The 69,931-nt window shown below is 53.6% G+C and overlaps 1 protein-coding gene and 1 pseudogene across 9 annotated transcripts; both read right to left on the bottom strand.

Annotated features, from left to right (window-relative positions):
• Positions 1 to 27,851: 27,851 nt before the first annotated feature.
• On the bottom strand, positions 27,852 to 63,473 carry Ptp4a3 (protein tyrosine phosphatase 4a3). Of its 9 annotated transcripts, XM_011245523.2 has the most exons (7): positions 38,153 to 38,587; positions 37,230 to 37,349; positions 34,591 to 35,489; positions 32,770 to 32,862; positions 31,194 to 31,324; positions 30,516 to 30,590; positions 29,390 to 29,821 (listed from the first exon to the last, which is right to left on the bottom strand). In XM_011245523.2, exons 3-7 carry the CDS (start codon positions 34,693 to 34,695, stop codon positions 29,704 to 29,706), a joined length of 522 nt encoding a protein of 173 aa, XP_011243825.1. In that variant the 5' UTR covers positions 34,696 to 35,489; positions 37,230 to 37,349; positions 38,153 to 38,587; the 3' UTR covers positions 29,390 to 29,703. The 9 variants fall into 9 exon arrangements, with proteins under 9 accessions (NP_001159861.1, NP_001344520.1, NP_001159860.1 ...); NM_001166389.1 differs by lacking the exons at positions 37,230 to 37,349; positions 38,153 to 38,587 and adding an exon at positions 63,103 to 63,473 and having other exon boundaries at positions 27,852 to 29,821; NM_001357591.1 differs by lacking the exons at positions 37,230 to 37,349; positions 38,153 to 38,587 and adding an exon at positions 61,770 to 61,821 and having other exon boundaries at positions 27,852 to 29,821.
• Gm22106 lies at positions 57,328 to 57,454 on the bottom strand (annotated as a pseudogene).
• Positions 63,474 to 69,931: the final 6,458 nt, after the last annotated feature.

Below are 69,931 nucleotides of genomic sequence, written 5' to 3'. Positions count from 1 at the left end.
AGGACCAGTGGGGATGACTACTACATAGAAGTCACTCAACTTCTATGGCCTGAGTTTGATCCCATAATCCATAGTAAGAAAGAACAAACTGCTGAAAGTTGCCCTCTGGTTTCCACACACATGCTGCTGCCTGCCTGCATGCATGCATGCACACATATGCACGCTTACACGCATGCTAAATAAACAATAAAATTAAAATTTGCTAAGAGCTTCAGGAGGAAAAATTACTTCAGTAATAACATCCCTTTAACCCTGGGATCCTGGGGCAAGACAGCCCTGGTCACATGTCTACGTGTCTATGGAGCCAGCACTGCTGGGACTGAATTGTCCTGAAGGCATGGGTGGGTTCCCAAGGCTTTTCTAACCGGTATCCATACCTGTGTGGCAAGCCCTCTTGGCAAACAGAGTAATGAGCTCTGTCAGTTGTAGGAACCCAGCCTGAACACATGCGGAGAGTGGGTGCCCCTGGGTACTGCAGCAGTGTTGGGGCGTCATCCCCACAGGAGCTGGCTGACCTCCTCTCTTATGCAGAGACTGTACTACCAGACCATGGAGGCCCTGGACCACATGTTGCAGTGTTTCATGATGCAGAACCCCACAGCCAATGAACTCCACATCCTGCTGTCGGTGAGGGCTTCCGGCAGCTGGGGACAGGGCAGGGGTACCCAGCTCTGGCCCAAGAGTCCCAAAGAGGACATTCCACAGGTAGCAAGACCTGGCTAATAGGCTTCACATGTCTAGAGGTTTGGAGTATCTGGAGTGGGCAGGGAAGCATCCATCAGCCTGGCCAGAAAGAGATCTGCTAAAGAAATGGATTCCCCTACCACCTGTGCCCATGCCTCAGTGTCCCTCGAGGACATGGGTCCTACAAACCACCTCATCTGCCTGCTAAGGTGTCTGTGGGAGGGAGACCACTCAGCAGCTAGTAAAAACTTAGGAGGAGGGCCTCGGCCCAGAAGACAGGCCAGCTCCACCAAGGCCAGAGGTCGGGACCAATGGAAGTTCACTAAAGAGCCCTGAATGAAGACCATAGCCATCCCTGAGAAGAGAAGGACCCACAAGAGTAGCCTGGGGCCAGGGAGAAGCAGGAGCAAGCTCTGTAGGTCAGAGTAGAGGTAACTTGGCCCACTGGAGCCTGGAGGGTAGTGGGTTATGGTGTGGCTCAGCCCAGCAGGGGCAGGGCTTCATCAAGAAGTCAAAAGAAGCAGGAGCTCCAAGCCCTGGTGTGCACAGGTGGAAGTCAGGAGGGAGAGCTCCAAAAGCGACGAGGTAGTGTGCCACTTTAGGAATGTGCCCAGGTGGCAATGGCTTTTACCAGTGCAAGTCACAATGGTTTCTGCACCCATTCCTAGGCCACTCTATCTTTAAATACCCTGTGTCTAGATGAGCTGACCACTCAGTCTCTCAGCACGCAGTTGTCTAAACCATTTTCCCCCTTATACCAGAGGCAAGTGCAGCCCTGTTTATGCGCATGGCAGAAGGTTCTAGAAAGGGCCACCTGGCACCCAGCAGGCTAAGTGCTTCCTGCTGCACAGGAAGAAGGTAGCCCTAAAGGGTGGTTCTAGGGACAGAGACTGACAAGGGAACAGAAGAAGCTGAACCTGCATTTGGGAAACACCAGAGAGCCTTGCTCTGAGGGGTGGGCAGGGGTGGCCATTTCTGGGGGTCTGGCAAAGCCCCTGATCACATCCACCTTACAGCATCTGTACACTTGGCTAACATCAGAGAAGACTCATGAGCGACAACGGGCAGTGCACAGATGCACAACACTCTTCAAATTCCTGAACAATAAGCACTGCCTAAGTGTAAGCACCACCTCCCCAGCTCCTCACCTCCCCAGCTCCACCCCTCCCCAGCTCCTCACCTCCCCAGCTCCACCCCTCCCCAGCTCCTCACCTCCCCAGCTCCTCACCTCCCCATCTCCTCACCTCCCCAGCTCCTCACCTCCCCAGCTCCTCACCTCCCCAGCTCCACCCCTCCCCAGCTTCTCACCTCCCCAGCTCCACCCTTCCCCATCTCCTCACCTCCCCAGCTCCACCCTTCCCCATCTCCTCGCCTCTCCAGCTCCACCCCTCCCCAGCTCCTCACCTCTCCAGCTCCACCCCTCCCCAGCTCCTCACTTCCCCAGCTCCTCACCTCCCCCAGCTCCTCACCCCTCCCCAGCTCCTCACCCCTCCCCAACTCCTCACCTCCCCAGCTCCTCACCTCCCCACCTCCTCACCCCTCCCCAACTCCTCACCTCCCCCAGCTCCTCACCCCTCCCCAGCTCCTCACCCCTCCCCAGCTCCTCACCTCCCCAGCTCCTCACCTCCCCCAGCTCCTCACCTCCCCAGCTCCTCACCTCCCCAGCTCCTCACCTCCCCCAGCTCCTCACCTCCCCCAGCTCTTCACCTACCCAGCTCCACCCCTCCCCAGCTCCTCACCTCCCCAGCTCCTCACCTCCCCAGCTCCTCACCCCTCCCCAGCTCCTCACCTCCCTCTCTCAATTCACTCTGTAGACCAGGCTGGTCTCAAACTCAAAGATCCACTGGTCACTGCCTCCCAAGTGCTGGGATTAAAGGTATGTGCCACCACTGCCAGGTGACAATGGCTTTTACCAGTGCAAGTCACAATGGTTTCTGCACCCATTCCTAGACCATTCTATCTCTGAATACCCTGTCTCTCAATAAATCCTTTTTTTGTTTTAATGTAACTATAGTCCACAGAGTGGCTGCTTATTTTATAAATAATTTTATTGGATCCAAAACTGAGATCAGAATAACAATTTAGATAGTCTCCTACAAGTTCACTGTCTTAAGACACATAGAACCTGTTCTAAGGCCACACCACTCATCTGTATACACACATAAACACATATCACTACCCCATTCTTTTCTTTTGATTACTAAGTTTTGGAGTCAAGTCATTTTATTTTTGCGTAACTCCAACCCCTACCACACAATGCAAGATATCCTCTGGTGGAGGCCATTCTAGGATGCATGAGGAGCCAGTGAGATGCTGTAGGTAAGCCCACCTCAATGTCATGCTCTCTACATAGACCAAAGAGAACTTCACAAGGATCGGGCAGCTGGTGGCCACGCTGGGGATCCTGTGCCAGGACTCTAACAGGGACATCCACAGCTGCAGTCTAGAAGCTTTGGGCCATCTCTATCAGCTTCTGATGTACCAGAAAGGTGAGTGTTCTCAGCGACACAGCACACCTGGCCCTCTCCCACCTCAGCCTGGGTGAGCTCATACCAGCACCCCTGAACTCTACCTTTCCCCAAGTCCACCATCAGCCCAGCCTTGACTCCAGCCATAACCTTCTACTAACGCAACCCCCGAACCCAAAACTCCCAGGCCTGATGCCAGTTACTAATGGTCCCAGCTGGACTCCTGCCCTGCCCTATAACTCCAGCCCACTCTGTCCTGTTCACATCCCTGCCTGCCCTGACCAGCCCGAGAAACTCTAGAAGTGAAGAGGGAAAGTCCTCGGGACCTGTTCGGGCCTGATGCAGATGGAGCTGCCTTTTGGGGTAGTGGAGACCAGAAGGGCTCTTCTCCAATCCTCCGGAGGATGGCATCCAAAGATCACAGCATCTTCTCCATGAGCAGCAACCAAGCCCTCAAGGTCAAAGCCTTTCAAGTCTTTTCAGCTGGGTGGGTGCATAGCCAGAGCAGACTGCCACATCTGTGGGCAGTGATAAACACATTCTTTTCTAAGCTGTTGAGGGAGAGCCAGGCAGGTGAGAGGGACACCAGCAGACACTGGACAGTGTGAACCTTGTACAAGAGCCTTTGCGGATTTCCTCAAATCCCTTTCTCTAATTTTTCCAACCTTCTTCTCTAGAGTGTTTCTCCATTACAGTTCTTCCACTCCTTTCACACCAGAGTTTGAATTGTGTTTTCCTCGGAAGCCACAATCTGAGGCTATGATCTAGGTACTGGCCTTAGCTGGATGGCCCTTGCTGACACAGCATAAGACCTGTGAGTTCAGGGAGTCTGTGAGGTACCCAAGCAAGACTTGATCTGATCCCATGGACTCTGGAACTCAGCAGCTGCAGTGTACTCTCCGAGCATGGAGAAGTTTAGAACAGAAACTCTGGGCCCAGCTGGAGGCTCAAAGGCATGCATGGGACAGTAGTCCTGAGTTCCACACCAGACTGGCCCATATATTCCCCACCCTATTCCATGGTCCCTCTCTGGGACTAGAGATCAGAGCAGGTAGCCTGGAAGATCCTTGGCAACTCTGACATTCAAGTCTCATTAATTAAAACCCTAATAAGGAGGAGTGGGGCCTAACCATGGGCAGCACTACTCTGAACTCAGGACAACATGTGGATGACCTAGGGCCAAGAGGAGAAGAGGAAAGGATAAAACAAAGCATCCAAGAGCAAGCCAACATGGACTGGGGAAAAGAGCCCTCGTATTCTCTCTTCCTGTCCCTAGGCATTGGCAGGGACCGGAGGGGGGTGGGGACGGGCGGGGAGGTGGAAGAGACTGTGTACTGGGCCCACACCAAGACCTTAGAGGAGAGGATGCCCAGAGATTTAGGGAATCTGACAAAGGAAAATTGTAAAGGAGGTGGGGTCAGGCACAGGAATTTGAAGTGATAAGGTGACACGCTTTCTACTCTCACAGGAGATCGCTGATCATCTGGAAATGGCAGAGCTGACTGACCTCATCTGGACAGCCATTGAGGGCTTGGGCTCTTCCAGCTCTTCCTGGGTGCAAGCGGCTGCTGATTTGCTTCTCCTTGTCATCCAGGAGCATGGGGACAGCCTGTCGACTGTGAGGGGTTGGGGCCCCACCCAGGGCCAGGGAGGAGAGGGGCAGAGTAGGGGGTTAGGCAATAGGCAGAATCTAGGGCCTTTTCTCTGGACCATGAGGAAGACTGGGATCCCACTGCAGGCAGCAGACAATCCCATTGATGGATAGATGGATGGATGGGTGGGTGGGTAGGTGGGTGGATGGATGGATGGATGGATGGATGGATAGATGGATGGATGGATGGATGGATGGATGGATGGATGAATGGATGGATGGATGGATGGATAGGTGGATAGGTGGATAGATGGATGGGTGTGTGAGTGGATGAGTGGATGGATGGGTGGGCAGATAGGTGGGTGGATGGATGGATGGAGGGATGGATAAATGGATAGATGGGTAGATGCAGGGGTGACTCATAGAGTCACCTGATGACAACAGCTAGATCATGGTATAAATATACATTAGTTCAGTGCAGCCTTGGACCATAGAGAAATGAGGTGACAGGGTAAAACAGACCAGAGCTTCTAGAGCTTGTGGTCTGATGGGGTAACAGGATACAGACAGTGGTGAATAGAATGGTCCAGTAGGTGCAGAGAGAGAGAAAGTGTGTCATGAGCCCGATGGGATGAGAAGGGTACCCCAGTGGAAGATAAGAGGTGCCAACTTTTCCAGATGCCTCAGTCTGCTTCAGGTCAGGTGTGCAGGGTAGGCGAGATCCCCCACCAGATCCCACTACTCCCTACCCCTGAGCAGGTTGGTAAAATGGGCCAGGCCATCCACCACCACCTCTGTACCATCCAAATGCCCCAAGCCAAGGACAGTGCCCTGCGTGTCATCACCCTACTGGCCCGAAACCACATCCCAGAGCTGGTGGCTGCCTTCCTAGACATTTCCTCGCCCCTGGACAGGTACCTAGCTCTATCCCCCTCACTGACCCCATTACCTACCCTCCATCCTCCCCCAGGCCAGAGCCACAGCTTCTGCCTCCTGTCTGTCCATCACAGCCTACAGGAAACCCAGAATGCTTCATATAAGAGGCAGTCAGCAGCTCTGTTTACTTAGGCATGCTCCCTGTTGGCATTCCACATGAAACATCTGCCCCAGCCTCCACAACCCAACTTAAGTGCTCCCTAATTCCAGAGTGTTCCTGCCAGGACCCTGACAACCACAGAGCCTCAGCATCCATCAGTATAGCCCCCTCTGCCTTGCCCTGGTCTTCATTCTCTTCTTCCTACTCTTCTGAGAGCCTCCTGCAGCCACCTCAGCCTTTTCTCCCATGCCACTGGACCCCTGGAGATAGACCATGGTTCTCCTTACTCCTCATGATCCCCCTCCTCCCTAATACCCCACCTCTGGATCCCACATCCTCCGTCCATGCCCCCCAGCATGCATCCACCATACCTGGCCTGAGTCACTCCTCACTTCTTGATAGTGGAACTCCTGCTCAAAGCTAAGAGTGCTTTCTCCCCTTTCCAAACTAGAATTCCCACTCTGTCCCTCACCCAAACTCCTCCTTGGATCTCTTACCCCTCCAGGATCCAGCAAGCTTCTCTCTGGTGGGGCCAGCATGCTGCTGTCCTGCCTACCTTCTCCCCCTCGTTCTTATCCAGTTCCTCCTTCCCAGGTCAGGTTCTACCAACCAGCCACAGCTCACAGGTCCTTGCCCTGGGTGCTAACTTTGCTCCACAGTGCTCTGTAGTGCTCCCAGAGCCTACAGTCTTCTCCAGGGAGAATTCTCATCTCAGCAGGGAGGTGTCCAGTTTCCATTAGCAACTTTGTACTTCCATTGTGTTCAGATTCAAATGTGGTCTCTGGACTTCCCTGATCCTTTAAACTGTTTATGTGAAGGATGCCTGGGTCTTCAAGAAAAAAGTACAGCCTGTCATCTCAATGTGGAGTTTAATATATCCACCAAGTTCACTTCATTGTTTAAAAAAAGTTTACTGTGCTGGTTTGTATATGCTTGATCCAGGGAGTGGCACGATTAGAAGGTATAGCCCTGTTGGAATAGGCGTGTCACTTTAAGATCCTCACCTTAGCTGCATGGAAGTCAGTATTCTGCTAGCAGCTTTCAGATGAAGATGTAGAACTCTCAACTCCTCCTGCACCATTCCTGTCTAGATGCTGCCATGCTCCCACCTTTATGATAACAGACTGAACCTCTGAACCTGTAAGCCAGCCCTAATTAAATGTCGTCCTTATAGGAGTTGCCTTGTCATGATGTCTGTTCACAACAGTAAAAGGCTAAGACAGAAGGTGGTACTGGGGACTGCGGTACTGCTGTGATAGGCCTGACCATGCTTTCGTTTGGCAGAATGTGGATTCTTGACTCCTGTCTTCTAGTTTTTGCAATAACTCTAGAGCTGTATGTCTCAGTCACTGTTCTATTGCTGTGGAGAGAAACACCATGACCTAAGCAACTCTCATAAAAGAAAACATTTAATTGGAGGTTTACCTACAGTTACAGGGGATTAGTCAGTTATTATGGCAGGCAACTGTGGTGCAGGAGAAGTAGCTGAGAGCTACATTCTATTCTATAGGTCAAGAGAGAGAGATTGAAATCTCAAAGCCCACCCCCCACTGACACACTTCCACCAACAAAGCCACACCTCCTGATCCTTCTCAAGCAGTGCCACTCTCTAATGACCAAGCATTCAAAGCTATGAGCCTATGGAGGCCATTCTTTGGCAAACCACGCCCCTGTTCATGTTGTTCCTACTGTTGGCGCTGTTGGAATGTTTTGTGGGATTTTCAGTTCAATTGTTCCACCTTCTGTCAGTACAGCAAAGGCCAAGCCATCTCCAAGACTGGGTTTGTGGTAGGCACCAGCACCATATGCCTTCTAATTCTTTTGGGTCCTTTTCTCTTCTTTGACAGGGATATCTCTCTCCTTCCTTCCTTCCTTCCTTCCTTCCTTCCTTCCTTCCCTTTCTCCACCAGGTCTCACCCCCTCTTCTTCCTCCTCCCTTTCATCCTTCCTTCTTTTTCTTTCTTTTCTTCCATCTTTCCTCCTCCTCCACTGTCTTCTCCTTTTCTCTTTTTTATTCCCCATGCTATTTGAAGATGGCTTACTGTTTAACTCCCTCCCCCGTGGCTGGTGCTTTGACCTCTCAGAGTTCTCTCTCCTCCGCTGTATTTTAAGACTTCAAGTGGTTTCATCTTACTGAAGGTGGTTTTGATCCAGTCCCAGCTTCCCTTTGCCCTGTGTTCACTCTCCAGAAGTTTCTCTTATCTGCCTCTGTTGCATAGCCTTGAGGTGTGTGTGTGTGTGTGTGTAGGAGGGGGCATGGAGCTTGCCTATAGGGCTGGTAAGTTTTTTTTCTCCACTCCCAGTGAAGAGGCCACAGTTGCACCGTTCCCACCAGGCTCTGTGATGTCTTTTAAGGAATCTAGGAAAGTGCCGATCTCAGCAAGCAGCACCATTTCCAGTGCCCACCAATTTACTGCTACATTTCCGTTCGCTGCTGAAATGTATGTCTGTCTTCCTCAGTTCCAGGCACGGTCCCCACGATAACATTTACAGAGTCTGTGTACCTCGTAGCAATGGAGTCTCGTGGCTAAGTTTATCTGGATTTACATCAGCTTCTTCCAGTCACCTGGGCATAGTCATTTGTGATGGTTTTAGACATAAAAGTTCCTACTGGAACTGCTGGGCAGTTTGGGGGCTGCATTGGTGGCAGAAATTTGGGCATTAAAATAGGCTTTATGGTTCAAATTCCCAGAAGAGTACCCTCCTCCCAACTTGGGTATTGAAGCAGAAAAGGCCCCTCTCTCTCATTTTTTTTCTGAGACGGGGTTTCTCTGTGTAGCCCTGGCTGTCCTGGAACTCACTTTGTAGACCAGGCTGGCCTTGAACTCAGAAATCCGCCTGCCTCTGCCTCCTGAGTGCTGGAATTAAAGGCATGCGCTACCACGCCCGGTGTCGCTCTCATTTTTAAAGGGCAGAGATTTGTTTACTTATTGCTATAATTTTCTCTTCCCTAAACTATGCACATAACTCTATGGAGAGATCACCTATTAGATGCCTATCATGAACAATCTTTCTCTAAAAACAAAAACAAACCAAAAAAGCCCTGCATGTCCTAGCTAGATATGCTAACTGACACCTAGACTCCAAACACTTAAGAGGCTGAAGTAGGGGCTGGTGCGATGGCTCAGCGGGTAAGAGCACTGACTGCTCTCCTGAAGGTCCTGAGTTCAAATCCCAGCAACCAAATGGTGGCTCACAACCATCCGTAATGAGATTTGATTCCCTCTTCTGGTATGTCTGAAGACAGCTACAGTGTACTTACATGTAATAATAAATACATCTTTGGAAAAAAAAAAAGAGGCTGAGATAGGTGGAGTACAACTTTAAGGAGACTCTGTGTACAGAAATTCTCAGGAACAAACATAAATTGCCCCCTTGTCTGGGATGGGGGAATGCCAGGAGTGGTAAGATAGAAGTTTCCTCCTCCAAGTTCAGTGACAGTGAGGTCTACACAGCAAGTTCCAGACCAGCCAAGGAGACTGGAAAGGCCCAGTCTTAAAAAGCATAGCCATCCCGATGGTTCAGTATATGCTGAAAGTGTGAACAGCCGTGCAATCTGGACTCTTCTGATGCTTTTCTTCTTCCCTGGCTTTGTTTCCTCTGGCTTCATGCTCCAAGTTTACCGTGTCTCGCCGCAGCTCCCTCGTCTTAGTTGTTCTGTGGCACTAATGTGAATGCCAAGGGTCCTCTCCACTGTCACTGAATGTTTCATTATTTCCTACTAGCTCTCTCTCTCTCTCTCTCTCTCTCTCTCTCTCTCTCTCTCTCTCTCTGTGTGTGTGTGTGTGTGTGTGTGTGTGTGTGTGTGTGTGTGTGTGTGTGTGTGATTAAAGACAGTGTGCCTGGAAGAGAAAGCTGTGCTGTGTCCCACCTCCATGGAGGGTGCAGGGCATTTCCCAGTGAGCTCTTGCCGAGTCACACTCCAGGAACAGGATGCTATCCTCCCAGCATCCCTCCCGCTCTGCAGCCCCACTGATGCGCAGCCCCCCCGAGTTGTAGTCAGTCATCCAAGTTTTAGCTGATTTGCTGGATGCTGGTCATCTTACAATGTTCACTGTCAATTCCATGGTTGAGCTTGACTTAACATCTTCCCATTTCCTTCACGTTTCTATGTGCACGTGTATACAACAAAGGTGTGTGTGCATTTTTGTGTGCGCATGGGATCATGGATGTAGATGGGTGTCAATTCTAACACCGGGGTTGAAGTCAATCTTCCACCTTATTCGTTGAAACCGAGTCTCTCAATAAAGCCAGGAGCTCACTGACACAGCAGATCTCATTAGCAGCTTACTCAGGGGATGCTCTGCCTCAGCCTTCGGAGGCTGGAACTAGGGATGGATCACCACACCCACCTGGCATCTCTATAGTTCCTGGGGATGAAAATTCTGGTCCTCATACTTGCCTGACAAGTTCTTAACCACTCAGCCACTCACCCCCCTTCCATTTGAAAATGAGACTTCCCAAATATCGTGCCTGCTTTTCGATTGGCTGTCCCTACAAGTGTTAGGAATATGTCCTCCCATGAGATAGCTTCTTTCCTGTACCTGCCACATCTTTTTGTGAGCAGACACCAATTCACACTTCATGCACTGCCTTCCAAGGATCTCTCATTGGCTGTCAAAGTTGCTCTTTCCAGCCCATCTGGAATGATTCCTATGTGATGCAAATCAAGCTCTTCCTGCCCTCAAAGGGTTCTGTGTCTCCATTCCAAGGTCAACCTCAGAGTTGTAATTGTGGCCACTCTGTAGCAACTGACCTGGCCTATACAGAGCAGCCTCCCCTCTGACTTTCCAAGAATGTCTTCTCTATTCCTGGCCCTTTGTGTTTCCATAAAACACTTCGGGTGAAGTGTGCAAGCTGCCTTTCTCCCCTTCTGCTGCTTTTACTAGAGCTCTCAGAAGCACTGCTGGGGGGTGGGGGGTTGTGGGGGGGAGAGCAAGGGATGTCTCAGGCCTTCTGGGCATTTTCTGCTTTTTTGGAGGACCACAGTTTGGTTCCCAGCACCTGTACTGGGTGGCTCACAACCCCCAACTCCAAGAGATCTGACGCCTTCTTGTGGCCCCCTTGGATAATGGCATGTACAGAGATACAGATACATGCGCTCACACATGTGCCCATTGGTGCAAAACATGAGTCCACACCACGCAGAACTTAGACTGTTCTAGCCCTAGTCTAGCACAGCAGTTCCCTTTGTTGGTGTTGTGGTGTTTCTACAGCTTTGTTTAAATGTTATATGTATTTACTTATTAATGTGTGTGTGTGTGTGTGTGTGTGTGTGTGTGTGTGTGTGTGTGTGTGTTGCCTGGGAGTCCAGCAGAGGGCATTCCATCACTGAAGCTGGAGTTAATGGGTGGTTGTGAACAGTCCCATGTGAACATGTAGGTGCTAGGAACACAATCCAGGTCCTCTGTAAGAGCAAGGGTTCCTAACTGTGGAGCCATCTCTCCAGCCCACAGACCTGTCTAGTGTAGACAGAATTTTATCAGGCTTGTCACAGCCAATCATTGTCTTTGGTTGGAGTACAAGTCCTATTTGCGTGAACTATAACTGCTAATGTGTTCGGGATTGACTTTGCTATCTTGACTCTTTCCCAACAAGGAAAGAATGTTCAAAGACCCCATGTGAACTGACATGGCCCTGTGTTCATGCCTAGACTCTCCCCTTGATATCACACCTGCCAAGTTCCTCTGTACTAAAACACGTGTTGTAACTTCTTCTGGCTGGGCAGTGTTCTGCTGTGTTCTCTCTCTCTCTCTCTCTCTCTCTCTCACTCACTCGCTCTGTGTGTGTGTCTGTCTGTCTGTGTGTGTCTGTGTCTGTGTGTGTCTGTCTGTCTGTCTGTGTGTGTCTGTGTGTGTGTCTGTGTGTGTCTGTGTCTGTGTCTGTCTGTGTGTGTCTGTGTGTCTGTGTGTGTGTGTGTCTGTGTGTGTGTGTGTCTGTGTGTCTGTGTGTGTCTGTGTGTCTGTGTGTGTGTGTGTGTGTCTGTGTGTGTGTGTCTCTCTCTCTGTGTGTGTGTGTGTGTGTGTGTGTGTGTGTGTGTGTGCATCTTTGTGTCTATGCCACATTCTGCCCATCAGCCTACCTGCTGATGGATATCTAGATGAGGTACACCTTTTCTCTGCATGCATAATCAGATATCGACATTGGTGTACATGAGTCTCCCCTCTACATCCACAGCTCCCACACCCATGGAGTCAGAACAGTCATCCAGAAACACTGTGCCTATGCCGACCCTGCACAGGCTCATCATTACTACCTAAGTGATACAGCTTAGTGATGCAGCTTGATGCCTGCTTGCATGGAATCTACCTTATATTAGGCAGTCCATGTACTGAGGATGGTGGTTAAAGGACACCTGTGTGTCCTTCAGGGTGTGTGTGGGGCATATACAAAGAGTGCACCACATTACACAGGGACTTGTGCAGGGTTAGTTTTGGTTTGGATTGGATTTTTGAGACAAGGTCTCACTTTAGCCTAGACAGGTCTAGAACTCACCAAATCCCAGGCTATACTCAAATTCTTGCAATCCTCTTGTATCAGCCTCTCAAGTTCTGGAATGACAGACCTAGGCCACCATGCCCAGATAGGGCATCCACAAATTTTTATACCCATGGGGAACTCTGAAACCAGGCTCCTGCTGATACCATGGGGCAACTATATATGTTTGATCCTGCCTCTGGCTTGGGGAGGGTGGGGTGGGCATGTAGTGAAAGTTCAAGGCTATATGGCCACACCCCACCTAACAGCCACGACTTCCCAAAGCACTTCTGCCTCTTTCCACTCCACCACGAGTGGCGGATGGATCCCAGCTTCTATACATCCTTCTTATGGCTTGTGCCGGTCACACCTTGGGCCATGCTGTCATGGTGGGTAACACGCACTAGCTCTCGCTGGAGTCCACGTCTTCCACGTGCTTCTTCCGTGGCTGTGCGGCTCCCTTTTGAGAAGTGTCCGTTCAGTTCTGTCGGTTTGTGGGTTCTGGCTGTCTCTTTCCCCTTTACTTGTTGCTCCCATCCCTCCCAAACCCGCTTCCATGTGGCTTTCCCACTGAAGCTGAGATAAAAGTGCTTGTAGCAACAACGTCACACTGCTGAGACCATCCCCATCCTGGATAGCTGTCAGCCGTCAGGCTCTCATCCAGCCTGTGCTCATCCCATTGGCTCCTAGGTTTCTCTACCTCCACTTCATCCTTGCCCTCCACACTTAGCATCCGACATAATCCGTGTTGCCCACTAGGCTGTCACTCCTAAGACATCAAGGATTTTTGTAATTCTGCATGTCTTTCTCCCCTGGAAGAAGTTGCCTTCAAAGGCTGGTGCCTCACACAAAGGTGTGTGGATAGAAGCCCCAGTGAGCAGATTGAAAGTCGTACCCTCCAGGGTCTCAGGCTCAGGGAGGACTCACTCACGCTGGCCTCTTGATCCAGCCATCCTGTGGCCACACTGTAGAAGACTCCTGGGATCTCTTGGCATACCTAGCAAGTGTCATCTGGGACTGGGGTTGTTTCCACAGGGCCCTAAGGGTGCCCCCGCCTTGGGTCTGCCTTGACATTTATGAGACCACTCAGTTTCCTGGTCTTGTCCCATGAAGCCCCTTCCACCCAACATTCCAGCCCAAAGAACACAAGGGCAAGGTAGAGAACATCTTAGTTGTGTCTCAGGACAGCTCTTATCTGCCCTCCATGCCCTGAACCTTAGATGGCTTCAGGGCCAGTGCCCACATACTGACAGGGCCATGATCTGAGCAAGCCTCTCTCTGTTTTAGCATCCTCCTCCCTGCAAAGTAAACACAGTGTCACTCTGCCCTTCACTGGGGCCCTAGTCATAGAGCCTACTAAGTCAAGCAGGCATGGCAGTTACAGTACTCCCTCTATCCACAGCCACACCTTTCGCCTGTGGAGGGCCCTGGGAGCTGAACAGCCTGCAAGCTACCTGATTCTGACTGTGCTCCTGGCTTGGCTGCAGAAGAGGCCTCTGCCCCCTAGTGTTGGCGACCACAGCTCCTGTGACAAGGAGAAGCCCTACTTGCGTTCACTGGCTGTGAGTCTCTGACCCCATCCCTGGCAGGCAACTGTGTGAGCACACGGATCAGTGTGCCAGACTTCAGGGAAGCAGACCAATACCCAGTCCACTCCCTGTCTGGAGGAGAAGGGCATAGGGCAACCCAGCTCATAGACTGACCTCACTCACAGTCCTTTTCCCAGGGCTCAGCTCCCAATGAGCTGACTCTGAGCCCTCAGCAAGTACATCAGGAGGGTCTTCCCATAGGACTGCTAAGGAGACTGAATGAGATAGTCTTGGAGGGCAGGGGCCTTTGACAATGCATAAACGGAAACCTAGAGTTTGGGGCTCAAAGCCATGCCCCATATTGGCGTCAGAGACTCTGGAGGAGCCATACCATTGATCCCTGTAGGATCCTCGCTCCAATTTTCTCCATTAGCCCACACCTTACTTTCACACCCTAGACAGGACAGGCTAGACCTTAGTAGACCTTACCTGTCTTCTTTGGCTAGATTCTTGTAAAGGCAATAGCTGTGCCAAGCTCTATGTAGAATTTTCTCAAGAGTCCTGGTCCTGAGTCATAGCCCAGAGCACACAGCTGCCTCCCCACACCCTAGACAGACAGTGACCTACAGACTGAGAATGAAGGAGATGCTTAGACTGGTGCACAGGTCGGGGAATCATGGATTGGGGGGAGCACATCTGGCTACAGAACATCAGCTAAAGAGCACAGGCCAGGGACACCATTTGAGGAGCAGCAGAGCAGGAGGTCCAGAGCCTCTAGTGGAGACCGCACAGGTGGCATAAGCTGGCACAGGTCAAGGGACATTGCCTGGACACTTAGACTTGGTCCTTGAGCCATCAGAATGGGGAGGGGAGGGATTCGGTAGAGTGTAGGTTTTGACTAAGCATCCTGGGCCTGAATCCCAGCACCTGAGATCCATACTCACCCAACTCCAACAGGCCATGAACATAATTCACGAACTACAGTTTGCTCGGGAGTTCAAGAAAGCCGTGCAGGATGTCTTCCCTCAGCTGTTCCTGGCCCATCTGGCCCAAATGCACTATATCCTGGAGCTGAACCAACCCACAGAGCCTGAGCAGGGGCAGAAAGCCCCGGAGGCAGCCATGCCAAGCCCCCAAAGGTGAGCCCAAGGCCTTGTAGGCAGCTAACCCGGGCTTTGTACACATCGGTAGGATTGCCCAGGATGAAGTAGCTTCCTGCCCAAGAAACAAGTGTGTGCTCCCCCACACAGAGGAACTTAGATAGCAGACTATCATGATTCAGATCAGTAGTCAGAAGTCAAAAATCAGAGGGTCTGCAGACCCGCTCTTTATTGCTTGATTAGCTTTGCTGTTCCTTGGATAGGTTGGTAGTGTGTAGCTTGAAGCTGTACAACTTTTATCTGTTTCCACCATCCCATAAACTATCCTCTGCCTGTATCTAAATACCTTTTTTTTTTTCAAGACAAGGTTTTTCTATGTGTCCCTGGCTGTCCTGGAACTCGACCTTTAGACCAGGCTGGCGTCAAACTCATAGAGATCCACCTGCCTCTTTCTCTGCCTCCTGAGTGTTGGAATTAAAGGCATGAACCACCACTTCTGGGCTAATGCCCATTTCTTCTAAGGACACCAACCACTGAATTTGAGCCACATTAATAACTTAAGTGCCACCACATAGTTGGAGGCAGAGGAAGTATCTCTAGCACATTTTTTTAAGGGCAATGTCTCAGTTTCCATTGCTACAATAAAACCACTGTGACCAAAAAGCAAGTTGGGGAGGAAAGGGTTCATTTGGCTTACATTTTCAGATCTGTAGTCCATGACTGGAGGAAGTCAGGATGGGAACTCAAGCAGAAATGAAACCTAGAGTCCAGAGCTGATTCAGAGGCCACAGAATGCTGCTTACTGGCTTACTTCACATGCTTGCTTAGCCTCTTTTCTTATAGAACTCAGGACCGCCAGCCCAGGGAAGGCCCCACCACCGTTGGTTAGGACCTCCAACGACTGATTACTAATTGAGAAAATGCCTTACAGGTGGATCTCATGGAGGCATTCCCTCAACTGAGGCTCCTTTCTCTCTGAGGACTCTAGCTTGTGTCACATTGACACACAAAACCAGACAGTACAGACAATTGTCTCATAATAGTCAACATCCCAAATTTCATCCATGGCCAGGAGAGCAGCCAGCACAAACTGTCCCAAAGACATGTGTGTATCTGCTTTCTTTGTCCCCCTAGGAGGGTACCAGACCACATAGACACCTATCAAGAAGGGTCCCTGAACACAGCTACCCAGTTATGACACAGAGAATTTTCTTTTCCTTTTTTTCTTTCTTTCTTTTTGTTTCTGTTTGTTTGTTTGTTTGTTTTTTCCAGGACAGGGTTTCTCTGTGTAGTCCTGACTATTCTAGAACTTGCTATGTAGATCAAGCTGACCTTGAACTCAGAGATCGACCTTCCCCTGCCTCCTGAGGCTGGGATTGAAGGTGTGCACCACCACTTCCCATCAGGGGACCTGTTTGCGATCCATCTGCTCCTTGCAATGGATTCAGGACATAGCCCTCCCTACCCACAGCATACACATGGACCAGCAGAGGCTCGGGGTGGCCCTGACTCCTCTCTAGCCAAGAGGAAGTGAACTGGACCACAGGTGACCATCCATCCCTCATTCACCGTAGCTATTGCTGTGGCTACCTGAATGGATCATGATTTGTCTCTGTAATGTCATGGACGGGAGTGGCCCACTCCTCAGCCCAACTGAGCAGGGTTTCAAGGACATTCCATCCTGCCGTGGAAGGCTTCCCTTGGGCTTCCCTTGGCGCCTGGTGCTATTTCCCAAAATCCAATACGCAAGTCTTTAAAAACCCACAGGGGCTCACTCTTTTCATTTGTCTCTGTGACAATGTGCTTCGTGCAATTTGTCAGTTTTAACAGCTCTCCCTGAGGCATGTCACGGAAGAAAAAAAAATGTCACTTTTTACATTGCCTCCGAATTCCAATATGCGCAAAATCTCTTTTTTATTCACATCAACCATGCAAAATACATGAATCTTCCCTAATAAGCTAAGAAAACATTCTCCTCTCCGAGCAAGCCGGGGAGAATTGCAAAGATGGCTGCTTCCTCCCTTATGTTTCTCCCTGCTACTCTTCCCCCAACACCTGCTGCCCTCAGAACTCTGCTCACCTGAGAGTCACCTGTCAAGGCCTCCACAGTCACCCTTAAGAACAGCAGCACCTGCCTCAGCCCCTATCCCACCATGATCCAGCCCTCAACACCTAGCAACTCATATTTCTGCTCCTTTGCTGGCTTGTTGTCTCTGCCGTAGGACAGAAGGTTCTAGAAGGCAGGAGTGTCTATTTTCCATATCCCAGGGAGGTCCTACCCTCCTCAGTTCATGGGTCACTTTCCCTGTGGATCCATCCTTCTCTATCTCAGCTCCTTGTTTCCACTGGCCATTCTGCACATAGGTCCTATGCGTGGTCCAAGCAGCCAGAGGCCCAGAAACATACTCTAGGTAGAATCCATGAGCTCTGATTTGCCCAGATTTACACATATAGCCATCCCTTAACCAATGGGAACATTTAAGGCCCTGATTGACTAAGTATGGCTCCCATATCTACCTCAAGCTGAACAAGATTTGGGCCTCTCACCCCAGGGATAATCAGCCTGGCTGGGACCAACCAAAGGGGCCCAGTCACAGGCAGGCTACCCAACAGGCACAGCAACAGGGTGACTGTGGGAATTCGGGGAAACTGGTTGGCATTCTTTCAGTCTCAAAAGGTAGGTGGCATCAGTGAGATATATCACAGTCTAGGACCTGACACCTTGTGCCCGATTGACTGGCACTGTGGGGAGATAAAAGGGGGTGCTGAAGAGAGGACCTGTGAACCACTGGTGAGTGTATCAGTGGCTGCAGGTGCCCCTTAGGGTGGACGGCCCAGAACACTGAGTGGCAGGGGAATTGAGCCTTGACACTGGAGGTCCCTGCTGTTCAGTTCACCTGAGTGGGGCTTTGGGTAGAGCATGCCTTTGACAGCTGTGGGACCACCCTGACTCACGAATACTCATGCTCTGGAGACTTCCGCCCCCAGACTGTTCCTCAGCTGTGTCCATCCCCTGCCTCTCAGAGGACTTCCCACTGACTTACTCCCCTACTCATGAGACATGCCATCTCTCTATTTCCAACTCTCTCTCATCCTGGCCTCGGTGTTGACCTTTGCCCTGCTGAGCCAAGGGGCAAAGGCTAGTGTTAGAAAAAGAGAATCGAGTGTGTCAGCATACCTATCTCAACACTCGGCTCCACACCTGAACCAGGAGGGTCCTGAGTTCGAAGCTAGCCTCATAGAAAGAATTTGAGGCTAGCCTGAGATACATAGCAAGATCTTGTCTTTAAATGAAAAGAAAAAAGAGGAAAACGGAGGAGGAAGAAGTTCTAGGGTGCTTGGTAATGATGTGAAAGGAATGAAGCCTTGCACAGCGGCAGTGAGATGTGAGATGGAGCAGCTGTACGGACCTCAGAAAAGCCACCCGTGGCATGAGGTACGGTGGCGTGTGCTTGTCATGTCAGAAGGATCATGAGTACCAGGCCAGCCTGGGACATACAGAGAAACTTACTGACTGACATTATTCACAGTGGCCCGAACTGAAAATACGCAGAATCAAGGACAGACAGATAGACAGACAGACAGAATGTGACCCATCCAGACAATGGGATAATATATTAGCTACTTTCTCACTGCTATGTTCAAATACCTGGAAAGCAACTTAAAGAAGGAATTCTCTTTGGCCCATGGTTTTGGAGGATATAGGGCATGGGCCCTCAGCCCCATGCACTCGGGCAGAATCCCATGGCAGCAGGAACGTGCGGCTGGGACTGTCCTCCACTGCTTGGTGGACAAGAAGCAGAGAGAGGTGCTATACCAGAAGGAACCACAGCACCCAGAGGCATGGGCTAATTTTCTAAGGTGCTTATCAATCCAGTCAAGATGACCCATCATAGACAATACTCCAAATTTAAGGGAAAATCTGCCACATGGAAAATCGTGGATGGGCCTGGAGGACATTCTCCTGAGTGGCATGAGCCGTTCATCACACAGAAAAGAGCTGAACAAGGTTGCACAGCGCTGTGATCCCGACAGCTACAGAGCAAGATCAAAGCGAACCTGGGACGCCTGAGATCCTAACAAGAGTTAAAGAATTCTACTCCTGTGAAGTCCCTAGAAGTGTAGAAGACAGAACAGGGCTGGGGCTGGGGTTGGGGCTGGGCTGGGCTGGGGCTTGGGCTAGGGTAAGGGCGGGGCTGGGTTGGGGCTGCGCTGGGGCTAGGGTTGGGGTGGGGGTGGGGACAGGAGTCAAGGCTTAATGAGAGTTTGCATCTGGAAAGATGGAAGGCAATAAAGGTTATGGCTATGCTACGGTTGCAGTACAGCTTACCACCACTGACTTAATTAAAATTAACTATAATGGCAAAATGCAACGGGAACTGCACTTTACCTCAATTAAAAAATAAGGGGCTAGGAAAAATGGCTCATCGGGTAAAGCACTGGCTTAACAAACCTAAGGACCTCAGTTCGAATTCTGCTACTGGACACACTAGCACAGATCTGTAAATCGTACAAGGAGATGAGAGGCGGAAACAGGAGAATTCCTGTGAGCTTGCAAGCCAGCTAGCCGGATATACATACACAGCAGTAAACCTGTCTCAAGGTGGAAGATGAGGAATGGCACGCTATGGTTGTCTTTGACCACATGCGCATTGTAGCATGCTTATAACCACATTCACAAAGACGTGAACACGGAACATGCATGGACACACACACACACACACACACACACATACACCATATGTATAATCTATTGAACAAACAAAAACAAAAGAAAAGACATTCAGGGCAGTGGATGTGTACGTTGGTGTCTGTCCAGTCCTCCGGAAGCACACAGACACTGCCTCCCCTTTCTGAGGAGCCTCTGTCCCTTGACGACCACAGCAGGTTAACAGAGTGGCACTATGTCTGGACATGACTGGGATGTTGGAATGTGGAGAGTCTGAAGAAGAGATAGTGTGACCTTCTGGATGGTCAGAGGGACTGCCCTATAGCTCAGATGTCTCTTTTCCACTGCTTTCAAGGACATAAGAACTTGAGATGGCTCACCGCCAGTGGGGAGTTTTGGACAGGGGAGCAAGACCTGGAGATCTGTGGTTTTCTCCTGGAGTCAGGCAGAGATTCCCAACAGTGCTTGATGGCCATCTTTCTGAAGCCGTGCTGTGGCCATGAGGATAAATCACCCATAAAGAATAAGCTGTCACATGGGCCCAAGATGCCCCAAGACTAGAAGCCTCCAGAGTGTCACAAAATGAACCAAATACCCTCCCACCCCTTTCTGAAATCCATCATCCCTCTGGGGGTGTGACCAGAGATGTAAGAAGATACTGCTTTTTAATGCCCGCTGGGGATGACAGTTCAGCCAGGTGGCTCTTAAGTTGGCACCATCAGAGTCTTTCAGAATGGAATTTTATCCTCTGACACTTGGTTTTACAAATCTGCCCTGAAATGGTGCTGATCTACTAGACGGCCCTGAAGTACAGCAAGCCCACACATTCTTGCATTCCCAAGAACCAGGCCAGGGGCAAATGGTCAAGTGTGGGGCCATGGAACCACAGAACCGGGAAGAGCTGGTCTGGAGCAGGAGTGGGGTCAAGTCCTGTCTAACCCAAGATCTTGTCTCAAGAGAGGTAGAAAGTGGGACAACTCCCTCCCCTGCCTTAGACCTGCATGTCCTGTGCACAGAGTTCTGTGCCCCCCAACCTTTGCCCACACTAGAAGTAGTCACAGCCAGGTTAAACTTCCCCTCTCCTTATAAGGTCAGGCCCAGCAAGCATCTGGAATTCCCCCTTATACTCCTAAAGCGTGATTAGTCTCCTACTGTGACTGACTGCATGAGAATGGCCCATAGCTTGCAGACATTTTTAAAAACTTGGGGCCCCAGTTGGTAGAACTGTTTGGGAAAGTTTAGGAGGTGTGGCCTTGTTGGAAGAGGTGTGTCACTGTGGTTGGGCTTTGAGGTTTCATAAACTCAAGCTCTTCCCAGTTAGCTCACTCTCTCTCTTTCGCTCTCTGCCTCATAGATGCAAGCTCTCAGCTACTGCTCCATCACCATATCCGCCTGGCTGCTGCCGTGCTCCCTGCCATGACGGCCACAGACTTTAACTCTCTGAAATCACGAGACCTCCTAATTAAATGCTTTCTTTAATAAGCAGGTCCTAGAGATAACTGTGCTCTGCTGTGTCCTTGGGACCAGCACAGCCCTCCTCACCCTGAGCCTTAGCAGGAGGCAGGCTCCAGAGCTGAGACAGCCCAACCCCTCCCCCACCAAACCATCCCCAGAGCAGGAGATGGCTCGGGCGGGTAGCTGATGCAGCTCTGAATGGAGCCTGGCCTCTCTGCTTGGCTGCAGCACATCACTGGAGGCACTGAAGAGCCTGCTGTCCACCACAGGACACTGGCACGACTTTGCTCACCTGGAACTGCAGAGCGCGTGGGAATACTTCACCTCCATCCACACCTATCCGCAGGCCGTGGGACTCCTTGCCAGGTACTGGTGGGACAAGGGAAGGGGAGGTTGGGCATATGGACTGCAGCCATCCATACCATTGAGCTGTCTGGATCATTTGAGGCCACCGAGGGCAGCCTAAAGGCAGCATCCCTCGGACTTACGTGTGTGCTTACAACACTCTGGAACACAGGAGGCCCACGCCACACACCAGGTGCAGACTCTTTCCCCAAGATCCGCCCTGTCTTAGGACCTCAAGAACAAGGGCTCTAGCTGTTCCTCCTCTGCCTTCCCCATGCATAGCCCAGTCTGGCACATGGGAGAGGAGCTCACAGACGCATACCTACTCCATCATATCGGGATGTCCAACCTGGCCAGCCCGGGAGGTGGTAGAAGATATATACTCATGGGCGGTAACCACAAACCAGGCCCTGTCCCCAGGGCCATGGTGCAGAACCACTGCACGCAGATCAAGGCAGTCCTTGGCTACTTGCTACCCAACCTGCAGAGCCAGCAGGAACGAGAAAGGAAGACGGCCATCCTGCTCCTCATTGAGGTAAGACAGGGAAGGGGCAAGGGTCCCATGAAGCCTATGTCCCCCCCCCCCTCCACCTGCCTCAACTCCAGACAATCCCCATCTGACTCACCCTGTGGGGACAGCTTCCCAGACGGACCCCTTCCAGGTCTGCAGAGGCTTCTGAGGCCTCTCAGCCTAGAGCAGGAAGGGGGTGTGATGAGGGGGGGGCTTGGGGAGGAGCTGTCTCTCCACCCTTCCCTGCCTACAACGACCAGAGTTAAAAAGCCCTGGGTATGGACTCATCAGACCATATTCAGGTGTGGCATTATCCTGCTCACATAAAACATACTATCACCCGAGAACCTTGAGCCACAAGAGTTATGGTTCAACAAGAACTGGAATGTGGCCACTTCCCCACCGAAGGCTCTGGCAAAGGCAGAGCTTTGAAGGAGGGGGTCATTTCTATATCTGGGACCAGCTACCTGGGTCTAAGCCAAATAAGAGGTCTTATGCCTCCACCCCCTCTCCTCCTCCTCCTTCTCCCTCCAGAAGGATTTGTGAGCTGCTCTTCCTGGGGCCCTGTTTTCAAATGTTCCGTGAGCCTACCGAGGGTGTAAGTCGGCTCCAGACTACCTAGATAACCTCTCTAGGCCCCAGTTTCGCCAGCCATACCTAGAAGGGCTTGACTGACCATTGAAAAATTTCAGATGCTTTTTAACCCTGGTACCCAGGGGATACTAGCCAACCATCCTTCCCCAAGCCTTGCACAGGCCTAAGCCTCAGAGCCCCTAACAAAGACATAGGCTAACCAAGAGAAGGGACCAAGCCTGAGCCACCTTGCTCTCCGGGGCCCCCAGTTCCTCTATAGCCCTGTCCTGTTGGAGGTGCTTTCTAGACAGGCTGCCCTGACTGTACTGGCTCAAAGCCTCCAGGACCCCAGCTCTGAGATCCGTGTGGCCAGCCTACAGGGCCTTGGAAATATACTCTTCCACCCGGAGAAGGTGAGAGGCAGAGGGGCAAGCATCAAGGGGTGGGCAAGGCCCAGTGGGTTGGGACCCTAGCTCTGTCACTCGGGACACTGACATTTCCACTCTGAGTCTCAGCTTCCTCAGCTTCAGAAATGGACGTATTTTAGGAGAGGACACTCCTGTTTTCCAGGAACATGTCTCCTTACGTGAGAAGGGACAGACCCTCCCGCACAACTCCAGAGGTCCCCTGAGGAGCCAGGCAGATGGCACCTTCCACCCCGAACAGAGAGAGTTCCCCTTGAGAGTCACATGTCTTTTATCCCTCAATTTTCTGTTCCCAACTAAGAGCCCTATGTTCTCACCATAGCAAACCATACTCCATATGGACAGCTTGGGGCAAGAAAGACTGCAATAGTGCCTTTGGGGGACCTGACCTTCCTTCATTCTGCATCCCCCACCTCACCCCCAGTTCAGAGCCTAGAATTCCTGACACATCCTCACTGCAGGCACTGTATAATGAGCAAGACCTGAGGCCCTGGATAATGAGAAGGCCTGTTTAACACTCAGCATTCACATCTGTGAAATGGGATGGAAATCGAACCTGCTTGGTGTGATAGGCAGGTCATGAGACCAGTGGTGGCCATGATTGTCATGCTGGCCACGGTCAGCTCTCAAGCCACTGCCATCAGTCATCACAAGTAGCAGCATCACCCTCTTAAGGCCAGGACCCTATGGGCTAGTCAGTGAACTCCATCTGATGAAGACACTGAGATAGGCACAAGTGGTCTCACTAGTAGAGAAATGTCCACTCATCTACCCTAGGGAGAGACAGGTACACAGAGAAAATGTGATCATGGTGATGCCACAGAAATACAATTCTAATGAGGCCCCAAAATATCCTTGACCATCAGCCAGTTTCACTCCAGTACCACTAGACTTAGATGTGTGCACAAGGTTAAGGCAGTCCCAATCGTTAGAGTGACCATGGTCAACAAAGCCCTTTGCACTGCATCTAGAACAGAGGGTGCTTAAGAATGGGGTGGGGTGGGGTGGAGGCAATGCAGCACTCACTCCTTAACCTGTTAACCCACCCACCTGGCCTTCCATAGCACCTGCCCTTCCATACATACATACATACTCACATACATATGCACATACATACATACATACATATATACATACATACATATATACACCTGTCCATGAATGAAGTCATCCATCTACCCATTCCTCCACCCTTCCACCTACCCATCTATTCACCAACCCCACCCAACCAGACTAGACCCCAGACTCAAGGGCAAGACAGGGGCAGAGGCTCAGGTCAAGTACCCCAGGTGAAGCCGGGTGAAGGGGGCAGACCTGTGCCTTCCACCCACCGCCCACTACCTTCCCTATAGGAAAGCCTGCTCCAGGGTCAGCTGCCAGCCTTCCTCAATGGCCTCTTCCAAAAGAACGAGGCAGTGGTGGTAGGCATTATGGGCATGGTCTCGGATGTACTGCACCGCCTAGGCACACAGGGCGCAGGCGCACAGAGTCTCAGCATCGCTGTCAACACCCGCTACTTCTTTGATGACGTGAGAATAGAGCCAGGCGTGGCTGGGTGTGCTTTCCTGGGCCCTCCCCGCCCCTCCCTTGGGCCTCAGGACCCCTTCTGCCTTCTCACTGTACCTGGGCACTGAACCCAAGGCAGCTGCCAAGCTGTGAGCCCACGGGTGCACCAGATCTAGCCAGGGGTCCACCAGGTGGTGCTCAGCCTTCTTCATGGCTGAAGAGTGCCAAGTCACACTTGTCCAACCCCTCTGGGAATAAATCACCCAGCTACCTTCATGATCAGGGTGACAGTGGGCACCAGAGGACAAGATAATTCCATGTGAGGATGGCCTGAAGCCTTGTCTGGGAGAAAGCCTGAGTCCAAGGGAGGAGAAACAACTTTATCCCAGGCCCCTGAACCTGTCTGATGGAGTCTGAGGAGATAAAAGGACTCCAAGCTAGGAAACACTAGAACCTAAGTTCCTGCGTCATAGGAACAGGACAAAGTTCGAGCAGCAGCTATGTCACTATTTGGGGATCTGGTGGCGACGGTGGCAGACAGGGAGCTGAGCGGCATGCGGACCCAAGTATGCCAGAGTATGGTGCCTTTGCTCCTGCACCTGAAGGACCAGTGTCCAGCTGTTGTCATGGTCAGTGCCAACCTGCAATCCCTTTGATCTTGGCAAAGGGACAGGGAAGCCAGGTCGGGCTACCCACAGGGCTCCCCAGATCACCAATCCCTCCCACACACACTGCCGTATTCAGCCAGCCAGATCTGTGGGTCTACCAGCTACAGAAGAGCATGGTGGGACACAGACCAACAGTGTGCCTGCTGATTCATGAATACAGCCTGCCTTACCATGCTCCACTCTCTGGAGTCCCTGACATCGGGGGAGGGGACAACAGTAGCCAACAAGCTCAGACAGAGCTGGGTATCTCCCTGTCTTCCACAGGGCACTGTGACCCTCGGGTCACTTCCACTCCCCGAGACCACAGCAGCTTCCCAGACACCAGCACAGCAGGCTGCTGGGCTGTTTACTGCAGCTGTGGTCTCGGGGAGTGGAAACCCCAGGGCTCAGTCACCCATGGGTAGTGGGTGACCCCTCCTATGGCTGTCTCCGCAGCAGGCCAAGTTCACGTTCTACCGCTGTGCTGTGCTGCTCCGTTGGCAGCCACGGCACACCCTCTTCTGCACTCTAGCCTGGGAGACCGGCCTCAGCGCCCGCCACTTCCTCTGGACCTTCCTGGTGAGGGACCAGGGTACAGGGTCAGTAGTGGGGGCCTGAGATAGATAGATGCACACCCCCCCCCGTGGACTCCCCTTCCCAGGGAAGTGAGGCTGGCAGGGTATAGGTCAACAGTCCCTGAGGCCAATGGCAGTGACAAGAGAGCTCTCCTCTGGCCAGATGACCCGCAGCCAGGAGGAGTTCAGCATCCACCTATCACAGGCCATCAAATGCCTACACAGCCGTCACCACCACATCAAGACCTGGGCAGCTCTTTTTATAGGTGGGCAGCATGGGCCGACCAGGCTTGAAGCCCTTGTTTCACCCAGACCACCCACCACGAGGGTGGGAAGGAGGGCCTGAGTCTGAGCAGCCCCCACCCAATAGCCATGACTCTCTCTCCATCTTACGCAGGGTACACCACCTGCAACCATCCCCAGGCAGTGTCACAGATGATAAATGACAAGGACATCCAGCTGTTATCCTCCAGTAAGTGGCCCACACCTTGGGCCTGTCTCCATCCCTCCCAGCTTCCTGGAGCATGGCCATCTCAGATGGTGGCACAGACAGGGACCCGAACCTCCTGAAGAGACCCCACCCCACCAAGGCACTCCATGCTGGTCAATGGCTAGAAAGGGCCCTCTGAGCCTCCTACCCAGATGGAACCAGAGTTGGTGGTGGAGGATTACTCCCAAGCCAGGGTCACCTCTGACCTGACTTGTCCTTTCTCTCCTGAAGCTTTTAAAGACCTCAGAAAGAACCCAGAACCCGGCATCTGGGAATACACCACCAGACAGCTCTCGTTCTTTCGGAAGGTGTCAGCAAAATCCAAGAAGTGACTTTGAGCCATTCTCCCTACCTTTACCTCCCCCGACCCCCAGAACAGCCCTGTCCAGAGAGCTTGGTTGTATAACATTTTTTTCACTTGAAAGAAAAATCTAGATTCAAAACAAAAGAAAAACCAAAAAAAAAAAAAAAAAAAAAAAAAAAAAAAAAAAAAAACCAAAACTGTACTAACTGCCAGCTTCCTGCCTGCCACCCTTGAGCCCTCTGCTGTACCCCAGCCAAGCCCTTAGAAGATGCTGGCAAGACTCCAGGACACAGGCAGTGACAGACAAGGAGAGGCTGGGCAGGGACAACCTGGAAGCTCTGTGGTAGACTCTGCTGATGATAGCTCAGGGGTGGGATTGACTCCACATGACCGGAGCCCAGGCCATAATGTCCACCGCTGAGCGGGAGGAGCGGGGCCTGAAAGGAAGGTCTTCCAGAGTCCAGAGGTGAGAGCTCTACATGGGCTGTGGAACCAGTAAAGTGACTAGCATCACCGCAGGCCTCTCTACCCAGGGCAGCATCTTCCTCCAGCAGGGCCCACCAGCCAGCCCCAGACAAAGCCCAAGAGTCCAGAAGAGGGTACCTAACTCCCTGAGAGCCCCTCCCCCACCCCCACCCATCCCTTCTCAGGCAGACCCTCCCCCTCAGTCCCTATTTAAGAAATGGCAGACAGAGCCAGGCATGGTGGCACACGCCTTTAATCCCAGTACTCAAGAGGCAGAGGTAGGCGGATTTCTGAGTTGGAGGCCAGCCTGGTCTACAGAGTGAGTTCCAGGACAGCCTACACAGAGAAACCCTGTCTCGAAAAACCAAAAAAAAAAAGAGAGAGAGAGAGAGAGAGAGAGAGAGAGAGAGAGAGAGAAGGAAGGAAAGAAAGGAAAGAAAGAAAGAAAGAAAGAAAGAAAGAAAGAAAGAAAGAAAGAAAGAAAGAGAGAGAGAGAGAGAAGAAAAGAAAGAGAAAGAAAAGAAAGAGAAAGAAAAGAGAAAAAAATGGCAGACAGGCCCTGTAGGCCCAGAGCTTAAGAGAATCTCTCATCACAGCCTGTCATTTTTCAGAACTCACTAGACTGGCCAGATCCACCAAGGGACGCTCTAGCTAGCCTTCCTACTCTGGGCTCTGTGCCTGCCACCCAAGAGCCGCCACACTACATCCACTGGGCCTTATGAAGTCTCTGCTAGGTAGACCCTGCATGCCCTCAGTTGGGTGCATCCCCAACACCATGTCCTCTCCCAGCCCCTAGACTATGTGCTTCTCGGGACAGTGACATTATGCTTAAAACTTGGACAGCAGGAGCTGGTGAGATGGCCCAGTTGTTAGGAACAGTAGCTGCTCCTCTAGAGGTCCTGAGTTTAATTCCCAGCCACCACATGGCGACTCAAGACCACGTATAAGGAGATGTGATGCCCTCTTCTGGCATGTGGATTTACTTGCAGTAGAGCACTCATACAGCAAACAAATAATAATTTTTTTTAAATTTAAAGATTTAAAAAATAAAAATAAAAAAGCTTGGGGCTGGTCAGATGGCTCTTCCGAAAGTCCTGAGTTCAAATCTCAGCAACCACATGGTGGCTCACAACCACCGGTAATGAGATCTGGCGTCCTCTTCTGGTATGTCTGAAGACAGCAACAGTGTACTTATGTATAATAAATAAATCTTTGGGCCGAAGCTAGCAAGGACTGAGAGAGATTGGCGAACCGGAGTGAGCGGAGTTGACCAGAGCAAGCAGAGGTCCTAAATTCAATTCCCGACAACCACATGAAGGCTCACAACCATCTGTACAGCTACAGTATATTCATATACATAAAATAAATAAATCTTTTAAAAAAAAAAAAAGCTTGGCAGACTAAAACAAAAACAAAAACCAGTGACTTTGTGGAAATATGGCACCGGGGTAGTGAGTTTCCAGCCCACACAAGGTCACCATTACTGAGTTTGGCTACACCTTGTCACTCCCTACTAGGACAGGCAAGAACAGGGACTGCTGGGAGTCTACGTGGGCCCGGATGGTTTCTGGGACCTAGTCCAGAGCTAGGTGGAACTTGAAGAGGGAATGATGCAAGCAGGCAGCAGGTACCAGTGAGAGGCGCCCTGGATCTCTGTTCTGGGCACAGAGGGGACTGGGTCTGCAAAGGCCTGAGGATCACGTCCTAAGTATGTCAGTGCTATAAGACAGCCAGCACATCCACACTGACACATTGTCACTGTTTAAATACGACTGGCCTGGGGAGTGGCACCGTTTGGAGGTCTGACCTTGTTGGAGTAGGTGTGTCACTGTGGGCATGGGCTTTAAGGCCCTCATTCTAGCTCCCTGGAAATCAGTCTTCCACTAGTAGCCTTCAGATGAAGGTGTAGAGCTCTCAGCTACAGCTGCCCCATGCCTGCATGGATGCTGCCATGCTCCCACCTTGATGACAGACTGAACCTCTGAACCTGTAAGGCAGCCCCAACTAAATGTTGTCCTTGTAAGAGTTGCCTTGGTCCCGGTGTCTGTTCACAGCCATAAAACCCTGGCTAAGACACACATATAGCCAGCCCTGTCCCTCATGATACCCTTTCCTCAGCTAAGGGAAGAGTCAGCCCACTGCTCAGAACTTATAAGCAGGATGAGGTCCTAGGCAGACCCATGTCACCAAAGGCCATCTACACTCAGATCTACCTGCAACCCACACCTCTGGTTGCATGAAGGTCGGGGGTGGAGGCCACTGAAAGTTCCAAGTGACCCCCTACTCTGTCCTGCAGAGGTGATCAGTCTCACCTCCTAATGTTACAAACCGTCACCAGTCCAAGCTGTGCTGATTTTTGCGTCAAGAACTTGTAGAACAAGTCAGGGAGGCAGAGCAAGGGATGGCCACCAGAGGGCGCCATGGAGGCACGCCACTGCAGCAGCAGTAGCAGCAGCAGCAATAGGACAGAAGAGATGGAGACCATGGCCTCCCGGGATCCACACCCTATTCCCCTGCTCTATAACACTCTTCACACACATCCACAGCTCCTGATTTATTGCCTTGAGAGTCCAGAGCACCTGGTAACAAAGGTGCTGGAAAAAGGTTAGGGTGAGGGCCACGCCGCTGAGGCATTGGGCCCAGTGGTTTAAAAACTCCCACCTGCAATACACAGGCCAGGGGGAAGGCCTGGGCAGTGGGGGGTGAGGGACAGGGGTTGGACAGGACTGGCAGAGGGTCCAGGGACAGCTTCAGAAAGACAGCCGTGGGTACAGATGGGGACAGAGCAGGGACGCACATAGCCGTTGGACTCCTTAGACACAGATGTAATGAGGTACAGGGCCAGGGCCTGAGCTACATGACGCAGCATCTGGTCTTGTGCGTGTGTGGGTCTTTGAACCTCAGTCTCTGCTTAGGCCGGTACTTCTCCAGGTAGGTGAGCTGCTTGCTGTTGATGGCCCCACGGCGCTTCCTGCAGACAAGGACAGAGAGAGGGACATAAAGCCTGGCCTGGACACCTTGCCTGCCCCGGGGAGCTCCAGACCCTGGAGGGCTAGGAGGGTCTTATCTGTGTGGCCTTGAGTGGACAGTCCACAGGAGGTAGGCTAAGCTGGTACTCTGGGAGAAAGCAGGGAAGCCTGGATTTCATGAAGGCTGGGGTGTGCATCTCACCCTAGCTAGCCAGCACAAGAGAACTGTGAGTGTGTGCTTTGTGTCGTTCTTCAGGTAGTATACCAGGCTCCCCTATGGACACCTGCAGGCTAGTAGGTGATACTACTACAGCCATACTGGGCCTGCCCCAGGGAGACAAGAGATGACTGTGCCTATTTCAGGCAGCAGAGAGGTACCTACACATGAACATGTCACACACCCGCATGCACACACATATGCCACAGGCAATGGGTACAGCATCAGCTGAACTGTCCTTGCCCAGAAGATCAGGAAGATGGGGGTCTACCAGGAAGGCCACCATACCACGAGGAGGTACCGGCCTGGGGGCATCCAGGGAGGGATAGAGAGAAGGGGGGGGGTCTTCGCAGGAATGGCTACCGAAGTGAGAAGTGAGGGGCGAGGAAAGGCTGTGGGGACAGCCTAAGACCCGCCCAGTTGTTGTCAAGAACCGCCACAGATTGGCTAAGTGCCACGCCCACCCACTGGCTACTCACTGTCGGATGAACTGGATGGCGTCCTCGTACTTCATCCCGCTCTCGATGAGGGCGAGAGCCACGAGCACTGGGGCCCTGCGAGAACAAGCAGAGCTGAGGCTACCTGAGACCCCGCACACTTCTCATCCCCCTGCCTCATACCACCTGATAAAGATACAGGGCATGGAGGGCATGATTGACCCTCCCCCTTCCCTCAGCTGCCCTTGGAGGGTTCAGACTCCAGACAGCCCAACTATCTGCTCTAGTCTGGTCCCTCCTATTCAACCAGAGGGGATGCAGACAACCTCTCTGTGCCTAAGCACCTAGAAAAAGAACTATGAGCATACTGAATGAGTCCACACACACACACACACCAGGCCTCCTGCAATAGGGGTGTCGGCAGGCGCTCTCCTGCCTGGCTCACTTCCATCTAGTGTGAGCAGCTGTGACTCAAGCAAGGGTCAAGCCTGGATGACCAGGATGTCTTTGCGGCAGCTCTTTTTCTGCATGAGGTGCAGTGACTGGATCAGAGCAGGAAGCCCTCCCTGCCAGGCTGTGAAAGAAAGACCTTGCCCGGGGACCCCGGGGTCTTAGGTAGAGCGGATGTGGCCCACATCCAAATGCACAAAGCCATAAAGTTAGACCACAGGGACACAAGTGGAGCCTCTGACAGCAACACGAGCCCCACCTGTCACTCACCTTCCCAGGCCCGCCACACAGTGCACAGCTACGCAGCTTCCCGGGTCATTGTAGAACTTGGCCTTCAGCAGGCTCAGCCAGTCCTCTACCACTTTGCCAGGAGGGGGCGCTCCATCATCAAAGGGCCAGTCCTGCAGAGGAAGAGGCCTGAGGACCTGCCCTAGGGATGTTAGCTTCCCTTCCCCTGTCCCTTAGTTCCAGGTGGGTAGTGGAGGCTAGCCCATACGGAGAAGGCTCCAGCTCAGGGTATGCTGGGAAATGGTGTGGGGAAGATGGAGAAGGAATCCATCTTGAACCTATTGGTACCAATGGGTGAACCAACATGGGGTCTTCAGGTGCTAAATGATAGAGAGAAGCTCTCTGGGTCTCTGCCTCCAAACAGCACAGCTCCGGGAGGCCACCACCAATTTAAGTGTCTGTCCTGAGTCTAACCCAAGTCCCTCTTGTGACAGAGGAAGGAGGTCTGCTGGGGCAACCTGGCACTAAGAGATGCTGATATACGTTCATCTCGTGTTCACATTCCCCTGAACAACCACGTTATGGGAGGCCCGTGAAGCTCCGAATGGCCTACAGGATCTCACAGGAAGGGGTCAGCAGGATTCCTCCCAGGCCTGAGATAGCCAGGCAGTGGATATAGGGCCCCATATGACACAGTGTCCTCACAGTGGAGTAAACTAGAGTCACTACTGTGCTGAGGACTGGGCACCAGGGCCTCTGCACAGTCAGTCAGGATCTGCTGAGCGAGAAGCCTGGCTTATCCAGATTCTGCACTGGGAAGAGAGGCCTTGTTCCAGGAAACTAACAGGCCAGGCTAGAGGTGGCCCCTGTGGCTGTCTCTCCTCTGGCCCTCCACGCACTAGGCCCAGCTCCATAAAGTTGCTCCTCCTCCCCTTAGCCGAGCCCCCAGGGTAAGGAAGCCAGGGAAACAGCAGCTAGGATCCCTACCCACGACCTCTGCACAGGGTCTCTAGGGATGCAATGCTGCCAGGAGACAGGCTCCCACATGGCAGGCGATGAGAGGCTCAAGAGAGGCCCCCTGGGAGCCATAGGGGAGCCAGGCAGGCACAGGCTGAGCCCCAACCTCATCTGTGCAACAGGGTCTCCAGGGCTATCAGGGCTCAAGCCTCAACCCACAGTGCCAAATACACCCAGCAGGTGAGAGAAATCAGCACCATTAGGGGAATGGCACTCCCCAGGCAAGCTCTCCTGTCTCTTTGCTGGGGTCTAAGAGAATGTCTGACTCCAAGCCTCAACTGCTCCAAAAAGGAACTACGCAGAAGTTACAGGGCTACAGGCTGCCAATAGGCTTGGAGCACCTGGTAGGACCCACAGGGCCCAACGCAGATAAGCCAAGGGCTTGGAATGGCCAATAGCACCAAGTGTGTGTCACCTCACCTCAGGGCTAGTCAGGGAAGATGGGTACAGGGTTGATGACTTTCTCACAGTCATCTGTCCCCCACACCAGCACAGGCACAGATAGAGAGCTCAGGATGTATCGGGTGGCAGGAGAGGCCCAAATCTACTGCCCAGACCTTGCTTAGGGCAGCCACAGGGCCCAGAACCACATGTCCCTCACCACAACAGTGATGCCGTCCTTCTCCAGGGGGGTCTTGTCATAGGTCACTTCACACACGCGCACCACAGTGGTAGCCCCGTACTTCTTCAGGTCCTGGGACAGAAAGAGAGAGATGGGGGGGGGACAGTTCAGAACCCAGAACGGCCTCCAGCCCAGGCCTCTACCCATGCTGAGTCCCCACAGGCCTACCCTCTAGAACTCCTAAACAGAGCAGTGTCCCCTCAAGCTGCTTCCCTTGAGACAAGCAGATTTCATAAATCAACAGGGGGGCTTGGATGCTTAGCGACTAACAAGGTAGCCTGGTGATGCTTCGGGGTCACTTGTCCCTGTCCCACCTGTGCCACACACAGCTCAGCTGCTGTGATTCAAGCCCCTCCTGTCCCTCTCACCCTTGCAGCACCTAGGACAAAGGGTCTTGACTGCAAAGCCTGGTTCTCCAGATAAAGCTCTAGGTCCCCGGCAGGGTGGCCTAGGCCTCAGATAGACCCCTTCCTGAGCTTCATGGGTGGGTCCCACAGAGTCCTTCCCGAGTGTCCAGCAAGTAGACCCCAGGAGTTGGAACCCCAGCGCCATCTGGGTGGCACCACTCAAATACCACGGGGGAAGCCCCATTCCTCCAGAGAAAAGTTCACTCAGCTCACAGCCAATGTGGAGTATTTATACCCACAGCCACAAGCAGGGCCGGCCCCCACCTACCTGCCCCCAGTGGATATTTTGGGAGTGGTGAGGGATGACGGTCTGGCTGGCCATGTGATAGGAACAACAGACACAGCAAGGCCAAGACCCAACTATTTTGAGAGTGCAAGAAAAAACAAAAAGCAGAAAACGAGGGAGGGGGTCCACCTCAGAGACCATGGGGTGCTGCAGAGTCCATCAAGGAGAAAGCCAGCTCAGGCTTCAGGCCCAACTCTGCTCACACCCTGAACCCTGATCAGATCATGTTTGCCATGTGGTCCCTGACCCTGGTGATACAGTGAGCCTTGACTATGGTTGCGAAACCCTCATTCTGGTCACACACCGAGCGAGCCCCTGTCCTGGTCACTCGTGGTGGTTTGTTTTGGTTTGTTTTGGTTTTTGTCTTGTTTTGTTTTCCTAGCCCTTCATCAGCCTCTACTGTCACAAAGCTTCTCAACTGAGAGTCGGCAGTCTTCGGGTGTCCATTGTCTTCCTCTATGCGGTCGTCCCTTTTTGATGCCCACGAGCCCATGGGGCTTAGCTCGTGCCACAGAGAAAAGGACTAAGAACATAAAGCCACAAAAGTCCATTCCACCAATGGCCCAGCATCCAGATGCAGACTCTGCAAGCAGCTCCAGATCTGCAGTAAGGAGCCCTGCCCAGGGTCCCCAGTGAGGCCATGCTGACAGCACTCCCCCACCCCACCCAGCTATATTCCCCCACCCAGGCTCAGAAAAAATACCTGGTCACATCTAGGGGTGAAGTGAGGGTGGCCACAGACCACAGACACTTGTGGACTCTCCACACGTCACCTCCACAGACTGCAATGGTCACTCTCTGTTCCCTAAGGCTTCCTAACACCTGAGCTTGTGGGCTGGCCTAGCCACAGGGTAGCTCTCCCAGTCCTTCTTCCAATCTGCCTGTCTCTGAGCCGTTTCCCTGTCAGCCCCTCCCTCCTCGGCCTCTTTATTTGCTCTGTCTCTGCAGAGGCTAAGGTCGCCCAGGGTCTGGACAGCCACAGACTAGACAATGTCCATTCCCCGAAGCACGGATGCTGACAGCCCTCCAGGAAAGCCATCGGATCGTGAGCACCCATCGCACCCTGAGCTGTGCAGGACACCCACCCGGCCCTGAAGGCCCACTCACCTCGATGAACGTGCTGAGGGTGGCATTGCTGGGGTTGTGGGTGATGAGGAAGCGCATGTGCCGGTAGCTCACCTCCACAGGCGCAGGCCGGTTCATGCGGGCCATGCCTCCTCCGGGGACCCAGAGGGGACTAGCCAGCAAGGGCTGCACGGGGGGTCCCCCAGCCCCCCACACCAAGTCCAGTGAGATCCCCGTGCTTGTCCACAAAGAAAAGACTTCTTAAAACCTCGCCCCTACGCCCCGCACAAATATTGTGCAAATACCTGGGAGAGGGAGAGGAAGCTGCCTCGTGGCGGATAATTCCAAAAAAACCAATTCTAAAAAAGAAAAGAAACAAGCACACTTCTCCCCCCACCCCGCAGCAAGACGGGCAGCGCCAAAGTCCTGTCCCTCAGAGTGGAGAAGTTACAAGGAGTCAAAATAAAAATAACAACAACCAAAAAAAACTGAGCAGAGAGAACTTCGGGTTGGTGACTCCGGCCGCAGAGCAGTGTCCTCTATGGGGCCGTCGCTGGAGACACCCTCTCTGCATGGGTGGACGGAGGAGTGTCCCCTTTGGTCAGAGTTGGGCCCCAGAAGTCAGGACCAAAGGGAAAATGAACTTGAACTCAACCAAACTCTAGCGGCCCTGGGCCGTGGTGGGCAGGCAGCCTCTGATCCGGTCTGTCACGTTACCCCATCAGGGAACGGCAAGTCCTGAAGAGGGGCAGCGGGCTCAGGCAGCAGTGCTGGCCTCCGGCCTGGCAGCAGAGGCCATTGGGAGGCAAGGACAATGGTGAGGGCCAGAGGTGTACAGGTCTCCTCAGCGGCAGCACCCACGGTGTTGGGAACGGCAGTAGTCAGAGCTGCCCTCCTGGGGCTTCTCCATCAATCCCACCCTGGTCTTCAGAAGGCACAATCTATGGGAGGGGAGAAAGAAATGGGAGGTCCTCAGATTCTCCACGTGAAACCCAGAAACAGACAGACAACTCCTGCCTGGGCTACCCCAGGCCCCTGTGGTGACAAGAGAGCCATACATAGCCACCGAGATAGGGTGAAGAGGGTATCAGGGCTCACCCCAGGAGCATATGAACCCCACAAGCAGAGTACACCTACAGCAGCAGAAGCCAGGTCCCCCATCTCACAGCCCATAAGGGCAGTGGTCCCTCTCTTGGGACTGCTAGCCACAGCACAATATTAAGCTCAGATCGTTCTGCAAGGGCAGGTCTCAGGGACAGTGGGTACTGCCAGAGGGACAAGGGGCTGAGTGGCCTCAATTGCTGCCCCTCAGGCTTTCTGAAATCTCTACCCACAGCCACAACTTACGGGGACTTGCCAGGCACTAGAGGTAAACAAGACGTTCTGCTTTGCAAGAGACCACAGGCCAAGGGGCCAGCTGCCAGGCTCATGCCAAGGAGGTGACAGCACAGGTGGCCAGGAAGGGAGTCACACCGTTGACAGGACCCAGGGGAAGGGCACTACTGGAGGACATCGGCCTCCACCTTCTCCTCTGCAAGGACCCCAAAGAACAGCTAGCTAACACCCTGCCACCCCCTGGACGGCCTGGGAGACCTTGGGCATGTCACTGGCCTCTCTGGACCCGTTTCCCATCAACACGATGAAGGTTGAAAAAGAGGGCACCACAGTCCCTTGGGCTATGATCCAGTAGTTAGTAGAGCCTGAGCCCCTGGACTCAGCCCATCCCCCACCCAGCATTCATCTTTCTGGAAGGCCCCTTCTGGATCGCATCTGGAAGAGTTCTGCCCGTACCTCTTACCTCTCTGTCTCGTCCCCAGCTCTCCCTTCTCCAGCTGCCCACCAAGCAAACCAGGCCCTTGGAGCCTCAGGCCAGCATAAGACCCTGGTCTCTGGCCCCAAGCTTCGGGCACAGGCCCCACCGTCCAAGGCTCGACTGTACTAGATAGCACAGAATCCTCCCTCGCTACCTCCTACACCTGAGAACAGCTCAGCACTCCACTCCAAGTCAGTGCCATGGCTCACAGCTAGTCCCTGCCACCATTCTGAAAGGGCTAAGATAGAGGGGCCCCTTGGAGGAGGGCAGAAAGGAGTCCTGTGCCTGCTTGGGCAGGCCAGGTTCTCAACGCCCTGTGCATGCGGAGCCACGACTAGCCCGCTATAAGCAAGGAGAGCCTTCTCTCATGTTATGACACAAACACCCGGGCCTACTGAGATGAGCATCCCATGTGTGCACACTGCAATGCCCTTGTGTGTGCAGGAGAAAAGAAGAGAAGGCCCCAGGGAGTCAGAGAACACTGGCAGGCTCCTGTAGAGCTAACTGCACCTACTGGCTACTTGCAGGGGTTGGGGCTGGGTTGTAAGATTCCAGGGGCAACAGAAGCAACATCTGAGAAAAGGAAGCCTGAACCGCCTATCATGCTCCCCCCAGGCCTGAGGGGATGGAGCCAGGGGTCCAGATGTATAGGTGACACCAGGCTGAACTGCATCTTATAATACATGCACAGTTCACTGCAGTCTGGGCCACACCCCTAAGTGTGGGCAAAAAGGGGCATGCCCACAGCATGCCTGAGTCTACCCAGGCTCAACCACATGGTGGCTGCCCTCCCAAAAAGGAGCCCCTCTGCCGACACATCACTCCGCTCACCCCCTTTGGAGACAGTGTTTCTCTGTCCCTGTCTTACCTCCTGGACCGCACTTTGTAGACCAGGCTGACCTCAGACTCACAGAGATCCACCTGGCTGGGCCTCCTGAGTGCTAGGACTTAAGGCATCTGCCACCATGCCCAGGTGGACACATCACTTCTATGGGGTTAAGAAGACCAGAGAACAAGGTGGGGGGGTGGGGGGGTCTACCTCTACTGCATTCTAGCAGGCCTGAGCCAAGGCTTGTGGGCCCACCGGCTACCTACACCCCTATCCCAGCAGCTCTAGGTGTGAACAGAAGCTGAGCTCACCTTGCCTCAACAGGCACTCAGTCAAGCCACCACACCCTCCCCACCCCTGGTGCTTAAGGACCCTACTATGACCTGGGCCCTTCTCTATCCCCGCCCAGCCTCCTCTAGCAGTATCTTAAGCCCTCAGCTGCTCCCAGACCGGCATGTTTTTCAAGACCCATTTTTGTCCCTGTTTGCCAGAGGAGGACATGGGACAGAGGGGCGTGGAAGGACCTTCTCTGGACCCTGGCCAGCTCCGGCCGTCCAGACACCCAGGTTTTCTCAACATCGAGTCTAGTAATCGGGAACACTTGAACCCCAGGGGGGAAAAAAAGACACAGAGGTAGTCAGAAGCCACACCCTCAAGTGGTGGGGTGGGAGTGCATCTAGCTTCAGAAGGGACCTAAATGGGACCCTGTGTGACACTTAGGAGTCAGGGGTCACAGTTCAGGACTCTGTGCTGTCAAGACAGGCAAGACTGCTCCGTGGATGGGCTGGGGACCCCAAGGACCCGTAGTGGGGCGTGGGGAGGGCACACAGCTCCCCGACCTCAGCGGGACTTCCCACCCAGCCCGCCAGGGAGCCGCCATCCCGTGCAGGGCCCATCCCAGTAGGGTTAGGGTTCGGGAGCGTCCTCGAGGCCGGGTCCCCGCCGCCCGCAGCCCGGCTCACCCGCGCCCGCAGGCGTGCGGCCGCCTCCATGCGCCGGCCGGCCGGGCCGGGACCCGTGCGCGCCCTCCGCAGCGGCGCCGGCTCCGGGCGGATGCCCGCCGCCCGCCGCCCAGCTATTTATAGCGCCCGGCGTCACGTGGGGGGGCGGTGACCGGCGGGCGACCCGACTCACAGCGGCTCCCGCACCTGCTGCCTAAAGATAGCACGCAAACAAAGGCGCGGCCAGCAGAGGAAGAGGAAGGAGGAAGGGAGAGGACCACCGCGGACCCGCCTGCCATCCCCTCTGCATCCTGCTGGGTAGGAGACCTCCTTCTGCAGAGGGGCCACAAGCCAGGAGGAACCCTTCCAGCTCTCCAGCTTCATATGCGCACACTGAACAGCTACTGTGTGCTCAGCCGCACTAGCCCACACTTCACCTTAAGAGCCACCACTCCCAGACTACAGCTGAAGAACCTGAGGCACTGAACCTACGCACACTCGAGTCACACAAGAGATGGGAGCCGACTCTACACAGGCTCATCTCCAAGGGAACTGACACCCACCCAGCTCTCCTGAAGTCTTCCAGGGCATCCCCTGAGCAGGATCGTCTCCTGGGCTCCACTGACCAGACGGAATCCTGGTTCTGTCCTAGGGCATCCCAGGCAGGAACCCTGTGCTCTCCCGCCCAAGAATGGAGACAGATGTCAGTCCGCACCTGCCCCAGTGGCTGCACCGCCCTGGGAGCCTTCTGGTGCAGGGCTTGAGTTCCAGCTCACAGAATCCCCAGAGGCCTTGCCTTGCTGGGAACCCTGGCCCAAGCCCGGCTCCCAGACAGAGGCCTGGCCCTGCAATCAGTAGTTGGTGCTGGGGAGAGGAATGATCCCTGAAAGGCTGGACCTGAGCCAGGGGAGGGCATGCCCCTAATACTCCCAGAGAGAAGTCTCATTAGCCAACCTTGCACAGCAGAGCCTACTATCCCCCATTCTCCCCCTGGCCCAGGTAAGCAGGGCTGATAACGTCCAGGCTGGAGCATCCCATTGCAGCCCCATCCTGGCTCACCCCCAGAAAGCTAGGCAGCCACCTAAGATCCCCAGAATATGCCACCCTTATAAATCCAGCAGGTTAACGGCATTGTTGCTGACCAGACCCATGGTCTCAGCTGTTCCACTAGTTTCCATCCTGACTGCAGATCCTGAACCCTCCACAAGGCACCAGCCTCCAGCAACACAACAGATACTGAGTAGATGCCCCAAGTCACCCAGCCAGGTAGCTGGACCATGACTGGAGATTTGCCCTCCCCCAGAGACCCTACTGGTCCCAATCCCAGGTGGGTAGGAGAAAGCACATCAAACCATCCCTGGTGGCCCATCAGTTGTCTAGAAAAGGGTTTGTTAGTGACAGGCCCAGCAACGTCTGAGATGCTGCACCAGCCAGGGCTGCAACCGGGGCTCCAAGTGACACCACACACACACACACACACACACACACACACCAGCATGCTGGGGCCTCTAGCTAATCCTGGGGGCACCTGCTACAGCTGGCAGGGCCCCAAGCCTTTCGGAGAAGTCTATATATAACACATCCAGAGCCTTCTTGGAGCCCTCCCAGAGTAACCCATCTCTGGGGCCAGGAGGGGAGACCCTAGCAGGCTCCACCCACGCCAGTCCCTCGGAACTCATCCAAAGCTCTTACACCCCTGTGTCGCACAGTTCCAAGGGTGCAACCCCTCACAAAACAGGCTCCTTAACCCCAGGCTCTCCCCAACCCCCTTGGCTATGTGCCCAGCCCAGGGAAGGCATCCTTAAAGGGAGGGGGAACCTAGCACTGGGCCCCACCCATACCCCACCTCCCACCCAGGCATGGCACCAAGAAGCTCCCGCTTGTTTATGGAAGGAACAAATGACCTGGTGTTCTAGGCAGAGGTCCAGATTGGGGAGCCATCCAGAACCTATCACGAGACCTCAGCCCTCGAGGTCTGGGAGAACTTCATAGGAGGGGACACCCAGGCCACCCTAAGAGCAGCTCCATGCCTTCCAAGAAGGAGCCACTATGTCAGCTGCCCCTTTGCCTCTTGCTTTAAGGGACTTCCCCAACTTGGTCCCTCAAGGGCCATCTGAAACTATGCACAGGATAGGGACCACAGGAGAGCCCCAGGTGGCAGGGTGGGCAGGGAAGGGTTCCCAGAGAAGGTGACCCAGGAGGTAGGCAGACATACTCCTGGTACCTGCATTGACCATCTGCTCTGATGCCCTGTGCCACCTGGGATCAGTGCTAGCCAGGGATGAGCCTAAGGCCACCTCTATAAAAGGACACACTGCTAGAGAGGGAAGCCACCTTCCAAGGTGGTACCAGCACCCTGCATGCTATGGGCTGTGACCTGGAAACAGACCTGGGTTTCCAGAAGGCAGGCTCCTGCCGTCCCTACCGAGGCTCAGCCTGACAGTGCCCTGTGGAGCACAGTGGTGATCTGCTGACCCAGGCTCCCGCTCTCTGAGGGCACCCTCACGCCTGGCATCAGCCTACACCACTGCAGATCAAAGGCTGTAACTGTCACTTCTGCCGACTGGCGCACAGAGTGGGCCCAAGTAATTGTGCATGAAGTCCACCAGGTTTCTAAACTTGGGACCTCTGACCCCTGAAGGTCCACCATGAGCTACATGTGTGGTTTTTTAAGAGATTTATATATATATACAGTATTCTCCCTTCATGTATGTCTGCACACCAGAAAACGGGACCTGGTCTCACTATAGATGGTTGTGAACCACCACGTGGTTGCTGGGAATCGAACTCAGGACCTCTGGAAGAGCAACCAGTGCTCTTAACCTTGAGCCATCTCTCCAGCCCCAGCTCCATGCTTTCAAAGGGCATCGGGTAGACCTGTCTCCACGAGTTGCCTCAGTCATGGCTGACAGGATACCCCTTTCCTCCTCTTATGCTGTACTTCACCTCCCAAGAGCTCAGTCCTGGCTCACATGTCTCCTGCCTTCTACAGCCTGTGACCTCCTACACTAACCTCGACCTTAGGATTCCTTCCCAAAAGGAAGGGAATCTAAGTGTTCATTCATTCATTCATTCACTCACTCAGTCACTCAGTGAGACAGGCATGCTGAGCACCTCCTGGTGCCAGTCACAGGGCTGAGCAGGATGGAGACTGAGAAGATGGGAGAGAACAGCTGTGCTGTAGGCAGGCATCACTCCTGACTCAGGGTACCTCCGTTTCCCAGGTTACTGCATACAGAGTTGAGCAGTGCTTTGCCAATGCTGTCTCTCACTGGGCTGTCTGCTCAAGGCTGAGGCACCCTGGCCAGCTCATCCTATCTTCCTCTCTTCACATCTTCCCACCAATGCCTCCCACACCACACCACAGCCATGGCTCCTGGATCTTTTTCTTCCTGTTCCTGTCATGAGAGACAGCCCTCCTCCAGAGGAGCAAGAACTCTGTGCCTGGGTTTCCTCCATACATCAGGATGAAGGCAGAAATTCAACTCCCTTACAGTCACCAGAAACAAGAACGCTCCAAGCTGCACTCACGCCCAGAGCACAGTACTGCCTCCTCTCCTGAATCCTGTAAGAAGAGGACCACTGGAGTCTGGATGTCCCCCAAGGCCATACGCTCTCAAACTCACCCTTTGTTCAAGCCCAGGTCTCAGGATTTCTCACCCTTGCCGTCTGGCTTCTCTCACCCAACATCCAAACACCTGCAGAAGACGTAGGACTCTGACTGGAGACCCGGCTGCCTCAAAGGACAGCATCCACGATGTCTGACCCTTCTGATAAAGGGATCCCACTCCATCAGGGACCCCTTCACACCCAGGAAAGTGTTAAGTGGGTAACAGACACGTGTGTCCGTGTGGAAGGGCGCGTTACGTCTCACATTCCAGCACAGATTAGCACCAGGATTGAACACCAGTCCATCTGTCAAGCCACCCAGCAAGCCACCAGGACTGGCCTCAAGGTTTGGCTCAAACTGCAGATTGAATGGTGTCTCCCACCTGCCACAGCTCACACATCTTCCATGGCTCCTGTAGCCTACCAAACTCACCCTTCAGTGGAAGAAATGATAGGGTACAGGATTCACACCTCCAGGAACCCTGCTCTCTTCCTCAGAAGCCTCGGACACCCCCAAGGCCAGAACCTCGTGCTCCAGGAAGCCACTGATCACACTGTGTCCCAAGCTCCCGGTCACATGTTTACCTGCAAAGCACGTCTAGGCTCCCTCCATGCCTCATTGTTGCACGGGATTAGGGTTGAGGAAGCAAATGCCATAATGGACTCCCAGAGATCACAGAGATAGAGGTTGCAGAGAGCATGAGATATTAGGCAGGGAGGTACAGCACAGGGAAACAGGGACTGGACATTGTCACCATGGAAAAGAGAAACTGGGACGGCAGCATTCAAGCAGACTCAGTTCCCAGGGTAGGAACCAACCGCATTCTCCATCAGCAACTAGCACCGGTGTCTACCTGTCTGGCAGCTCACGATCCGGCCCATGTCTTTCCCCAAATATGCAAGCAAACCCCAGCTGAGACCCAAGATTGAGAAACCCTGTATTACGTGTGGCCAGATAGACAAGGAGGAGAGGGCTGCCTGCGTTCTGCTTGACTCAATCTAGCCGAGGCCTCCTTCCTGTCTGCTATTGTGTGACTTGCACAGCCTCGGAAGTTTTACACCCAATGGGCAACCAAAGGAAATGGCAGGAGGCCCACTCCATTCCCATCAACCGTGGCACCTCCAGAGCCTCTCCAGACACCCCTCAGAGCCCAGGGGGACCGTCACTTTGTATACAGCTATGACCAGCATGAGAAGCGACTCTCCTGCACTTCATAGGAGCCATTAGGCTGAAGGTGTTAGCATATGGCTGGCTGAGGTGATAGGGGAGGCTCTGGACCTCACTGGTCCTTCTGTGCCCACCAGAGCTGTGCTGCCACCACATCACCACCCACTGTAGTCCTGGCCCACTTTCTGATGGCATGGCTGGTGTGGAAGTAACAAGGACACGTGGATCAGCCAACACTGAAGCTGGGGTACCACAGGAGGGAGGGTCAGGCACCCCACGATGGACAGAGAGCTGAGAGAAAGGCAGAGCTTGGGTCTTGCCGGAAAAAAAGATGCCACTCTGGCCACATGGGTGACACCCTTCCCCACTTCCCCTAGAAAGTGCTATGACACCCTTCTCTCTGGGATAAGCTCCTCTTATCTGCTGTCCCCAGACAAGGACCCTCCCATTCAGAGCTAGTGACATTCACCTCCTGGGGCCTCCGAGCTTACCCTTCCCTTGCAGCTAATTTTATTCACTTCCCTCTATGTCAGAGGTGGAGGCAGGAGCCCTGATATAGCAGCCCCAGGACTGAGCTCAGGGGTAGCCCAAACAGGGTATCGACACAGGGTCCAGGGTCACACCACCTGATACAGTTCTCCCTGCTGATCGGGGGACAGGGGACAGGCAGTCCTCCAGGGACCTGTGACAGCAGGAACAAGGGAGGGTGGGTGGCAGGTCATCACAGCCCCAAGGGGGTGGACAACCTACCTAATGCAGACCAGAAATAAGAGTCTCACCTCACCCCACCCTCCAAGTAAACAGCCCCATACCTAAAAGCACGGCCCAGACAGCCCCAGCAGGCAGCAGTCTGGGTTTGACCTTGGGTCCCACGTCCCATCAGTGCCTGCTGGGGCTCGCACTTCCTCTAGGGCGGTACACTTCGTCTCAACCTTCCTAATGTAGTGATCCTTTAATACAGTCCCTCGGGTTGTGGTGATCCCAACCATAAAATTATTTTCATTATTAGTTCATAACTGTAATTTTGCTGTTATCATAATATAAATATCTGTGTTTTCTGACGGTCTTAGGGGATCCCTGTGAAAGGGCCCTTTGACCCCGAAAGGGGAGTCTCAACACACAGGTTGAGAACTGCTGCTCTAGTAGGAAGAAGGAGGGTAAAGTGGAACAGACCCGCCGGCCCACCAAGGCCCAACCCAGGGGCTCATCCACACCCCTTCGTGCCCAACACAAACCCCTACTCCCATTCATCCCCCAGGAAACTCCATAAACAGGGCAGGGGCTGCTCCTGCCACTCAGGACCAGTCCCTTGTCGCTCCTCAACCAGCACGCTGTTCCAACAATGGTAATATAAAGAAAAGCTGTACACACAGCTCCACACATGAACACGGACACACAGCCACATGTACACATGTGCCTCCACACAGATGTCACTCAAGGATCTGCACACACGGGACACACAGAGATGAATTTCTAGGGAAAAAAGTGATCAACCAGGAAAGAGAACTCAGTATCCTGCAGTAGCTGGATGGACCTATCAGAGTCTCTAGGTGTGTACAGAGCCTACCAAGTCCTCCTACCCTCAGCCGACAGTTCCTCTTCCACTCTGCCCACCCCTGCATGGCCAGGAACCTCCCACCGAGAAGTAATGTCACCCTCGATGCAGTTCCTGTCCACTGGTAGAGCCCGCTGAAGGTCTGCATCCCTCCCTGGGGAGGCCCAGCTCAGTTCTGCATGGAATACTGGACTCAGAGGTTTCCACTGTGCCACCCGTGTCTATAGAGTCCCAGTCCATGTAGGCAGGTGGGAACCCATCCCAGTTCTAGGGTCCTGTCTGGGAAGCCCCGAGTTCTGCCAATGGGGCACTGGCTACCGTAAGCCTATGATTCTGCCGCACCAGATGGCTGGGACAGGAATTCTGCAAGACCAGGATCCCAGTTGAAGGAGAAAGGTTTGGAAAGCCCACTGCAGTCCCAGCAAAAGACTCACTCCTCAGACTTGGCATTTCCCTCCTTGGCATCATCTAGGCTGGTGCCAACTCCTGCCACAGTGCCAGCCAAGCTGCAAGGCCCCCAAAGCCGAGGGCCAATGAGTGGGATGACATCCCAGAGGGCACGGAGTTTCTTGGACTCACTTGGTGCTAACGGCCCCTGAGGGAGGTAAGACCCCCCCCCCCCACTCTCACCAAGAACAGAGGCCCAAAGGAGGTCTGGCCCACAGTTCACCCGGTGACCCCTGCCCCTCCATGTCACACAAGGTACCATCCAGTGGATTTTTTTTCAATTAATGTTTATTTTTATTGTATGTGCATTAATGTTTTCGCCTGCATATATGTCTGGGTGAGGCTGTCAGATCCCCTGGAACTGGAGTTATAGGCAGGTGTGAGCTGCCATGTCGGTGGCTGGGAATTGAACTGGGAAGAGCAGCCAGTGCTTTTAACCACTGGGTCATCTCTTGAGCCCAAGTCCTGTGGATTTTAACAGGCACAGCCCCTAGGAGGGGACAAGAGCTTCAAGTTGGGACCTCAGAGAGCTGAGTGGTTCCCTGGGCCTAAGACTAACCTCTTGTTAGCTACCAGATAAGTCTATACAGGTGTCAGAGGTCCCAAGGAGACACGGAAACTCGCACTGAGAAATGCTCAACCCAGCCTCTGCCTGATGCCCACCAGGCGCTGAGGCTGCCTGCACAGCCAGGGTACTCGTGGAATTGGGCCCACTTCCAAGTGAAGATGCAAACCTGTACTCTGTGGTGTGCACAGTGGCCAAAAGGCACATGATACAAGTAGGGTACAAGTTACATCAATTCTGCACCTGCCTGCAAGGTGCCATGCCACAGGCCACAGTCCCTCTGCTTGAGGGACCAGCTACAGCTGCCTTTTGGGACCCTTCTGCAGAAGTCAAAATCCCAGGACCATCAGCATGCGGCCAACAGCCAGCTGGCCATGTGGCCCTTCCCTCGTGCCCCAACCCCAACACTGAAAACCTCTTCTAACCCACTCAGCATCCTCAAGGACAGGATGGAGAGGTCTGCTCTTGGGTGAGGAGCCAGTCTCCACCCCCACCCCCACCTGAGGAGTTGGAAGCTGGGCTAGCCTGGCCTTCTAGAGGAGGACCAATGGGTGGCATACCCAGGACGCTGTGGTCCTCCAGGATAGCAGGACCTCAAGGAATCCTGGGTCTATGTGGTCACTTCTACAGGAAGCACCACAGCAGCCTCTGGCAGGCAACAAACATGAACATCCACACCCCACAGAGGAAGAGACCGGCCCAGCAGAAACTCAAGCAGGCTCAACAACTCAAGTGGTTCACAGCTGAAAGTAGGATTGCCCAGTGGCCGGAGTAGAGGCTGTACCCATCCACTCCATGCCGGCTCCTCTCTGGGTCTGCTATCCATACCTTTGAGATGAGAGAACCCCAAAGCCTCTCTGTGTGGTGGTCATATACACTACACCAATTCTCAGGACAGTTCTGGGAGGCACTCGTCACCCCATTTTCTGGATGAGGAAACTGAGGCACCCACAGAACCAGCCCAGAGACTTACTTCCTGTGTGTTTTGTCCTTATTAGTGCCAAGCCCACTAATGCATGGCAGGCTCAGACAGTTCATCCCTCACCCAGAGCCCAGGACTCTGGGGCCAGACGGGCAGGGGTGGGGTGGGGGTGGGGGGCTGGAGATCACGTAGGGAGCCAGGGCTGCATGCCAAGGCCCTCGGATGCACGTCAGAGGGGCCCAAGGAGCCGCGGGAAAGAGCTCTGACCTGGCCTCAAGAGGCCATGTCCAAAATAGCTGGCCTTCACGGTGAGATGACTTGGCCTGGTGCACGTAGGCCGCTATGCTTTAGTGTTGCCAGGCTGGCCACAGAGGTCACAGCTATTTCTGGGCTGGCCTGGTGGTAAGACAGCCCTGATAACCGCCCCCCAAAGCATTAGTATGTGAGGGACAGCAGAGGTCCGGCTAAGTGAGAACCCCAGGACACAGGTAGAAAACACTGGGTCACCACAGACCCTTGATGTGCCAAGAGACTGTTAGGGGGGGCATTGTACTCCTTCAGGCCTCCCTGTCCGCAAGACCTCAGAACATCACCTACTGGCTTCACAGGCCAAGCCTATGCCGGGCACATGGGCGGCAAGGCAGTGGGCCTCCTCCCTGAGAGAAGGAAGTGACCACACCATGGCGCTCTGCTGGCTGTCCCCAGCTACTGTGACTGGTGCCACTAGGCACAGGCATCACCCCACATACACAAGCCACACTCCTGGAAGGCACACACTGGCAAAGCCAGCGCTAGCCCCTAAAAACACTGACCCTACTTATCTCCAAATCACTTCCCTCCCATCAGCCTGGCCAGCCCCTGTGACACCATAAGACATTTAGGGAAACTGAGGCAGCTCAGAAAGACTTGATCCTCATCTTCAACTCCCCCACCCCTTAAAGCTTCAGCTCAAGCCAAAAGCCAGCAAGCTCCCTGGGGTGGCAGACAAGGGGACTTACTCTGGTGGCTGGCTCAAACCCTTGCTCAGCCCCTGACTTCTGGCTGCAGAACCCACCCCCTCACAGAGAATTACCAGCTTGGACCTCTGCCTGGTTCCCTGCTACCTATCGCTTGTATGAGCTGTATGACATGGGGTGGCATCCGCTACTGCTCTGTGCTCTGTCTGCTCATCAGTGAGATGGATACTCTGGAAGCCTGGCCTTGGTGGGGCTGTCCTCAGTGTCCAGAATCTAGGAGACACGTCCCTTTCCCAGAGCCCTGCAGACTGTCCCTGTAACATTGACTCTGGGCCAGGTCCCCACTAGGACCCCTGAGGACCCTCACTCAGGTTGGTACTCCTGGGTTCTTTGGAAAACAGTCTAAGTAACTTCTTTCCTACAAGACTTTCCAGAGACCCCATTCTAGACACAGAGACAAGGGAGAGACAGCCAATCGGCCTTCCAGATGCATCTGACACCAATTTTAAGTACGGTGGAATGATACAGAGGCCCACCACAGCAACCTCAGACTAGATCACTCCATGCCCCAGATTTGACACGCTGCCAGAAGGCACCAGCCAAGGCTCACTGCTGCCCATCCAAATGCCTGATCACCCTGCCTAAGACAGCAGGGTCCACTTCCCATCCACACAGGAGTGGGTCACACAGAAAGCGTTGGGAGGTGGGTGTGAACACTGGGCATGCTGGGCCCAGACAGGCCACGTGGCCTGCATAAGCACCTGCCCTGCTCCCAGGATTAAAGCGAAATCCCTCCCGGCATCTGGCACCAAGTACGGGCTGGGTTTGCTGGGAGGGACCTGCAGGCACTTCAGGATGCACCAGACATTCTCGGGGCTGCCCTGTCTCCCATGGGTCCCAGCAGGGGTGGGTAGGAGGCAGCAGCACCAGGTTTGAGGCAGATAGAAAGCCATGCACAAGGGGATTCCCAGCTTAGGACGCAGAGGGCCACAGTGTGGGAGGGATCCAGTGTCCAGAGAATGGCTCTCGGGGTAAGCTGGGACCTTTGCTCTACTTGGCACCATGGTGGCTGGGACATTCACGAGTCGGCCAGACTCCGAGGCTCCCAGAGATCCAGGACAAAGCCAAGCAAGGATTTGTAGAGACAACATTGGTGGCACCTGCAGGACCAGGAGCTAGGAACAAGAGCCTTAGCTGCTCTTGCCATGGCTAAGTTTTGGGGGCTCACAGGGCAGACTTACAGAAGCAAGTATCTGCTGCACTGGCGGTGAGGACAAAGAACAGGTTCCCCTCATGGTTCCAGGTTCCCCACTGTGGTCACTGAAAGCTCCTCAGGTGGAAGAAGGGCAGCAGCCTGGGCCCACCAACCCTCTGTGATCAGAGTCCTAACATACCAGGCAAAGCCAAGGGCATCGCTGTCCTTTCACAAGCCCGGCAACACATGTTCAGCAAGCCCCTAGGCAAGGCTGTTTCAATGTCTCCTCTCCAATAAACCCTAGTAACGTGAAATTCACCACCATATTTTTTTTTGAGGCAAGTCTTGCTAGTAGTCTAGGTTGGCCTCCAACCCCCTATGTAGCTGAGGCTGACCTTGAATTCCTCCTGCCTCCAGCTCACAAGTTCTGGGATTCCAGGAGTGCATCAGACCTGATTCATGTCAACCAGTTTAAAGCGTATAGCCTCCCTGCAGGTTCAATATGCCACTCATGGTGATGCGCTATAATCTCAGCTGTTGGGAAGCTGGGGCAGGAAGATTTTCATGAGTATGAGGCAAATCTGGGCTGCATGGCAAGTTTCAAGTCAACAAAATCCATAGCACAAGATACTGCTGCTGCTGGTGGTGGTGGTGGTGGTGGCCAGGAAGACGGTTCAACCAAAAGACTGCTTGCCACATAAGTATGGAGACCTGAGTTCAATCCCTGAGCCCCAGTTAAAAGTGTAATAGCACGAGTTTAGCACTTGGAAGATGGAGACAGGCAGATCCCAGAGCCACTGACCAGCCTAACAGCCCAGTCTAACTGACGTGTTCCAGGCCTGGGAGAGACTGAGCCTCCGAAAATAAGGTGGATGGCTCCTGGGAGACTAAATACACACAAAGTTGACCCTGGCCTCTACACAAATGCACGCATGCACGCATACACGCATACACACCTTACAGTAATTACAATACCTTACAATGTACACCATACAGGAAGTATGAGATGCTGTGGTTGACAGTTCATTCTCAGGGCTAAGTAGTCATTGCTACTTCCCAGTTCCAAAATACCTTCACAACTACAGAGACTCTGCAGCCAAGTGTGGTGGAACACCCCTGGAATGCCAGCACTCAAGTGCCCAGCAAGATGGCTTAGCAGGTAAAGGGGCTTACTGCACAACCTGAAGACCTGAGTTCAATCCCTGGGACCTACATGGTGGAGGAAGAAAACCAACTCCTGGGAGTTTAATCAATTAATCAATCAATCGATCGATCAATTAATCAAGTAATCAACTGGTGATTGAATAAATAAATTTAACTAAAGATTTCAGGGGAATTTTTCTTTTAATCCCAACACTCAGGCAGCCGAGACAAAAGAACTGTTGTCAGTCTAAGGCCTGTCTCGGGTATACAGCAATACTCTGTCTCCAGATTTAAAACTTGGAAGTCTTGGAGCTGCAGCCCAGGGGCAAAGTGCTGGGCAAACATGTGTGAGGCCCTGGGGACCTCCTGTCAGCACACAGAGCAGCCACAAGCATTCACCTCTTCCTCTGGCCCCCATCTGTGGTTCCCTGTCTGGGATTTTAAAAGGATGTCGCATGGAACCATTGTGATGTCTTTTCCCATACATGCATGTCTTCAAAGATCTCACTTGTAGCAAGCCAGTGCTTCACTTCCTTTTATTAGCCAAATCGTATTCCACTGTAGGAACATGCCATGTTTTATCTAGTCCTCGGCTAAGGGACATTTAGATCACTGTGAGCCCGAGCTGGAGACAGTGTTGATCATTGCAGGAATAAGGGAGGCGGATGCTATGAGATGCCGGGGTCCAAGAGCACTGTGGCACCCCGAGAGGGACCAGGAAGCCTAGAGCTTAAACCAGGCAGGGAAGTGGGCTATGGCAACAAGGGCAGGATAACAGAATCCAGCCCACACCTGGGGCACCTGGCAGAATGTTGGCAGTGTGTGGCCACTGAAGAGGTGCAAGGTAAAGGGGAGAGGAGGGGAGAAGGGCAGACCTGATGGGCCACTGGGCAATGGTCAGGACCTCAGGAGAGCTCAGATCACTCCCCTGAGGACAGGAAATGTTTGTCTAAGCATTTGAAAAGCTGCAACACACTCTGACAAGGGAGGGAGGGAGGGGGAGAGGGATACAGGGAGAGAGGGGGAGAGAGAGAGAGAGAGAGAGAGAGAGAGAGAGAGAGAGAGCGCAAGCGAGCTAGAGAGAGCACCCTGGGGCTGTTTACTGAGCTTATTTGGACAGAGCCAGTAGCAGGCTCCTGGGAGATCTGGGCAGCTGAGTGTCTCTCTCTGAAGGACCCTAAACACTGGGAAAGAAGGGGAAGAAAAAAGACTTGGCCAGTTCCCACCATCCTACAGGATGGGATAGTCACTGTCTATTTACATTGGCCTTCTTTAAGTTCACCCAACTGTGTAGTGGGGTAGACATCCCCAGGACTGGCTTACTGTGTGACTGTCATATACACAGGACAATGAGGGACGTGTCATTGTTAATAGAAGAGTAGAGGATAGGTGTCCACAGGAGGGCCCAGCAACAAAGGGCCACTGTGGAATAAGTGGGCATCATCTATAATAAAAGCCAGCTAGGCCAGCTCTCAGAAATCAGAGTCACCATGGGCACCAACAGATCTCTGGTCTTCATCCAGGCCTGTCCCAGAGTCCAACACAAGAGAGGACACAGACAGTCCCTACAACCCCAGGCAGAGGGCAGCTCTGGAAGGGGGTCTAGTGAGATGCTGAGCCACTCGCCTGAGGGCCAGGCCTCCTGGAACAGCCCCAGCTGGGTATCCTAGGTCGTTCATCTTCCCCCATCACACCTCAGGGAGACCATGGCCTCCTCCAGATGCTCTCGCACCCAGAGGATCGCCCCAGAACCAGTAACTGTTCTCTAAGCCTCCTCTGCACCTGCCTCCCCAGCTGCGTCTGCAAACCACTGAGCTCAGTGCAGCGCTGCCCCCAGGCCTTTGCACGGCCTAGCTGCTCAATGGACGTCTCTGCCTCCCCACGTCTCCTCGTCACTCGAACCTCAGGTCAGTGACTTCTGGGCTAACAGCTGTCCATCAGCACTGTCTGACCTGGAATCTGTCCTCTTCCCACTGAGGGGATGCCCTTGTCTATGGATTCTGAACACTGCACCCAGTAGGTATTTCAATGGGTATGCAAATACAGGGGGTGTGCAGTGGGATAAGACCAAGGTGGGGACTACATACCCAGGACACCAGGCCTGGCCAGGACCACGTGGCCAGTGAAATGAAGGACAGCTGGCAGGCTTGTCCCTTCCCACCAAGCCTCCCAACCTCAGAGCCTGGACCAAAGATAGAGATGATCAAAAGTCACCACTTGGGATGCCCCTCCCCCAAGAGAAGGAAGGTTCTCAGGGGATCCCCCCCACCCCCGCAGCCCACCTCAAGGAAGATAGCACATGCCAAGAAAGAACCAGGATTACTTCTGTCTGGGAACATAAACCAAGGAAACCGAGTGGCCAGGAGCGAGCTATCCAGGGTCTGCATGCAGCTGGGGGGCCGAGGGTACCAACACAAGCCTGCAATCCCAGACTTGGGCAGCAGCAGAGACCATACAGGTCTCTCAGGCACTCAACTCAACCTTCCCTAACTGCTGTAGACCTGTTCTTCCCCACATGGGCTTTATGCACCAGCTGGGGCAGCCTATGGCTCTTGCTAGCTCCTAAAGCTTAGAGAAGAGGGTTCCTGGTTTTCCTCGTATTGCTCGGTGACTCTCTAGTCTAGCCAGTGGTCAGTGGGGGTTGGTGGGGGATGAACACTAACCAGTACTTCTGAACACAGCATGCTCCTACACGGTAAAGGGCAGGTGGGCTTCTTGTTCGTGTTTATCCTGGCTGCCTCCCTCTGGAGGCCCTCCAGGATCCTTAAGGATGTAGCCTCACCCTGGCAAAGACTTCCTGAATGATGTCTCTGGACTCTCTAGGGGACTCTCTGGTCACAGACCTGCTGAGCTGTTGGCCAGAAACCACGCACACACTCTCCAGATCACCCTAGCCTGCATGGCCTGATGGTCTCTATATCATCTCTGGAATCTTTGAGGACCAGGACCCATCCTTCTGCTCCCGTGCTCAGCGGGCTTATGTGCCGTATCCTGTGGATTCTCTGGGTGTTGCCTCCCAGCTGTGAACACAGGCCTAGGATCCCAAATTAGCCTGACTCTGTCCATCCAAATGCCCTCGTCTTGGCAGGCCAAGGGAAGAGCAGAGGGAAGATCCCCTGGTATCAGCGGGGTGTACTGGGCCTAGGAAAGCATCACAGCTAAGGTGTCCCTGCCCTAGCCAGGCCGGGACACGGTGCAGTCAGCCTTACCCTGGGCTCTGCACTCTCAGCTACAAGGTAGACACCTGGCCCACTGTGCTTGATGCTCCTTGGCTACACTTGGGGTTGGCTGTGGTTTAAATACTTTAGCCCATTCCACTGGGACTTCTGCACTATCTCAGATTCACTCGGTATCTCGTGGGAAGGCAAGATTATTGGGCTGAGCCAAGGCTGACCCCACTCTGAAGGTCTGGCCTCACAGAGACAGCCAATCATCTCCTGACCCTGGCACAGCCTCTGAGGTGGGGGGAGTCTCAGCCCAGGGCTGTGTGAAGCTGGATCGCAGGACGGCATGTCCTCGGTGTACACAGCAAATGCTCTGGACCTACCAGTGGTCCTCCTGGGACAATCAATGGCCACCACTGTGCCAAGGGACAGCCTCTGTTCCGACCCAGACTGGGTTCTCATGTTCACTTCCTCCAGCACAGGACAGAGGCTTGGAAGGATGCTTGTCTGGGAAACCCCAGCACATCTAGGGGTTTGCACTCAGGGTCGTATCGTAAGCTACAGTCTCCAGAAACCGGAAGTCTCCAGAAACAGGGGGGAGGGGAGACACTGAGAATGAGGAGGCTATACCTTGACCTACCCATAGCTGGCTGAGACAGGGCTGTGTGACCCCCAGGGCCCACCCAACTCCCCAAGGCAGACGAAAAGCCAGGACAGACACAAGGCTGCCAAGAACCCAGGCCACAGGTCCCACAGGGTTCGAGGTCCCTCCTGGGGCAGGGCAGGCCCAGCTGGCAGTGTCCGTGGGAACAGTCCCCAGGCCCTGTCAATCACACTTAGACCAGCCAATGGACAAATGCCTGGGGCAGTTGGATACGCTTGGCCTGTAAGGCAGAAGCCCAGGTTCCTAGGCCTAAACAGCCAGTCTAATGAGCTGATATGGAGGTCCGAGAGGACTTCTGAGGAACAAACGGACCAGAGGCCTGTGGAAGGGGAATAGAGGGGTCCGAAGGGCCCAGACCACTGGTACTATTTGTGCTCTGTGATCTCTCTACTTCTCTCTCCTCTGCCCCCACTCCCAGGGGCCCCTCCCTTCCCAAGGCCACATCTGCTTCCTGCACCTCTTCCGCTTCCTGCCCTGAGATCACTCCTCCCCCATGCAGCCTCCACCTGGTGGTCCGTGCAACGTGTGTCCCCTCCTGTTCCCAGGATCCCACACACATCACACAGACCACCCTGGGATGGAGCCCCAAGTGGCTTTGCCTGAGTCCTGTGATCAGCACTATTGGGCCTCCTCTGGGCGGGGGAGGGGTGGACAGACGGTCAGATGGCTCCTAGATGAAATGTCTCAACCCCACTCCAGCCACACACCCGGCTCCCAGCCCTGCCTGGCTCTGTTCTCCCAGCTCCCTGCCCCCTTGCTCCACTGGGGGACTCCACAGCACAGACCCCCAAGCCGCTGGCTGTCCTCACAGGCCTGAAGGGGCCCCTGGGGACGGCCCTTCCGGTGACTTCCTGCCAGGGAGGCTAAGCGAGGGTAAATAAGCCCTCCAGATGGCTTCCTGCACTGGCCAGTCGTGGGAACTACAGCTAGTAGGAGGAGACAAAGGGGTAGGGGGGAGCAGGAGGGCCTGCCTCGCAGTAGCTGAGGACTCCCGAAGTCCCTAAACAGAGACTTCACACCTTCTGACAGGGGAGGAAACTGAGGTCCTCGCAGTCAAACGGCAGCAGACAAATGTCAGCCGTCAGCGTGGTGCAGTCCTATGAGCTAATCATCGCCTCTCTGTCACTGAGGGAACTGGGTGCCACAGCTGTTCTGGGTTCCTCCCACACACACCTGGGGGTGCCTTCTCTGGCTCACCACAAACAAAAGGACCAAGAGAGCTGGCTCAGGCCACTCTGCAGAGGCATAACATCAGCCTGCCTTCCACTTGACACTTCCACCTGCAGGAGGCCAGCCCCAGACAGCAGCTTCCTGCCTGAGAACTGGCGAGGGGTGGAGGGCGGGGTTAAAGAGCAGCCACCCCCAGGTTACCTTGAGAATTAAAGAGGTACCCTGGACCAGTGCCTAACCACCAACCCCAAAGGGCTCAGCAAAGCCCTGCCCAGGTGACGTGGGCTGCACCCCACTAGCCCCTCTCTCCATACCATTTGCCACCACCTCCTAGAAGCCCACCTGACTACCCGGTAAGAAGAAAATCACCTTCCTGCAGCACAACCTCTAGGATGCAGAGCTACATGCTCCAAGAAGATGATTACTGTCCTCTGTCATCCTGCTGTGTATGTGTGTGTGTGAGAGAGAGAGAGAGAGAGAGAGAGAGAGAGAGAGAGAGAGAGAGTTTCTCCAGTATAGGACCATGCCTTTTCCACTTTTCTACTCCCATGAAGCTACTACAGACCAGGACTGCTTCCAGGGAACCTGGGAGGCAGAACAAAGCCAATAGCCTGTGTCCTCATCCCCCATACAGCAGCCAGGACAGTGGCAATGGGGTAACGTGGGATCAGGGCCAGCAGATGGGACTAAGAGATTCACACAATGCCCAAACGCACGTCCCTAGCTGTCCAGAACTTCCATTGTAAGTGGGGGTAGGGAGGCAGGCAATAAACAACCCTTCAAGACCCAGGAACCAGAGGCCCACAGTCAAGGCCATGGGAAAGTCCAAGTGTGATGTTGGCATCCTGTTCCTGTAGCGCTGAGCATAAAGGGGAAGGCCAGCATACAAGGAAGCTCTTCCCTGGGCCATTTACAACAAACGTGGCCAAATCTACAAGCTGAGCCGTGAACAGTGTTTAACTGCTGCGATCATCTGTTGTGAGCTCTGAAGCCACTACTGGTCCACACCAGCCCCAAGAGCCCTGACGGAAAGGGAAATCAAGGCACCAGCAGGCAGCACCCCCACAGGCCACAGGCCTGAGAGTGAAATCAGCGTTCGGGGGGTGGGGGGGTGCCCGCTAACACCCAGTTCAGGTGCAGCAGCTCAGCTCAGATAGCCAGGAATCAGCCATCCAGGCTGTACTTATCAGCCATCCAGCTTTGTATGGTATATCCAGGGCTATGTTCCCTAAGGCCAAGGGAAGAGAAGAGGCAGGGAGATCACCACGGAGGGACCACTGGGAGTTCTGGGCACCTCTAAGCTCGGCAACGCAATTCCCAGCATTTGCTGGGCCTCTGGGCAACCAGCCAGAGGAAAGCTGACCCTGGAGGAGGGGCCTCATTGCTGCCTTAACTGGGAGATTAGAGGGAACTGCTTGCCTTGGCAGAGTTTCAGGGCCAGTGGGCATTGCCAGAGAGGGCTGCCAGAAAGAAGCAGCATCCTCTCTGGGGCACAGACAGCAGGGACCCAGCAAGTGACACTGGGCCAATGCAGAAGCCATGATGGTTGGGGCAGGAGGGCATTATCCTGGGTGGGATAGGGGATCCTCCAAACACAGCTGAACTGCTTCCGGGAATCCTGAGTCACAGGGAGGTTCGAGCAAGAGTGCAATGGGAGCCCAGGTCCCAAGGGAAGGGGACAAGCCAGGCCTGCTTGCTACAGTTGACCTACCTCCTCCTTCTGGGCCAGCCCCGGCTTTGGGTGTGTCTGGTGAACCCATGGCCTTGGGATCAGGCTTCCACAGGATTCCACAGATCCAAGGAGGGGGAAAGAAATACAGAAGATAAGACACTACAGAGGGGAAACTGAGGCTTAAAAGGAGTGTTCTAGCTAGTAAGTGGCCATCTCTCATGCCACTCAGACCCGAAGGCATGGAGGCTGAGGTGGGCTGGCCAGCGAGACCCATAGTAGCTTTATTCTGATTTCCTAGAGCAGACCTATGCCAGCCTATCAGTCTTTTACTCATTTGAACCTTCCTCCAGATGCCTGGCTCCCAATGACCTAAATAATCTGCTGCCCATATACTGGGTTCCAGCCCCTCAACGCTGCTAGGGTACTCAATAACTCTTGCTGATTCCAAGAAGAAAATAGCACTCTGAGGTCTAGGCGCTCTACCTGGTGCTCCACCCACCCCCTACCCCACCCCCACCACCCCACCACCCCCCACCCCCCGCCATAGGAGAATGTTAGGCTCCTGGGGCTATGCATCTCAAACCATAGGATCAACCAGGGATGCTTCCCGATCACAGCCATGGGTCTGGGCCAGCTTTGGTTTGGATCTTCAGCCACCATTACACTGATCCTTACCTGAAGGTCACCTACTAGGAAACCTGGGCCCTTCCTGCACCTTCCAGACCCTGATCACTGATCACTGGCCCACTCAGCCAAAACCCAGCAGCCTCTGCCCGTGTCTCAACCTGGCCCTGTCCAGGGCCTGCAGCCCAGCCTGTCCAGGCAGGCCTCCTCCCTCTCTACGCAGTCTGCCAAGAAACAGGGGTGGGAACCGAGCAGAGTCAGGACAAAGGAGGGGGCAACAGGAGGGGCCGTGCCTAACTCCAGGTTGGTTTCTGGAATAGCCTTTCCTAGACTCCTTCTGGCCCTAGTAGCAGAGGGCAGCAATATCTAGCTCTAGAACCCCCAAAGGTCACTGCCTTCAGTTTTCAATTAGCAATAATCACGCCTTGGATAGACCTCGTTGGCTATGATACTGCCACTGTGCAAGCAAAAAAAGAAGAAAAAATGGTCACTTCCTTTTGAAGGGTAAACGGCAGTCTAGAAAGACTGGACAGGTCACCCCCAGTGTGATGCTTGGGTCTGGAGGTAGGATCCCCCTTTCTAAACACCTACCCTGAGTCTGAGTCTCACATCACCTACATACACCAACACCTCCTGCCCTATCTATCCCTCCAGAGATCCAGGTCATGGGTTCCAAAAGCCATTGCTACCAAGAGCCATTTGGTGCTGAGCCACACCTCAGGCTCTGTAGGGGATGGGTCCTTCTGAGAGAGACCACCCAGGACAGTGTCAAGAAGAACCCGACAGACACCCTGTAGACATTCCATACACTCTGGCTAACATAATCTCAGAACTTCTTGGTAAAACAGGCTATCATGCCTGCCTCCCCAGGGGGACAGTGGCCCAAAACATTCATGCTGTCCCTGGGGCAAGTGACAGGGACAATCCTGTACACAAGAGCTCACTGGAGTGGGAAAGGTAGAGCTCAGAGGCGGCCTACCGCTGGGCATCAGCTTCACCCAGTAAACACCTGACTCCCTGGCTGCCTCCGTCCACTGGATCCTCAGTCGTCTAGAGACAAGCGTCAGGCCCCTGGTTCAGTATGATGGCTCAACCCATCAGCTGCACAGTTGCTTTTACATGTAACTGAAGAGACACTGACATTCATGCCCAAACTGGTCCAGCCAAACTAGGGCCACCTGCCCCACCACCTGTGGCCCAACCCTGCTAACCACACTCTAGACCTTTCCCCTTCTCACAGGCACACAAGCACAACAGGGACAGTCACACTGTGGGCACCCATGCTCAGCTAGGGCAGTAGGCAAGGAGAACCAGATCGGCTGCAGGAACCTTGGAGCTGCCTGCTCCTGAGGTCCTCACTCAAAAAATGGGAGCCCATACCCTCCCACCAACCTACCCCACGAAAGCAGCATAGTCCCACAATGGTGGGCCTGGGCTCTAGTCCTAGGCCAAAGCCATCCCCAACCAGCAGGGTGCCCTAGGTGCCTATTCCTGTACCTCTAGGTCCAGCACAGCTGTAGAACCAGAAGACAGCCTCACAACCCGGCCCTCCCTTGTGGTCACCACTAATGTCACTAGACACTACTAAAGAGCCCCCACCGTTCCTGGCCCCATCCCTAGCACCTGGCCATGCAGAGGATAGACCCGGGTAGTCTGCTCACTCTGAGGAGGACAGAAAGGATCTGTAGCAGCCAAGCAGGAGGGTGTGTGGCCTGCAGGAAAGAACACACAGCACCATTCTGACTCTTCGGGCAGACTCCACATCTGGGACAGACATCTGGGAGGCACCGGGGCCTCTTGTGGGAGACAAGCAGGTAGGCATGGGGGAAGGGAGCGCAGTGCAAATGGTGGAAAGAAGGGTGTTCCAAGGAAGACAACTGTGTACACAATGTCACCCTAGTGTCCCTTTCAAGGGTTCTAGAAGAAGAAGACCTGGGTCCTAATGCTCCCAGGCTGAGCTACATGCTATATGGACACCAGGTGGCCAGCCAAGCTCCTGAGTCATAGTTATGTCATTATTATGACATCAGAGACCCCTCAGGGCCACCAGCGTCACTAGGCTAGCAGCCTGCTTTTTGTCTGAACTGTCTCTGACCCAACAGCTTTGGCCCAGCTCCAAATGATTACAGTGAGATTCAGGAGTGCTGGCCTGAGGTGCCTCTTGATAGGAAACACACAACCTCCACCATGTGAACTCCTATGGAGCCTTCAGAACCCCACAGCCCCATCCTCTCCCTTGGGCCTCGTAACTATACTTCATTACCTTATTCACTGTATTATAACATGGCTTAGAGGTGCACTACTGGTGGCCCCAGGGCCCTCAGCAGTCCCCTCTGTGCTCCACACCCTGCAGCCTGTCCATTTGGAGGATACAAGACAGGCTCTTTACATTTACAATACCAAGCTAAGTCCAGCCTAGTCCACAGCACACCACAGCCCTGTCCCAAATGTAACTCTCTAGATCCCAGAGCCCCAACTGGGTGGCACCTGAATAACAAGGCCATGCATGTCCCCTGTGGATTGATCCTTAATACCCATCTTCCCAGAAAATATACCACACCCCCAATTTTACAGGAGACAAAACTTCAAGACTAGATTAATCAGAAATTAGGAAACCAAGCCAGGCAGTGGTGGCGCATGCCTGGTCAGTTGGATCTCTAGGTTTGAAGCCAGCCTGGTCTATAGAGTAAGTTCCAGGACAGCCAGGACTACACAGAAAAAAGAATCTTATAGAAAAACAAAGACAAAAAAGAAAGGCCAGCTCTGGTGAGCTGAACCCAGCCTCACACAGGCACACGTGTAGAAGCTGAAGAGGCCACTGTGGGCAGAAAATGTACATGGGCCAGAAGGAGCAGATATATAGTCAAGGCAGCTAGGATAGAAGTGGGTGGGCTGGGAGGCTTCTTGAGGGAGGACAGGGCAGACAGGAGTTGCACATGGCCTACCATAAGTCAGAACCATTGCACACCATGCCATCAGAGCTATCAGGCTCATTGCTGTGGGAGCAAAGCAAGCCCAGAGGCTTAGGAAAATGATCAGTGTTCTGTCGGCTCCAGACCCAACAGCTCCCGGCTCTGGGCCTGGAGAGATATCACGGGGTACCACTTCACCCTCTGGAGCATCGCAGTCACCACTGGGCATCAGAGATTTGTGGCTGAGATCTGAACTCGCAACCTTTGGAAGAGCGAGTCGGTGCTCTTAACTGCTGAGCCATCTCTCCGGGCTCATTTCATACAGAGACGTGTGACACCTCCTAAGGCCAGCTTTGTTCCCTGCATCCCAACACTACAGCAGTGAGGTCAGGCATGCAACTTGGCAGCCCTTACACACCCCCAGGAACTAGCCAAGAGTCCGAGTCAGTGAGAGCCAGCTCCCCCCCCCCTGCCCCCGCTGCCCCCGCCAGAGGTCCTCCTGCCATTTTCTGTCCACCACCATCAGAGCTGCCTGCCGGACTGAGGAAGCAGCTTTCCTTCAGTTCCCCTTCTGCCAGACCAACTACACGAGCTGGCCACCCTCAGCCAAGTTCTGTGGTGGCAGGAGACAGTGGGGTCCTGGTGGGCTCCTACCTCAACATCCTCAATGACCATCTGTCCAGGCTGCTTACCCTTGCCCTATCCATCAGCCACTAAGGTCCTGATCCTACCACCAACACCTCCGAGTCAAGTACCCAGGCCAGGCCAAGAGAAGAGAGCAGACAGATATCTGGGGCTAGCCAGTTCCTTCTCAAGGGGACGTTTGGGAACATTCCCACAGCATCCCATCCTTAGGCTCACAGTAAGAGTGCAAGGGTAGGAGCCCCACAGCCTGTCTCAGAGCAGGCCACAGACTCCATGTGTTGTCTTCCCTCTCCTCACTGCAGGCAGAACAAGGCTAGACCTTAGGGGCTAGACCTGACTCCGCTTCTCCAGTGCCAGTATAATCTGAGAATGGGGTTAATAACCTTGTGGGAGGATTTGAGGCCATAGGCACCACCCAACGAGTCCATACTACACTGCTCTCAACACTAAGACTCTGGGCAGTTTCCTCCAAAATATGCAGCCAAGTAGAGAGGTACACCACTTACCCAATGGACACAGCACACTGTGACAACCGGCCTGGAATCCACTCTGCCCCTCACTGATAGGGTCAGAGGGATGGTCACTCTGCCTGCCTTGGGGGCTAAGCATGGCATCCAGTCCAGCCATGCCTGCAGCTCCCTACCAGGAGTCGCCTGCTTAAGCCGGCTGCATGTGGACAGGCTACGGCAGGACCCCATGGACAGTGAGGTGCTGTCCCATCTGGCCTGACCCAGAGTGCCTAAGCCAGGACTCGGGTCTCTAAGGGACCCAAGACTTAATGCCCAGCCTTCAAAGGTGACCCACTGACATTCATGCGGGAGGCAAGAAAGGATATGGGGTCCTATGCCCCCAAGCTATGCAGAGAAGGAAATTGAGGCGAACCAAATCCTAGATAGGGATCTCTTAGGGAAGATGAAAACCGGGCAGATGTTGAGGGAATCTTCCGCACCCCTAGAAATGGGAGCAGAGTCACCCTTTTCACCCATCAGGTCTGGTCGCCACACCGAAAAAACAGCTGGCTGAGTCCCCACTCCTGGCCTCCCTGCGGCTCCGGCCCTGCACGTGGCAACCACCGGCCGGGTTCACACAGGGGCTGCCGCGGGGCGCGGCCCCCGCCGGGAGCAAACACTCAGACCGGCGCGCGTCCCCGCCTGCGCGTCCCCGAGGCGGCGCCCCCGCCGACGGCCCCCTGCGCGCCCCCGCCCGAGCGGCGCGGTGGAGACTGACCTGGCGGTCCGGGCGCCGGCGCCGGCACGACGCGGAGGGCTCGGCACGCGCGCGCACAGGGCGCGGCCTCGGCGCCGTCAGGACGTGCGCGCGCAGGGGCGCGGCCTCGGCGTCGCCGTCTCGGGGCGCGCACCGGGTCACGTGGGGGCACGACCCAATGGGAGTGTACCGGTGCACGCTGTCGCACGCGCGCGCGTGGTCTCAGAGGATCCACTAGAAACCGATTTCTTGTGGTCGATTTCTTGTGCCCCATAGCCTAGGCACCCCAGGCCAGAGGCTCATCGGAGCTCCTAGAGGCCTCTGCTTCTCCATAGGTCTCCTAAAGAAAAGTCCCTCGCTTCAAGAAAAGTTGGGTGGCTCATGGGCCAGCAAGCAATAGTCACTGGGTCTGGGGACCTATGGTTGATTTTGAGACCCCTTGTGCTAAGCGGATTCTGGGAGAAGGGCGCCTCGGAGATCCGGCTCAGAGACTAGCTCTCCTGGGCTGATTGTCCTCTGTCTCTGCCCACCCTCTGGAACCTTCAAGATGAACTCTACAAAGTGCCACAACCACCCAGCCTGTGCCCGCCCCCCCCCCCCCCGGGGCCAAAGCCAGCATCAATCCAGCAAACCAAAGGTCCCTCTTCCAAAGACATTCATTCATCCACTCTTCCTCCGTGGTGGGAGAGACGCCAGAAAGCTCTCTGTGTAACGTTCTCAAAGTATCCCATACCCCATAAAGCGGGTGAAGGCCAGAGACCCCCACTTTATCCCTAGGCCACCAAACTGGGTCCTTAGCTGTCACCTCACACTCTCTAAAAGCTCTTCCCCCAATAGGTGAGTTGCCAAGACAAATGGGGGATATCCCAGTCCGGAGAAAGGCCATGCTCCCAGCTCCAGTAAATTCAATACCTGTTTCAGCAACAATGGCCCATCTCATCATAGAGCTGTACGCCCATTTGAGTTGCCGATTTTTGGGGGTTTTGTTTTGTTTTTCGAGACAGGGTTTCTCTTGTATAGCCATGGCTGTCCTGGAACTCACTTTGTAGACCAGGCTGGCCTCGAACTCAGAAATCCGCCTGCCTCTGCCTCCTGAGTTCTGGGATTAAAGGCGTGTGCCACCACGCCCGGCTTTGAGTTGCCGATTTTTAAAACAGTTTGACTTCCTATCACATGGACAGCCCCACCCTCCTCCTTCTCTAACCTTTCCTTTCTCTTTTACCTAAAGCCTTGGGAGTTTTATTCCAGCGTTTCCGCTGGGAACAGGGGGTTTGCCTTTCACTCAGTCTCTGGAAGCCTAGAATTTCCATCTCACCCAGGTCCTGGCAGCCAGAGGCCAGGAGAAGGTACAAACCTGAAGGTTTCCAGCCAATGCTTCAGACACTTGCAGATGCCGGACCATGCACTTGATCAAATCCAAAGTCCCAAAAGTTCACCTCTTTCCTTGGAGGAAGCTCTGTAGCCCTGTTTTACAGAGTCCCTGACAGAAGTTCGGGGGGATACAGAGTGAAAAGAAGGTGCACTGGCGGGAATGTAACGGGGGCAGGGGGGGGGGGGAGATCCTGAGGTTTCCGTGGTAAAGGGAACCTTAGGCTGGCTTAGTCTACACTAAGAGAGATGGTGAGATGGGGGCTGGGCAAGGGGAAGGCAGAGACTGAGTCAGAGCCATCCTTCCAGAAGCCGCAGATACAGACATAGCCCCGCTGAAAGCATCCTGCCCTCTGCACTAAACCTATTTGGATCAGGAAGACCCAGAGCTACCTGCCCTCGGGGACAGCAGGATCAGCAGATTAGCTCAGAGGACAGGGAATGAGGTCAATGCTAAGTGGATTTCCAGGAAGCTACTACCTCCGGCCACCAGGCCTGGCCCCAGGTCAGCAAGGTTAGAAAGGAGGGGCCCTGGCTGGGGAAATGCTGAGCTAGACACAGGATCCAGATGGGGGGGGGGGGTTGGAGAAATTGTAAGGCCAATGCCACAGAAGTGACTTCTGAGCCCCCCTCCTTGGGCTGCATGATGTAACCCCTGACTTGTCTTCCCATCTCTAGAGAGAGTGGTGGTTAACAGTTCTAATCCTAGGGCCATGGAGAAGACGGAGCAAGACAGCACTCGCCATACTTGCTTGCTTTTGCCAACCCAAGACACACTCTTCTAGTGTAAATCCATAAGGATCCTTCCTGTGGATAGGCGTGAGCAAAGAGACAAAGAGCTTGTGGTAAAAAGAAGGCCAGAGAGGATTCAAATAGGATGAGGTGCAATGTGGTACCTGCTCTGAGCCACCTCCCATAGCCGTCCTAATTAACCTCAGTGGGTGTGGCCATTCTAGAGAACACAGCCTTCCCCTCACGGACAGAGTCTTACCTCTTATAGTAGGAGCCCTGAAGTACAAAAGGAATGGCCTCAGGCCAGCTCCCACGAGCAGGGAAGCCAGCAGTAGAAACACACCCCAGCATCTTACCCTGCTACCCTGGGGTATCTATCCCCAGGTCTCCTGTTGTCTCTGGAAAATGTGCCCTGGAGTTTTATAACCAGGGAAACCTCAGGAGCACACTTGTATTGGCTTCCTCACTTAGGGTCCCTCCTCTCCCATGATGACTCGACTAAAGCCAACTCCCCCATCACAGGCCCTGCTGCTGTGAAGGGGATTGAAGCGGGCAGCAGTTCCCTGACAAGAAGCAGAGACAGCTGGAGGGAAGCAAGGCTCTGGGGCAGCACAAAAGAAGAACTGTAGAGATCATGGTAGTATGGCTCGTTCCTGGGTCCCCTGTTGTGTAACTGTGCCACTGTGCTGGTTCATTTATCGGAGGCTTAGCTGTGCCGCGATGAGTCGCAATGGCAGTTAAACAACATCCAAGTAGCCTGAAACAGCCAAACTGTTGTTAGCTGCAGGTCTGTGGCCAAACAGACCAGTTCTGGCTTGGGATCCCACGATACGGAGATAGTCAGCCAGAGATGCAGTGGACCATCTGTGGCTGGCTAGACTTAGGATCAGCCTCCAAGATGCAGGCTCAAAGCCCTCTGGGAAATTCCCTCTTGGGCTGCATGAGCATCCACACCAATGTTCTCTGTAAGTCAAGTGGAGAATAGGCAAGAAGCGGGGATGCCTGTGCATGATCAAGCGTCAAGAAATGGTGATGTCTGTCAGTCATCCTGGCATGGAAAGGAAGCACTGAGCCCATGCAGGCTGAGACTGAACAAGTGTTACAGCAACATGGCTGGCTCCTGTGTGAGACCAAGATGCTTCCCTTCCCAAGATGGGGTGGCGTGGAGGTAACTACTGTGCACATGGATCTTCTGAGGCTACCAGAGGAAATAGTAAGGGGTAGGGGACATCAGAGCTTGCATCCTTTCATAGAGAGGGGCAGAAGGAACTCCCTTGGCAAGCTTAGAACCTGCTGGCTCCCCGACATGTTTGTTGAGCATTGTAACAGGTTGCCCAGTTCAGGGTATAGACGGAAGCCAGACAGCCCACTCAGATACCTCAGGTCCAGCAATTAGGAGCATCAAGGAAGGCATATGGGGCTAGGCTTCAGAGTAGACCATTCCTGGTGTCTGCCAGTCAGTAGACACAGCAGATAAGTAAAAATGGGTGCCTGGATGTCCAGGCTCTCCTCTCAGGAAGGAGGCTGACACTCAGCAGGCAGAGAGCAGGGAGTCCCCAGAGAGTCCCCTCTGGTCAGAGCATCCAGAAAAAAAAAAAAATGGGGCATCCTAAAGGAACAATTGAGCCTCCTTGAGGGGAAGGGACAGGTGTGTCCCAACCTCCTGCTCCCTTGGCCTCTTCTGACACCTGACACCGTCTTTGGTGGCTCCAGCATCTGGAAGTACCCTTTGAGGAGAGGCTCCTGCCCATGAAGATGCCAAGACACAAGCTGCCCACCATGCTGCAGCCTGCCAGTGTTAGTGTGAGACATGGCACGTTAGCGCCCCCTTGTGGTTGTTCTGGTTAGAGCCGACCATGTGGACCATTCTGGCTTTGGCTTTCCTGCCCTTCAGTCCTCGCCCTCCAAGGGAGTGATTCTAACTCAGAATCTTGTGACTTCAAGATCCCTGAAAGGGTGTAGGGCAGTGGTTCTCAGCCTTCCTAGTGCTGCCACCCTTTAATACAGTTCTTCATGTTGTGTTGATCCCCAGCCACAAAATTCTTTCCATTGCTACTTCATAACTGTAATTTTGCTACTGTTTAAATCGTAATGTAAAGATCTGTGTTTTCAGGTTGGAGACATGGCTCAGAGGTTAAGAGCACTGACTGCTCTTCCAAAGGTTCTGAGTTCAAATCCCAGCAACCACATGGTGGCTCACAACCAGCCGTAATGAGATCTGACGCCCTCTTCTGGGGTGTCTGAAGACAGCTACAGTGTACAGCTGTACACTGTATACTAACATATAATAAATTATAATTTAAAAAAAAAGATCTGTGTTTTCCAGTGCTCCACGGCCACCTCTGTGAACAGGTCATTCAACCCCCACGAAAGGGTCATGACCCACAGGTTGAGAACCGCTGGTGCGTTCTTACCTCATTGTCACTTGTAACCTGTCTTGTGGGCTGGCTTTGAGGACAGTGAGAGGCAATATGGTAACACAGGGTCTCTACCACCACCCACTCAGGACAGAAAGCTAAGGTGCAGGGAGGTACAGCCACAGATCACTCTGGCCATAGGATGTACCACTCTAGGTATGCACTGAGACCCAACCCTCGGAATAGCTCCAGGCTGGTTGTTACCCAGTCCTCTAAGGCTAAGCAGTAAGATGCTTTACCAAGACTTGTGAATACTGCACAGCCAAAAGAGAGCACTGAAGTTTCAGAGAATCTCTACCCTCTTATGGGGGATCCTAAGGCACCACACAGCTCTCTGGAGTCCAGGGTCCAGCCTGGAGCAGGCAGTAGAGAGGAACAAAGCAGAGCCCAGTAAAGTCTGAGGAGTCCATATTGGGTTTTTATTTTTAGAAATAAAAACCTCCTGGTCAGGAGAATAGAATCTCTGGCCTGAGTAGATACCTAACATTTCAATTGGGCGGGATCAACACACTAACCTGGCCGAGGGACTACCCCTAGGAAGGCAGGCTCACTTTGGACGGTGCCAAAGAGATGTACAGAATAACTTCATTTCGTGAGATAACGTGCTTTTCCTTTCCCCGGATTCCCTCCCCAGTGCAGAACTCACCAGACCACAACCATGAGGCTTTGTAAGTCTGCCACAATTCATGGCTTTCCCTTTCCTTCTAGCTCCTCTCTAAGCATGCTTTTGTAACACTCTGAGCTTCCCCAACATCATGGGCTCTCTTCCCTTTATCTAAAGATCCCCTCTCCTACATGCTTGTTCACTGTGTGCCTGACCTCTGTGGGGTTCTAATTGGCTTTTCCTCCATTTCCTGCTCTGAGTAGCTGCCAAGATTCACAATTTGCCTGTCCTGTTTGGTGGTGGTGGTGGTGGTGGTGGTGGTGAAGAGTTTTTGGTTGTTTGGTTGGCTGCTTTTGGTGGCTTTTCAAGGCAGAGTTTTATCCTAGCTGTATCTCTATCTGTCCTAGAACTCGCTCTGTAGACCAGGCTGGCCCTGAACTCACAGAGATCCACCTGTCTCCATCTCCCAAGTGCTGGGATTAAAGGTGTGACCTCCATCGCCCGGCTGTTTCGTTTTGCTTCATCTCTAATAAAATTATCCTCAAGCTTCCATTTGAGTTTTTCTTACATTATTTTATGAATGCCACTAAGAGCCCTAAGAGGGGATCTCCATTTTCCGTTATCACTAGAACTCTCCCCCAGGACAGTCTTAGCTGCTGGCGAGCATGAGGGAGCTGGCCAGCCACATCCCTGCACCCCACCCTCAGGGGCCAGGACCCCATCTGAAGCTCTTAGGTGTCAGGACCCCAGATGTCAGCCAGAGACCCCATTCTTTTGCCTTCTATATACCACAAGCACGGCATGTTCTCAAGTGGTGCCCACCACCTGTCCAACCACTGAAACCAGAATACTGTGTCAGTGCCACCCTCCCATGCTGTCCACAGGTGGTCATTAGGAGGGACACTGAGTCCTCAATGGGTGTAAGAGTCAGTGCTGGAGAGAGAGGGGTTCATGTTTCCCAAGTGATGATTGCACTGGGCTCTGAGGGTCAGTGGGGTCAGGTCTGTCCAAATGGAAGCTGGAGGGTTCAGTATGCCCCACCAGCTAATTGAGAGGGTCAGGGGGTCTCACAAGGCTCCTTCAATGGGTCTGCAGAGGGGGTCCTTAAAGACTCATGGATCAGTGGCTAAGATGAGGCACCCTAATCTTGCACCTCCCCACTCACCTCTCCACCTTGGTTCAGAAGCCTCATGTCCTTCAACCCTCCAAGAGCACACCAGTACATGCCCGTGCACACATGGAAACCCTCCATGTGTTAGGTCCCAGCCGTGCGACTTCAGACAGGCCAACTGCCTCCCTGGGGTATGTTTTGCCCTTCTACAAATGCCATATCTTGGGCGTGTACACAAAGGAATCTGCTCTGACAACGGAGTCGCAGCTGAATGGATAAAGAACTGTGGCGTTTATACACAGTGGGGCTTTATTCAGCCATGACAAAGAATAAATATGCCCTTTGCAGGAAAGTGGAGACCATCTCAAGGGAGATACGCCAGGTGTGGGGTGGGGTGATGAAGTACAAGCTGGGCTATCAGAGAACAGGAAGGAACCCCGTCGTGAGGGTCAAATGTGGTGACAGGAAGACAAGATACAGTCAAATGACTTAGATGCTTTTCTGTAATATGAGGAAACACGCTACATAAGAACCAGAGGGAAAGGGCTGAAGAGATGGCTCAGTGATTAAGAGCACTGACTGCTCTCCCAGAGGTCCTGAGTTCAATTTCCAGCAACCACATGGTGGCTCACAACCACCTGTAATGGAATCTGGTGCCCTCTTCTGGTGTGTCTGGAGACAGCTGCAGTGTACTCACATACATAAAATAAAGAACCAGAGGGGAAAATCTTAACCAAAACAACAACAAATATATGTGTGTGAGTGTGTGTGTGTGTGTGTGTGTGTGTGTGTGTGTGTGTGTGTGAGTGTGTGTGTGAGTGTGTGTGTGTGTGTGTGTGTGTGAGTGTGAGTATGTGTGTGTGTGTGAGTGTGTGTGTGTGTGTGAGTGAGTGAGTGTGTGTGTGTGTGAGTGAGTGTGTGTGTGTGTGTGTGTGTGAGTGTGTGAGTGTGTGTGTGAGTGTGTGAGTGTGTGTGTGTGTGTGTGTGTGTTGTATAAAATGGTCCCTGAAAATTCTTAGTTGGGGTCCCTGATGTGCCCATCCTCAGGCACAGCCAGCCCTGGGCTGAACCTATGGGCCCAGGAAGTGTCACAGACTTTTCCTTGCTTGACGGTGCGTGGAAGGCAACCTGAAGCAGGCCTGCGTCAGCCCGCAGCACCTCCAGATGCCTGGAGGGGAGAGGGACATGACCCTACACCTCTAACCACCCCTCCCCTTTGGCCTCAGCAGTGGTAGGCCCTCTGTGTGTTAAATAAGGGCCTTTCAGACCATGACTAGGCTGCCCGGCAATGACCACTCTATTCCAGAGCAGAACAGCCCTGTTTCTGCCTTGGGGTTTCTAGTCCTCTGTGGAGGATAACAGGAAGTTTGTGATTTGGTTGAAATGGAAAACAGAACTTGTCATTTGTTTGCTCTGCTGTTCTGACCAAGTTAGATTAGGGCCTCTGAAATGGTCAGGAGGAGCAAGATACAGGGGAGAGAGAACAATGGAGGGACTGGTGACTGGACCATGGTCCTCTGTCGTGGTCCCCTCGAGTCTCGACCCCAGTACCGCTCCTCATCCCCTACCTCTTTCCCTGGTCCCACACCCCACCCCTTATCCTCTTCCCCGGCCCCTCAAATGGTAGAAGGAAGAGAAGAAGAACGCTGATATGACTCCGGGGCAACATTCAGATAGACTGGGGAGTACAGCAGGAAGCTTCGGGGAATGGGGTGACACAGAATGCCTCAGGCATCCAAACAAGACTCCACAGAGGGCAGACGGACAGACAATCCATTGACCCAGGATTTGGAAAACCTGTAGTACCCAACAAAGGACCCTAGCGGGTGGCTGTACCTGCTGGGTATGGGCGCCCCCTGGAGGAAGCCTGTGGGAAAACAGTAGCCAGCCCCGCCGGGGGGGGGGGGGGCAGGAGTGCGGGGGAGGTTTGGGAGGGACGGGGACAGACACG

The sequence above is a fragment of the Mus musculus genome, chromosome 15, assembly GCF_000001635.26.
Source record: "Mus musculus strain C57BL/6J chromosome 15, GRCm38.p6 C57BL/6J".
Taxonomy (NCBI): Eukaryota; Metazoa; Chordata; class Mammalia; order Rodentia; family Muridae; genus Mus; species Mus musculus.
Note: the sequence above shows the minus strand (reverse complement) of the source record. Positions and strands in the feature narration are given on the sequence as shown.

Coding starts and splice junctions, on each gene's coding strand:
- Ptp4a3 (NM_001166389.1), bottom strand. CDS start 34,695: ATGGCCCGCATGAACCGGCCTGCGCCTGTGGAGGTGAGCTACCGGCAC. Junction 31,325..32,769: donor AGGACGGCATCACTGTTGTG/GTGAGGGACATG, acceptor CTTCCTCTGCAG/GACTGGCCCTTTGATGATGG. Junction 30,591..31,193: donor TGTGTGGCGGGCCTGGGAAG/GTGAGTGACAGG, acceptor TTGTTCTCGCAG/GGCCCCAGTGCTCGTGGCTC.